The sequence below is a fragment of the Cenococcum geophilum genome (genome assembly GCF_001692895.1).
Source record: "Cenococcum geophilum 1.58 unplaced genomic scaffold K441scaffold_20, whole genome shotgun sequence".
In the NCBI taxonomy this organism is placed as follows: domain Eukaryota; kingdom Fungi; phylum Ascomycota; class Dothideomycetes; order Gloniales; family Gloniaceae; genus Cenococcum; species Cenococcum geophilum.
This window is the reverse complement of record NW_027137578.1, coordinates 2,345,239-2,417,327: the sequence shown is the minus strand read 5'-3', so window position 1 is coordinate 2,417,327 and position 72,089 is coordinate 2,345,239. Positions and strand designations below refer to the sequence as shown.

The window sequence follows — 72,089 nt, the reverse complement described above, 5'->3', positions numbered from 1 at the left end:
TAAGCACTATAAAGCCTTAGTCTAAGCTATATTAGGTTAGCTTAACTTTTCTACACCCAATCTTTAATCCTCGCGTTTACTTACACCTTACTTTCTTCCTTATACTTTTCTCCCTAGTTATTTCCTCATTATAAGGCGTGCCCAACGTGTACTTAACCTTACTATACTTATCTGCTATTATATAATCCGTTATATACTAGCCTCTTTAATCTCCTCTCCTTGTCTGCCTACCCGCCTACTATATTGGCCCTTTTAACGTAGCTCTTAGCGCGTTTACTTATAATAGCGAATCTCTTTTAATTAGAGATAATTAAAACAAAACCTATTAGAGAAGGACTAAATAACTTTTATAATTTATTTAACTTGGCTTATTAGGATCTAGACATCTTTAGCTCTTTAGACTTATTATACTAAATAGGTAACAAAGGTAATTGCTAATATATCTGTTATAAGTTTCTATCTAACGCTTATAAAACTAAAGAATATTTTACTTAATTTAATACTAGCTCTATAGGGCCTTTATGCTTCTTATTTATTGCCATCCAATAGCGGCAATAAAAGCCTTCTTATAAATCTATTAAGACTTAATTTAGCGGTCGGTTTTAATAACTTTAACATTAAGCGGTTTCTGCCTTTTCTAAATATAATCCTCCGCATTAAACCTAACGAGGTTATTTAGGAAAAGGTATACGCTACTATTATAGAATCCACCCCCCCGCCCCGACCGCTACTACTTTATATTTAAATACCGCATCTGCGTAATATAAGTAGCTTTACTAACTCGTCCAAACGTAGAGAATACGTAGATTATATTCTAAAGGAGGAGCTAGGCCCTCTTTATGTGGGAATTCCTAGCTTATATAAAGTATTCTTTAGGGGAGTAGAAGGTCTTAAAGAGGCAAGCGCTGCCGTTTTTAAGAAATGTAAGAAAGGGGACAATCTACTATACGCCGAGGGTGGCTAGCGTAACTGGCCTAAAAGCGTAAAGTAAGATAATGTCCTAGTGTGGTTTAGTAACCTAATTAAATTATTTTTAGGCTTTATAGAGGAGTGTGGGTCTGCCCTAAAAATATAATAAATGCTTATTATATACACTAAGTAGCCCTTATAAGGGTATATAGCAAAGCGAAAGCTAGATATTAGTTTTATGAATAATCTAATAGCTAGTAAAAGCTCTTAATACTATTAGTTATATATACTTATACTAGGAGAGCTAAAGAGTAATCTAAATACCGATATAGCCTCGTAGGTATGGTTTAATTTGGGAAAATATATAAGAGAAGTCTTCGCCGCTTAAGACATTTATCGCTTTATTTTAGGCTTTACCCTTTATAGATCTATTATACGGCTATAGGAGTATAACTAGGTAGGAGGCATCGCATTATTACTATTTAATATTAATAAAGACGGACTATAATTTACCTTAGCAATATTAGGGTTTTGTAAGGGTACTTTTGGTCCCTTACTCGGCTGCATCGCCTAGGGGCTCTTAGGGGTCGCCAAGGCTAGCCTTCGGCTAGCCCTTGGCACCTCCTTATAAGCACCTCAGGCTTGCAGCCCTTCCCTCCTCATCGGTTCGTCTCCGTACGAGGCTATTGCCTACTCTTTACCATATCGTCCTCTTCCATCGACTCCCTATGTGACTCATGCTCGGCTTGCCTGCTCCCTACCGTACACCCTGGCAATACTGCCTTATAGGTTTCTCTTAATAAATAAAGAGCAGCTTGGGTTTAACCCTACTATTTTAACATTAGACGGCAAATGATATATTAAGGTCGTGCGTAATAATTAGACTAAGTGTCTTATCCTTAACAAACTTATAAAGTGGGTACCCTATATTACTAGTCGGGCGATAACTTGCTAAAAAGCGTACTATAAGGGTGACACCTCTAAGATACCTCTCGTTATTAAAGACTTGTGGCAGTACCTAGAGTGTAAAAAAGAAGGCGAACTGCTGCGTAAGGCAGCGGAGAAAGGAGTAATTAATATGGCTAGGTACTATTACCACGGGACTATTTATATAGGTGCACAAGATAATGACATCTTTAATATCTATAAGGGGCTGGATATTACTAAAGCGATAAACTATAAGCCTAAAAGCCTAATAGTGCCTCTAAACGTAGCTAGAGTGTAAGGCAGTGTAAGGAAAGGCTGAAGCACTAATAGAAAGAGGTCGTCTAGCTATACTAACGCTCCGTTACCGCTTAATAAGCGCCTGTATTTAAGCTCTCCGATTAAGCGCCCTATTATATAGAATTAGGTATATTAACGCGTTATTACTTACGACTATAAAAAGGCTCTTTACAAGGTAAGCTCTTTGGCTATAATACTTACTGCGCTAAAGGGTAGTATTAAAGGATATAAGTCTTTATATACGTAGGCTGGCATCCTCTAACGTGACATTTTAATAGGCAACCTCTTAATAAATAAGGAAGATAATAATCCTTCCTAGAAGTTATTCTTAATTAATCTTAATCTTGCGATTAAAGAGAAGCGAGAAGGACCTTTAGGAGTATAGGGTAAGACCAGTATAAGAGCGTTTATAGCTATAGGAGTGCTTCTAGGTAAGAAATATTCCTTTAGGTATGATTTAGAGTCGTTCTTCTAGGTGCTTTTCTAAATATATATTTATTATAAGGGTCTAAATAAAAAGCGTAAGCCTATCTTAAGGTTTGAAAAGTGGAATTATATAAACACTAAAGAGCTAGTAGAGCTAAAAAAGGGGTGCGTAGCCTATAAAGGGGATTTTATTAAAATAGCGGAGGAGTACTTTATACTATATTACTAGTTATTAAAACCTTAGGTTAATAGACTCTAAAAAGTAATATTTCTAAATAGTAGAAGGCAGGAGAAGGATAATCCGGAGCTATATTCTAGGATAAAGATAATACTCTAGTAAGCATAAAAGGATCCAAAGGTATTGGTAAAGTAGATAGCTTTATAACGGGTTATACGTTTTAAATTATTAATATCTAACCCATAAGTGAAGATTCGGGCAGCTAAGGCAAGGTAGTAGCCTTAGTTAAAACGCATATAAGCGAGTCACCTGGGCTAAATAAACCTAGGAAAGTAAATAACCCAATCTTCCATTAGGCCCCTATACCCTACCATCCTATATAGGCTTTATATTTCCGTAAAACACGTAACCTACTCTCTAGCCTATTAAAAGCCGCCTTATGCCGACTAAATGGAGGCCCTAGAAGAATTAATCCCCTACTTTAACTAATCCCCTTCTTAAATAAGTCCCTTACTTAAACAAATCCCTTATAGGAGCTAATGCCTACGTATTTTGTCGCCCTATAGGAACCAGTCCCTTACTCTAATAAATCCCCTATAAGATCTATTCCCCTACTTTAACAAATCCCCTACGCCAATAAATCCCCTGCGCTAACGAATCCCCTACTTTAACTAATCCCCTACTTTAACAAATCCCTTACTCTAATAAATCCCCTACAGGCGCTAATGCCTATATATTCCGCCGCCCTACGGGAACCAATCCCCTACGGCTTGTATTCCCGTATAGCTTTTACTCCCCCATAGGAGCTATTAGCTACGTTTATTACTCCCCTATAGGAACTAATCCCCTACGGCTCCCGTTTTTATATCCTAAACTAAAATTATTATCTAGTATATAGTAACCGTATCTTTTACTACCCTGTAAGAACTATACCCTATAGCTCCTACTCCTATACAGCTTTTACTTCCCTATAGGAACTAATAGCGATTTTTTTTACTCCCCTACGGAAACTAATCTCCTATAGCTTTTAGTTCTCTATAAGAACTAATACCTATATCCTTTGTTACTTTATAGCTTTTAGTTCCCTATAGGAACTAACGCCTATCTCTTCTACTCCCTTACGGGAGCTAATACCCTATAACCCCCGTTCTCCAACTCCTAAATCTATAAGTAATTTGCCTGCACTATAGCCTACTATATAGGCCTTGTTATTATAGGAGCAAGCAAGTATATAGGCTTATGCCCCGTATGGGAATAAAAGCTATTTACACACTAGTTACCCGTAATTGCGGTTTTAGGAGAATAGTAGGCACTTTAAGCTATCTAGTTATATTTATTAGAGTACGGGCCTATAACTAGGAATTTAATTTATAACTACCTGACTGTATTTATATCTAAAATCGCAGCTATAACGGCGCTGGGGCACCGCCCCATACGACGTCTACATGCAGCCTAGTTAGGGGCTCGCTTGGAGACTTGGCTCGTGTATATAGACGTATCCTTTCCTCAACCTTCTTCTACTCCTTAGCTTAGTATCTTCGTAATATAACATTCTACAAGCTTTGGTTTAGAGGCATTTATANAAGCCATAACATTATACTAAGCTCACCTACCTAGGGGGGACTTTATTTGTTTGGAGCTCCCTCTTTACCTTGCCTGGGAAGGCCTGGATAATCTCCTACCCCCGTTCCGCGTGTTCTAAGGGGACACGCGTTAAACACCCCTAGCTGCGCGTCGTTGACGCATTAAGTCGCTATCATTAATACTAGGAGCCGGTATTCAAGCAGCTAGAAGGTCTCCTATAGATAAGGACAACTGCCTAGGAAGGCAAGAATATCTTACCCCCCTAACCTTTTCGACTAATACGGAGTTGTACGAGCTATAGAGACGACCTTAGTTAAAACTTAGCCTAGTACTACGGAGAACGACATAGTGATCCTATTACTAAGCCCAGCACTAATCCCGCAGTGTTGGCTAAGATAAGCTAAGATATAACCTAAGCCGTACCATTAGGCGGTAGGTATATATTATCCACAAAGTCCTCTAGTATGCATTAGGTTCGGGCTAACAGCCAAGACAAGCTAACTTATAACCCGCGCTATGCTATTAGGCGGTAGGTACATGTTATCTACAAAGTCCTCTGAAATAAATCCTACCTATATCCTCTGGCATAGACTACGCTGCAATAACTACCCTAATTAATACTAAGCTATATAAGGAGAGACGAAATTAATTAGGAAGGACTTGCTAGCACCGTACTGCCACCCTAAAACCTTAAACCCGATAACCTGTCGCGCTAATATACCTACGATACGACTCTCTAACTTATTTATAAACGCCCTTATAAACACCCGTTAAGTTCTTATTAACAACTACCGTACGTAATTAACCCGAACCTTACTATTAACCTAGGTAGTCCCTTAATCTTACGGCCGAATATATCTATATCCTATGTATAGGGGTACTAAAACCTAGGGGAGAATTTAAGTAATTTATAGCACTCTTAATTAGGAGAATAGATTAGGAGAATTATTCCGATTTATGGCACTCTCCAACAGCTCTATAGATAAGCCTATTTATCTCTATAACCTCTTACGAACTATTAACACGTTTCTCTTAATAGCCTTTTATACGACCTTCTATAAACGAGACAGCCTACCATTACGAAAGCATGTCTTACTAATTATTGACAAGAATTAAAATATTAACATATACGCCTTAGTACATACGCTCTTAATACCATTTGTTAACTACCCTTAAACTACCTACTACTTAATAGTAGTCCTCCTTAAACAATAATATGTAAATCTGCTCTCTAATAGCATCTTATTAAATTAAACGCTATATAACAGCTTACCCTCATATAACTATGCTCGAATATTAAAGCGCACTCTTTCTTTAATACCTTTAACCCTCTAATAAGAATTAAAATATTAACACGTACCCTCTTAATACCTCTTTCAATACCTCTAACAACGATTTAATATGCTAAGTTATAATAGCATTCCTATAAGTTCTTAATCGATCCTAGATATCTGCTACTTATAGCGATATCCTTAATCAAATCTAAGTATTTAAATACGCCTGTCGACTCTATAGCGTACCTTTAAATAACTAACAACGTCTTAAACTACCTACCAATTAACAGTAGACCTCAAGAAACCGATAGACGGATCGTGCCGTTACGCCTACGATCTAAATGCGATTCGAAAGCGACCCAAACGCGATTTAAATGCGAACCCGACCGACTATCGTGCCAATATGCCTGCGACACAAACTACAACTTTAACAACGACCGTATAAGTTCGTCGACGATCGACTGCCTCCCTGACCGATTTAATCATCTTCTTCTCCACCTACAGTAATCCTTTTCAATTGACACTAAGCTACGCATACCAAGGAACGATTATGGTTGATACTAAGTTATACAAGCTTTACCTTAAGCATTTATACACTCTAATAACGAGGTTAATACTAAGCTGTGTAAGCTTTAATAATGAAATCGATTTAGACGAACTGGATAATAATCGTGCCGTTACGCCTGTAATCTAAATGCGATTTAAACGCAATTCGAATACAAACCGATTAACTAATCATGCCGTTATACCTGCGATTAATCGACCAATGATAGCGCCGATACGCCTACTATCTACCATTAGACGCTAGCACCGTACTACTACTAAATAGACAAGAGCTCGTGCTAATACGCATATAAGCTATATTTCTTTTTTCTATAGCTCGGGGCGCGCTATATTAAAGGAGGGGGTAGTAGAGCTAAGGAGGTACTAGAGTTTTAAGAGGAATAATAACCATAGAGGGCTCCTAGCGATATACACCCCTCGCAGCAGCAGGACGGCTACATGCCCTACACTAACCTAACAACAACTGTGCCTCTATACCTATAGTCTAACGACCGAACGATCGCGCTAATACGCCCGTAATCTACAAACGAGACAATTATGCCGATATAACTGCTATTGCGTACTACTACGATAACGATCGCGCCGTTACACCTGCGATCTATTAACTAACGATTATACCACTACGCCTATAATCTATTAACTAGCTAATAAACCGAGCTCCGAATATTTAACCAACTATTACTACTTAACGCTTACACCGTACTGCTATTACGATAGACCACCTACTACTCTACCTATAGTAACCCAATCGACCTTCTGCTGCTCTGCCTATAGCATTACTATTAACACCTACTACTCCGCCTGCAGCTAACTAATACCTTACTACCTTACTCGCAGTACTACGATTAACTCTAGCTGCTCTGCCTGCAGCTAATACTAATTTAACCTCCGCTGCTCCGCCTACGGCGAACCATCTTCTACTACCTCGCTTACAGCACTATAATAGACCATTACTGCTCTACCTGCAGTCTACAACCAACTTCTACTGCCCCGCCTGTAGTAACAACTGTATATAAGGGAGAGCTTTGCCCCTTAGAATACGACCCCACCGCTAGCACTGTACTACTACCCGAATTAATAAGCTTCGCGCTGATACGCCTATAGAACTACGACCTATTAATAGACGAGCTCTATGCTCGACCTACTATTACTACCTAACGCTGGCACCGCACTGCCATAAGAACCGACACCTTGCTGCTCTGCCTATAGCCAACTAATTAAACAATTGCGCCAATACGCCTATAATCCGAATGCGATTCGAATGCAACCCAAACGTAATTCAAATGCATACCCAACCGACTAATTGTGCTAATATGCCTGCAATCTACTGGCCAACTAATAGATCGAGCTCCGAATATTCGACCTACTATTACTACCTAACGCTAGTACCGTACTACTACCCAACCAGATAATACCTTACTACTCTACCTACAGCTAACTAACTAGACAACGATAGCGCTAATATGCCTACTATTACGACCTAACAACGACTATGCTGCTACGCCTATAGTCTAACTAATAAACCGATCGTGCCGTTACGCCTACAATCCGCCTGCGACCTAAATGCGATTTAAATAATACCCGAACGTAATTCGAATGCAAACCTAACCAAATAATAGCGCCAATGTGCCTACTATTATAATAGACCCTTACTACTCTACCTACAGCCAACTAACCCTTGCTGCTTTATTAGTAGCTAGCTAACCCTTACTACTCTGCCTACAGCCAACTAACTTTTACTGCTCCGCCTGCGGTAACACCTATATATAAGGTAGAGCTTTGCTCCCTAAAATACGGCCTATTGCTAGCACCATACTGCTACAATCCCGACAAGTCACCGCGCCGATACGCCTGCGAACCACCACCAATAAGACACCGTGCTAATATGCTTGCGGAACTATACCCTAACAACCCGTTGCGCTAATACGCCTGCGACCCGAATATAACTAGGTAAAGCTTTGCTCCCTAGAATACGACCCTATTGCTAGTATTATACTACCACCTAAATAACCCGTTGCTGGCACCGTACTACTACTAAACGGACAAGAACTCGTGCCGATATGCATGCGAGTAACTCCCTAACCCTCCCACCCTTATTAAACCTTTACGCCTATTTTTCTAAGAGGGGGACTAGGGGGGCTTTTTTTATGGCTTAGGGCGCGCCATAACAAAAGGGGGGAAAGTATAGCTAGGAGGTACCGGAGTTCTAGAAGGAGGGAGGAGGAACGACAACTAACGGAGGGCTCCTAGCAATAGACCCCTTGCTACAGCAGGAGCTGCAGGACGGCTGCCTGCCCTACGTTAACTAGGTATAGTAATATACCTCACAGCAGCAGGAGCTGCAGGACTGCTATAAGTCCTATATTAACTAGCATCGCGATCAAGCGCCAGATGCAAGATTTTTTTTCTTTTCTCTTTCTTCTCTACAAGGGGCTAAAGCCTAAGGGCAGGCTTTTTTAGAAGAGGGGGGTGATGTAACGGCGCTAGGGCACCGCCCCATACGACGTCTACATGCAGCCTAGTTAGGGGCTCGCTTGAAGACTTAGCTCGTGTATATAGACGTATCCTTTCCTCGACCTTCTTCTACTCCTTAGCTTAGTATCTTCGTAATACAGCATTCTACAAGCTTCGGTTTAGAGGCATTTGTACAAGCCGTAACAGCAGCCGCCTAGAAGTCTTAAAAAGTGGAAAATACTTAGTAGTAAACACTTAGGTTACTAGCTTAACCTAAACTGCTAAGGTTATAGTTAAACTTATTACCTAGTTACAGAACTATATTTAGATACCAAATAGATAACGGTTTGTTTTCCTTGCATATTAAGGCAAGGGCTGCTCTTACAGTATTTTTAATCTATAAAATGTAAATAATTTAGCATAAAACTTCTCTGCTAGGGCTTGCATATGCCTACCTATCGGCCGTTAAGCTCCTATTACGCTAATTTGTTAAGGTTATTAGAACTAAATCTTGTCCTATTAGTTATAATTACCTTCCCTAGAAAACTGGCCTAAAGGCTCCGTCTCGTATTAATGCCTAAAGGAAGGTATCTTATAGCCACACGTATTTAGCTTCGCATTATATCATTAAAGTCTTTTATACAATTAGTAGTGAGGATTATAATTCCTTTATAGTATTTAAGTTTCCGCAGAAAAATTGTAATTAGGTTATTGTCCGTATAACTTAATAATCGTTACTTTATAAATACGTCGGCTTTATCTAATAGAAGTATAGTATCCTAACAGTTGGCCTGCCTAAAAGCGCGAGAAAGCTTAATTTTAACCTACTTTAGGTTAGTGGCTAGATCTCCACTAGATAACTAAAAGAGTTAGGCAAATAGTAGCAGTTTAAATAAGTAGGGCGTACCGTATAAAGCGGCCCTTATAGCTCTTCTAAAAGTCCCTTGGTAGTTAAGGTCTTGCCAACTCTAGTAGGACCACTAATACTCTACGTTAGTATTCTCTAAGGATAAAGCAGAACGGAGCTCGTACTATAGTAGCATAATTAGGCCACGTCCTTTACCTAGTATAAAATTATTAAACTAAGCCTTCTTTACGTAAGAAGCTATAAGAGCCCAAATAAGCTTCTTCTGGTCCTTTAGAATGGCAAGGTTCTAAAAGGGGAAAGGGTTCCACTTAATGTCGCTAATATTGTTAACAGCAAACTCGACTATAGGATATTAAGTTAGCTTTATAGTCTTCTTAGCTCGTAAATCTAGGAACTTATACTAGAACTTATAATTAAGACTAAACCCTAATATAGTTAGACTGCAAATAAGCAAGTTATTATTTTTTAACTCTATAGGTTCCTTGCCATTACTCTTAACTTTATTAAGTTTCTTCTCCTTAGGTGTGCTAAAATTAAATATATATATATCGCTGTTTGTGTGCTTTTATAGTTTATTAATACTAGGTTTGCTATAGTTTAGATTATACTCTCAGAAAAGTACCGGGTTTATTATAATCTAATTATTAACGGACAGCTTAATAGGCTTTCCTTTCTCTATATAAAAGGCTTTACCTTTATGCTGTCGGTGGTGCATCCCTATTAATAAAATAAATTTACGACCTCTATTAGCAAGTTGTTGCTTCTCCTCCTCTACATTAGGGTGGTATTTAAGGGGGAAATATTTAAGGCTGTATATCCACTTTAACCTCTAAAACGTTAAAATACTGGCTGCGGTCGTAGCCTCACCAAAAATTTTGCCATTAAAATCTAAATACTGGCCTTTAACGCGGAAGTATTTATCCCCTTTATCGTCTTCTTTTACCCTACCTAAGTTAAATCTTATATATCTGCGCTTATTGGTGCTAAAGCATTTCCTATACACTAATTTATTTGGCTTAAAAAGAGTTTAGAGTAGATTAAATATAATTTCTCCGCTATCTTATAGCGGTACGAGGCGCTATTTTATTAAGGTATATATATTCCTAATATAGTTTACTAAGAGGTTGAGGTAGGCGCTATTTTTTAGGGTTCCCTTATAAGCTTCCAGCTTAAAGAGGAAGTAGTATAATAGATTCCACTTAACCTAGTCTTAAGTTAGTAGTTAATTTAGGGTATTAAAAAGTCTAATAAATAGTTTTATACCGTAGGTTTGTCTTCCTTAAGGAAAGTCCCCTTTATACCTTATAGAATAGACCTAAGTATATCCCGTAGGCCTTTAGACTTAATATTAATAAAGTGCGTTATACGTTTAGTCTTCTTATCTATTGTTTCGCTATTAGTAATATAAATCTAGTAGCTATTTTCGCGCTTACTAATGTGTATACGAATAATAAATATATATTCGTTATATGTATCTACCTTAGAAGGTACTATAGAGGATTCGACTATTTTATACTTTAAGGTTGCCTTATCCTAGCTATATACAGCAAATTAGCTAGGGTTATACTTTTGGTCTTATACGGGATATATATTTTATTAACTGTTCTATACTCCACCTTTAAAGCTTAGGCTCTTAGTTCTTAAGGTTAGGAACTATTTATAACTTAAGGCTTAGTAGCCTTAGGAGTGTCTATAGCGCTAGGTGTTGCTTTTACTACCTTTAGTACGTTCTTAAGTAGCTCCGCGAGGTAAATGGTAGTAACTAGTTTTAAGGGCGGTATAACTAGGCTAAGAAGAGGCGTTTACGGATTTTTATAGCTTAGACTAGTGTCTAGAGATATCTTAGGTTACTTTATAACCTTAGGCTAGTTTGGCATTATTACTTTATAAAGCTTTAGTAATATAGTGCTAAATTAAAGTATAAAATTAGTAATAAGCTAATTGTATAAAGTGAGGAGCTAAGTATAGAGAAGGTCGATAGTATTAGTTCTTAAATAAGATCCGCCCTCTTTATACCTAGCAATACGATATACTACGTAAATACTTTCCTTTATTTATTTTAGGAGACGCTATATTATATATATTAACACTAGTGCCGATATAGCAGAGGATTAAGTAAATATTATATAATCTTACCGTAACTATAGAAACAAAGCTAAGACCTATATTTAGGAGCTTAGCGGAGCTTACGCCATTAGTTACATTCTTACTATTACTACAAAGATATTACGAGGGCTTATATACGGGATTCTTATTCCAACTATTAGAGTCGCGCTAGAACTAATATAACTATATTAGTTTATATACGGTAGTAAAGGTAGATATTATAGATTAAAGGGAAAGAGATATATGTATAGTATTAGGTGCGCCGTTTAAACGAGATAAGATAGGATATAGCCGCGATTAGTCTAAACTCGGGTTCCTACTATACGGTCCAGTCTAGTCCGGTCCAGTCCAATCCGATTATTATTTTATCCTACCCTAGTTTTATTTTATCCTTATCTTATCTAGTCTACTCCTATTAGCTCCTATCCTATTTTAGCTTTATTTATTTATCTTTAATTTTGCTATATCCTTAAAGTCTATTAAATTAAATAACTAGTTAATCGAACAACTTAAAAAAGAGGGGGTAATATTTAATAATAATACGTACCTATTACTCTTATACCAAATTAATACGTTTAGATCGTGTTATAATTTACTATAAGAGGATATAGTATCCCTAGCAAAGCGGTTAAAATAAAGTTGTAGTAAGAGGCTATAAGCACGCACTTTTTTAATAGATATTTTCCTAGGCGTAGGACCTAAAGTATTTCTATTATACATTTTAGCAGCACCTATTTTAAAGTTGTATAAAATAACGCCAAAGGGCCTCCTTCCAAAACTTTAAAGTTGGTGGAAGTCTGCCTTATACCTATAAGGACTAATAGTGGCTGCAATAAAACTTTATAAGGCTAATTTAATTAGCACTTTAATTTCCTTATCTTAGAAACGTCAGTTTTTAGAGATTACTCTCGCTACCAGTAGATAAACTCTTTTATCCTAAATAACTTTATTACTAATTCTTAATAGAGCAAGGCCCATTATAAAGTATATATGCTTCTTTATCGGAGAGTTACTTACTAGGCCTTAATACGGACCTAGACCTAAGAAGTACTCCACCTACTTAAACTTTGTAAACTATGTATGCCTAGGCTATATACTAAATACTAGGTATATATAACTCTTTTACTCTTAATAACTAGTTACTTATTTATAGTAAAGTAAGACTTAGCGTAAAAAGAAAGCGCTCTTATATTAGATATATAAAAGATAAATAGTTTAGAAACCTTATCCCTAAACTTTAATAATAGCTTATTTAAAGATAGATGCCTTATCAGATTCTCGTTCTAACGCTACGTTAATTTTAGACCTTAAATTTATAGATCTCCTTAGCTTCCTATAGTAATATAAGGCTAGCTACCTAAACTTATAAATAATATATCTATATATTGGTGTGCCGTTACTATCTATTGACATTAACTTAGAACTAACTCTTAAATTAAGCATAAAAGTGGAATTCTTTCTTTAATTAAGCGAGGCGTTACTTTAATATATGCTTGCTTTAAGAACTATAGTAACGAAAGTACCGGATAGAAGGACTACTAAATAGCCTATAAGTTTTACCCGGCCCTATAATAACGATAATAAAACTGGTACCCTTATTTAGACCTATAACTACGTTTCTTATTAGGTTACTAAAGACTCTAATAGCCCTACTAGCACTGTGTTTCTTAATAAGGATTGCGTAAATTGACAAGTCTACTATTTTAAAGTCTATACTAATTGTTTTGGGGTCTATAACAAGATCTACTCTAGACTAGATAGTATTTAGCAAAAATATATTCCTATAAGCCCTATAATTATCTTACTAATTATATAGCCTTCTCCTTAAGCTTTTAATTATCTTACGCGATATTATTAACTAACGTTATCTAACTCGCCCTAGCTATAATTAGGGCCTTTATATAGTCTAGCGTAAGGTAGGATAATATATATTTAAAAAACAATACCCTATTATATAAAGGCCGTCTAAAATTAGATTGGGGCCTTTATTAATAGCGTATAAAATTTAATAAGGGGGTAGGTCTCTTAGCGCGCGCTTAGTAAAATCCTATAGTAGTGTCTTAAGGTGGTAATTATAGGGCCTAGTTAAGGGGAAGAAGTGTTTATATATAAGAATGTGTCTTTTATTAAGGGGAGGGCTTAGTTAAGGATATCTTTTAGGAAGAAAAAGGCGAGAACATATATATACTTACTAAAAGTGCTGCCTATAGGATAAGTAACTATATAATTGCTATAAGGATAGAAAGTTGCTTATATATAACTTACCTTAATGTTTTGGAGGTATTATTAGGCTGATAAGATTTTAGAAAAGAGGGGCTGTTTATATAAAGCTGAAAAAGTTAATTAAAATAAAAAGGGCCTATGTGCTATATAGCAAACTATAAAGTGTATATAATATTTAAAAGAATATATAAGTAGAAGTGTATAGCGCGAGAAGGCGAAATAGGCCTTATTTAAAGTAATGCTAGCTATAAACGTTAATACCTAACTTATAATGGCTTCCCCTTTAGCTTTTAGTAGGGTGGATATTACGTGCCTAATGGCTAAGGGTTAAGCGCCGGACTGTTAAATGCGGCTCGCCCTAGCCTATAATATTAGTATTAGTTAATATAAGTGGCTTTTGCTTACCGTCTATAAATAATAGCTTTTACTTAGCCCTTCTAACCTTTTTATAGATATTCGTAGTTAACCCTTATTTAATAAGGCGAACTAGTAGGTAATAAGCGCCTATATATAGCTAGTTTAGGACTATCCTAATTACAATTTGGGTATTAAATATACTAAAGGTTGGGTTTAAGATCGCTACTAGACTTAATCCCTAAAGGGAGTCTAGTTAAAGGGAATGGAAAACTAAAAAAATTAATTATAGCTTTAACACTAAAAATAAATAACTCCCTCGGATAGCTATACTTTAGTTACCTTTTACGCTAAATCTATCCTTACTAGACCCTCTGCGCCCAATTGCCTTAATACTTCTTCTCGTCTATAATACTTCTAGGCTTATATAGAAACTCTTGCACTGATTATAATATAGACTATAATATACTCTCCCTGCTTAAATTAGGGAGATATCTTAAAAAGCTAAAAGACTTACTTACTAAAAGAAATAAGTATACGCTATCCACTAATAGGAGAATTATACTTGCTACCGCTGCGATAATTTTAATAATTATAGTGTATAAGGCTCCCTATAAGTCTATCCTTTTAAGAAATTGTATTACTTTAATATAGAAGGGCTTTTCTAGCTCTTATAGGCATAGTACCTCGTAAATTAGAAAGATTAAAACTAAAATAAAAAGTATATATATTAGGAAACTTCCTAGTGCTATTAAGATATATCCTAACTAGTAGTGCGATTTTAGCTAGGATAGTAAGGCGCCGCTAGCTTAGAATAAAAATAATAATTATATTAGCCGAGGCGGGTATAAGGTAAAAGATCGGCCGGCTGACCTTTAAAAGCCGTCTATATAGCCGCTATAGGGCTAAAATCTAATTCTTCTTAGTGATTTTCTTATAGGGTGGCAGCACGAACCTTAAAACTTAGTATAGTCTATAGCGAAAATGCTAACAACTAACCTATTGGCCGGAAGGGGATCTAGGGCGGTTAAAGCTCCTAGTCCGCTAGATAGAACTAAATAAAAACACTAATAGTAACTTAGAATAAAATAAAGTAGAGAAGTATTTAAACAATAAGGTACTCCTAATAAGAGGAATAGTAGTAGTGCCATTTAAGTAGAGAAATATATATAGAACGTAAGTATAAAACATTATAATACTAATAAAGTAGTATATTAAGAAGTATAAGGCAATAAATAAGTTCTATATAGAAGTAGGCAGTATAAGCAGGTAACTAATTATATATCTTTAGAAGAGTAAAGGCAAAAGGCAAAAGCCTTAGCCTTATTTAGTGCACCATTTATTAAATATCTCTAACATTAGGTACATTAGCAATTGGCTTAAATTAAAGGATCTCTTTTAGCTAAAAGGGGGTTAGGCCAAAATAGGCTATATCCCGCCCTATTCCTATTTTCATTTAGTCTAATCCAGTCCCCTTATTTTACTTCTAAATATTAATTAAAGCAAATTCGTAATAAGATTTTTACCTTTTATTTCTACGCGAAGACACTTTTTAGATAAATACCGTAAACATAATAGGCTGCGCACTATCTCCTTATATCTATTAAGGCACGGTTAATCAAAGATAAGTTATACGCCAGCTTTAAGAGTACTCCCCTAGCACTTTAAGCGTCTGTAAAATTTTATTACTAGTAGGACTAATATCTAGCTAAGCCTTACGGAATTAGTTAATATAGGGTGGCTTTAGTTTTACCTTTTAGAGATTCCCGTAATTCTAGTGCCTATATAATAGAAAAGGCCCTATTACTTCCAGTGTTAGCGCAGCTATATTTTAGCTATATTATATAATTTAAATTAGCTGGCTAGGTTATAAATATAGTTTTAACCTTGCGTTCTTTATAGCTAGCTTATAACTAAACTAGCGTAAATAACAAACGCTAGAGAAAATATATTGCCGTTTACGCTAACCGGATCCGGATAATATAGGGTTAGTGTATTTGCTATAAATACTAATCCTATCTAAGAATAGCGTCTAAAATCTAGGGTAAATAATAGATTAGTTAGCTAAACACTAGGATTTTGCCGCCCCTTTAAAGCCCTTACTATTTTAACACTATAGACCTTATCGTAGTGCCACCCCCTAGCTGTAGTTGTAAGAATCTTATTAGCTAGGGAATTTCGGGCACTGTATATCGCAACGAACTTTAAAACAAGGTTATTAAAGCTCTAAATAACGCGAATTCTTAACGCCTTATTAAAGTCGAAAAGGAGATCTATAAGAGACTTGGTTAATATAATAGACTTTTGCAATACTATAGCAGCGAACTTTTCTAGAAGGATAACCGTATAGTAATATATCTAGAATACGCTTTAAACGGCCAGCTCTACAAGTTTCTTTAGGATAAAAGTAATAATATTAATTAAACTTTATAAATGCGTTAGATTTTATAGCTTGCAGACGTTTTTAAATATATTTACTCTAGAGGTATTATATATAGTGATATTTTATACTATAATATTCTCTTAAATAAATATTTAAACGCAAAGCTAATCGACTTTACTAGTTTATTAATTAATAGATCTCCTCTTCTCGCTTTATATTTAATTTAAGCCCAACCTCTGTATCTAAGTACGCCTTAGAAGAACGAAATTTTTGCCTTTAGATCGGCTTATTATTATATCTTAATATATTATATTACCTTTTATAAACTTTCTAATAACGATATAGAGGATCGTTATAAATAAGGAATATTTCCCGAATTAAAGTCCCTAGGGGCGTTTAGAGTTATTATTAGAGGCTATTAAAACGGCAAATATAACCACATAAATGGTGTTATTAAAGAAATAGATAAGTAAGGTATGTTATAAAACTAGGAGTTTTAACTATCTAAACTTATTTGTAGGTTTATGGGAACCACCCCTAGTAATAGTGCCGCGGCATTTCCTCTATACTCTTAAAGCTTTCCTTTTAACGTTTATAAAATCTTGTCTTTAGCTTAAAAATCTAAAGGCTTCTCTATTTAGATTTATACTTTACCCATTTCTTAGGCGTTATTAGCGTTAATAAAGGTAAGTTTTATGCTTTATAAGTCTATTAGTCTTACTATCCTTATATATAGTATAATATACTAACCATCCTTTATTTAGGATATACTAGATAATCTCCGGTTACTAGCGAGCTCTTAAACTACGCCGTACTTTATATTATAGGTATTAGGTTAAAATACGCTTGCCTACCTTATATAATAGCGCTAGGGCAAGGGACGATACGATTTATCTTTAAGGAATGTCTTAGTCTCTTCTAGCACTTTTTATATTAAACAGTAATCTTAGTAAATTGGTATATCTTAAGTATAGAGAAGTTTATAATTTAACGAATTCTTTTAAGTATATTAATGGTAAAAGAGAGGATTCGTAATATAAACAAATAGGTACTATAATACCTAGTAATATAATAAGTCTCACAACTTATAAGGCTCCGTTTTAATTAGATATACATAACACAGATAAGTTAGTAGCGAAATTTAGATAAAAACGGCTGCATACAGTAACACTGCCTTAAGAAAATGCACCTAAATAATTAGACTACTAAATATAAACCCCAGCTTTCTATTTCCGTAAAACTAGCTAAAATATAAAAATACGCCCAAGCTGCTAGCCCCGTCTCTTCTATATAGTAACCCTATCCTTTACTTTTATAACTTTGGAAAAAGAGTGCACCTATAATAATCTGGCTTTAGCTTACCAAACGCGTCTTTAGTAAGACTTAAGGGCATCTTTAGAATTTAAAAGCCCGCTCTTATAAACCTAGGTAGACTTCTAAGCCACCTTATATTTGCGCCCTAACTTAGTTATTCTTTCCCCTAGAATATCGTTAATCTCCCATTTATTATCCAAGCTTATTTTATTAATTTTGTTTTTTTTAGTCCGGGTATAACGCTTTACAGTAGGCTCTGGGTTTAAAACGTCGCTTTAGTTATTAGCGACGCCACCACTATTACTATCTTTATCCTTATTGTAAGTATAATTACTAGCCTTACTATACAACGGTTTAATACTATAGAGAAGGGTAGGCTCCTAAAGCGAAAGGCTAGCGGGCTGTAGAGTAGATACCGCTTACTAGTTAGCTTGTAGGTATTAAGAGTTAAGGTTAGGGATAGGAGGGGTAGGGGGGCTAGAAGATAAGTTATTGCAATAGGCGGGCGGCCTTTATTGCTTTTAGGGACGTAGACTATTACCACCCTTACCGCCCTTGCTACCCCCGCTACTCTCTTTAGCAGGGTTATTAGAATTATAATTAATAACGTCATCCTACTTAAGCTTCCGCTTCCTTAGTATAAAGGATAATTCGCCTCCTATATTCCCTTTTTTATAATTACCCTCCTTCCTAATAAGCGGATTATCTATATATCATGGTTATTAGGTTATAGGAACGATATTTTTAATATCTATAACTTACCAATATTATCTGTATTATTGGCTATTAAGGAGTCTTAGTTAGCTACTATATGGGTCTCTAAATTTCGTATAGCCTAGGGGATAGTTATAATATTAATTCCCTTAGCTAGGCTATCTATTTTATTAACGTCTTCTACTATAAGTTTAAGACGGTTATACGTAGATGCGCTAAAGAGATCTTCTAGCTCCTCTAAAGAAGGTAACTCCTTATCCTTATTATCCTCATTGCTGCAGTCATTTCCGCTACCTAATAATTATTAAGCAAGGCCGTTATATAGGGGGGAAGTATATACCTAACCTATGAGGCGCTAGTTAATCGCCGACTTTATTAGCTTTATTACTAGTATTACTAACTCTATCGCCTTTAGCTTTAGGTTTTAAGTCTAGGTTAGCTGTATTATCTTTAATAAATATTAGATTTGCTGCTAACCGTTAGACATATTTATAGTTATTAGGAGAAGGAGGGGATAATTACTAAATTACCTTAATTCCTTCCTCTAGCGTCTTAGCTGTTACTTATATTCTTATAAATATCTTTATACTTATTAAAAGCCTCAGAATTTACGGGTGCCTTATTAGGTAGAATACTTAAAAAAGGTAATATAGAATAACTTGCCTTCGCGTAACTAGCCTAAATATCTTATAGGATTATCTATTGGAGGGAAGCGAGGTACTCTCCCCTTTTTTATCCTTCTCTTTTTAGGTATGTTGCTTATATTTGCCTTAAAAGCTGTAATTATATAATATTAAGAAGTCCTTAGTTTTTTAGGGAGTGTGGTATAGAAATTAATATTATTAAGTAAAATTTCTAAATAAAAATGAAGGGGTTAAGAAGATGCCACTATTACTACTACTATTGTTATTAGAGTTATTATTACCTTATGCCTTTCTAATAGCCCTAAAGGACGGATCACGCTAGGCTTTTAAGTCTACGCTAGTCCCCTTTTTGCCACTAGCTTATATCCGTAGCATCTATACTAAAATAACCCTACTAGCTTAATAGCGAATTAAAACATATAATCTACGCTCCGTTAGTAATTACTATTTATAACCTATAAAGGTTTACACGGGCTTAAACTCTATTATAAGATTAACGCCTATTAGGAAACTGCGATTAAGACCCAACTAATTAAGCTAGCATATTTAGCCTCTAATAGGGGTATCGCACTAAGCCTCCTTATTAAGGAGGTTAGTGGCAAAGTACCTCTACCCTTATTTCTTAGAGTTAGAGCTAGCGCTAATATATCCGTTTTTTAACCCGATTATGCTAGTAAACTAGATCTTTTATACTAGATCCTTTGCGAGACTATAGTTCCTAGGGTTAGACAGGTAGGGGGCGTGCTATAATTCCGCTATAAGCATTAAAGGACACTCTAAGTAATAAGGGCATCCTTAAATCTCTCCCCTGGATCCGAGGAACTTCCTTAGTTACACTTTATAAAGCCTATAGCTACTACTTAACCTTCTAAATATACGTAAAAGCCTTGCTTTTACCCTTGCCTATAGCTAGATATTATAAACAATATAAGGGGGTAGATAGCGCGAGTAGATTAGGCAATTACGCCTATATCTATCTCACTGCGCCCTTTTAGCTGATGCAGCCACCGCATAAAGTCCGTCTCCGTTAGGAGATTAAATACGCAAATTTTTCTCTAGTATTTATTAGCTAAAAGCAAGATTATAATACTAGCTTTACTAGAAGCTAGGCTATGCTACTAAATGGGCCGTTTACCCTTAAATTCCGCCTTATAAGTCTTAGGTTTATATAAAGGATATTTCTATATAACCTATACCTCCTTAGCTAAATAGGGGGCTAGATTAGACTAAAGCCTAGCGGCTTCTCTAATTGCAATGCAATCCTCTAATTATTAGGGAAGAGTAAGGTCTAAGTTTAGGTTAAAAAGGCGCTAGGGAGGGCGAGGGTTTCCAGCTTTTAGCGGCGTAGCTTTAACTAAGCTAAGTAACTAGTATTAGCCTATAGTTTTGCTAAGGACTTACTTCGGCGTCCGGCTTCGCCTTTATTATAATGCTGTAATATAACACTACCTAACGCGTCCCGCAGCTTATAGTAGCTATAACCCATATAATCTATTGCTAGGCGGTTCTCAGCATAGCTATTTATAGCTATTCCGATAGGGATTAAGTTGCATATTATAGTTACGTCTAAGACACTACTAGAGGCGGAGGTAAAGAAGAGGATAAACAGAAATGTTATTCCGGTGCACTAATCGGTAGGGGACGTAGGAAGGAGGAGAGGAAAGAGGAGAGAAGAAAGGAGGAATACGGTAAGACCGAAGTATACATTAACACTAGGAGAGAGTATAAATGTATCCCATAGAAAGGGCCGAAGACTTACAGCGCTGGGTAATCGTTAGTATAAAATATATAGAGATTAGGGAAGGCGGGCAGAGCACCTATATAGACGCTAAGGGGATAGAAAATGCCTTACGGCTAACAGCTAGAGTCTAAGGTAGCACGGTAGTAAAAAAGAAAAGAGGAGATAGAGCATGAGGGCAAAAGCAGCAAGAAAGAAGGCCTTTTATGGTTGAAGTTAAGGTTAGGTCTTGGCCAAACTAGGGTAAAGAAGCGAGCGCGCCTTACCTATAAAGGAACCTTCATTTCCTAATACATAGTCTCCATCTTATTTTTTACTATATAAGAGATAAGATAAATAGTAATAGGATTAACTTATATATATTACTTTAATTAATATAGCGGCCAATAGCCTTACTAAGCCTTTTATAGGTTCTTAGTTCTACGCCTTCCTTAAATACCTTTAAATAGTGCAGAAACTTAATTAACTACACTAGGCCTTATTAGGAAATTAGTATATAACTAATAGATCTTTAGAAAGTGCGCTAAATAACGTCTTAAGGCCTTAAAATAAGCGATAGAACTTAACCTTAATCTACTAACCTACTACCTAAATCTAACGGCATAATATTAGGGAGGGCCTATACTAATAGGAAGGATAAATATACTTTAGAAGAGATATAGGGTAAGGCTATAAGGCCTTTAAAGCTCTATAGGTAATATAAAACACCTATAGGGAGATATTACTAAAATTTAAGAAATATTTTATAAAGTAGACGCTGTCTCTAAATACTAGGGGGGCGTAACTTCTTATTAGATACTTTTTCTACCTTAGAGGAGCTTTAGCAACTATTATTAAGTAATCTTATGCCGCTATATATAGTGTATATAGCGGTATCGTTAACTGACCTTAAGGGAGGGTGTTGGAAAACAAGCCCGCAACGATATCACGTGATGAGACTTATGGGAGAAACCTCTTGGCAGGAATCTGACCAATCAGACAACTTCGACCGGCGGTCGAAGTTCCTTGGAATCTCTTCAACCACCTATACAGAAAATAAGCAATACATAGAGTTTTAGCTCCATAACCTCAATTCAACACTCTGTCTATTAAAGAGGGCCCTAGAAGCTCTTTATATACATCAGGTAGGTCTAGACAACTGAGTCAAAATAGGTAATAGAAATAGGTAATGAGATATTCGATGAGACATTTAGTCATAAGTTGAGAGACATCTAAGACATAGTTCGTTCTAGGCCGTCAGACAGTAGTACGATGGTGGTAAGGAACTCCGATTCAGGTCGACAGGTGTGCATGCAGGTTGCCGAAATCTTGTTGAAAGAGCCCTAATTGGATGCCAGTTATGTCATAAATTGCAGATCAACGTTCGCGCTTCCATCCTCATGTTTCGCATCCTGCATGCTAGTTGACAGCTCACTCCGAATTCAGCCCCATGCACGCACTTTAGCTTCAGGGACTGCCTATTTTGAATACTCCAGGCAGATCACTCCCAGTAGTATAACTCTAAGACACCGGTCTGGCAGTTACGGTTGGACTTGAAGCGTGCCTGCCTATTACGAAGTAAATTTATTACTCCGTAAATCGTGTTGTATTCGCATTTCTCGTGTCTCTCGTCTTTCGTTGTTTTGGCATGTCTCGAATCTTCACTTTTTCTTGTACAGGCAAAACTCCTTAATACGATACCGGGTATATAACGATATACTTGGTATTGCGATCTACACGCCATGATCAAGCCTTTTTTGGTGTAACTAACGATAATCTGACTTTTGACGATATCGTTAAGCTCTACCACCAATATCGTTATAACTGGTTGTATGAGAAGGGGTAATGTCTGGCCCATAAAGAGGAAATCTATACCCTTTAGACTTTAAGATCCACTTTTTATTGAAGTTTTACTGCTTATTCACCCTACACGTGACTCTTGATATAACAACACCATTGGTGTTACGATATATTTGGCACCAAAACCCATATCGTACCAAGGAGTTTTGCCTGTAATCAGTCTCACTAGCTCACACCGTTGTGAGCGAAATGGAGCCCGACCAATACGTCTTTAGCCAAGATGCCTCCAATAAGCTGCTACTAATTCCGGAGAAGCCCACATGCATAGCCAAAATGAGCGTCCCAAACTCTATAAGAAGGCCTGCACTGCCTCTCATCCAGTACAACACCACCACCGACAACCAATTCTCCAATACCAGATTTAACTCAGCGACCATGCAGCTCCTCCACCACCTGGCCTTCCTCGCCCTCACGACTCTCACTCAAGCCAGCGTCAATGGCCCCTGCTCCAACGGCGGCGATCCTAATGGCATCTGCATCTCGACCTCTGAATGCGCTAACTACGGCGGTAGCAGTGACCCCGGCGTCCCTGGCGCTTACACCTGTCCGGGCACGCCTAATGATGTGCAGTGCTGCTCTATTCTTAATAATTGCCCGGGGTATAGCACAGATACGCTGTGCACATGGAGTGATGAATGCTCGGGTAGTCCGTGGTATGGTACTATTCTTTCGGGTAGGTGAAGCCTTTTTTATATATGTTATAATAAGGAGTTTTTGGGTTTGAAGCTAATGATGGCAATGCTGTAGACCCTGTATGCCCTGGTGGATACGATTTCGTCTGCTGTGAGATTTGAGGGTAATCACCTTGACCACAAATTTGGAAAGGGCGGTCAATTTAATGTTTTCTGTTGTCGATAGCCGGTGGATTATCTAGCACACATTCGTTTCTCAGCTATAATCACTATGCTAAAGTATCGGATAATCCTCATCAAATTCATAACTCATTGCTCATGTCATTCGTTGCGTGTACAAAACCTACAATATCGTACAGTCCCAGGCTTCAGAAATCATAAGACAAAACGCCTACGTATCTCCTCACGTGACCAGAGAATATCCTTGGGGATCTTGAGTCTACTGACTACAGCAGCCGTGATAATGACTAAAACCAATTGGATCCCTCCCGTAAGGCCAAGAATAAGATTGAAGACCAAAGGAGAGCCCAGTTTCAGTCTAATACCTTGTGCCGGTTGGCCACCTTGGACAATCATTGGAGGGTTGGTCTGTGCCGCAGCAGCGATCACCCCAATTGCGAAGCGTGAGAGAAGGTTCGCCATCCCAGTAGCGCTATTGTTCTGAGCTTCCCCGAATGGGAGGCCGAAAGCGTACGGAATATATTCATTGTATGGCTCATTCGTAGATGCCAGTTCCGAATGCGCTTGCCCGGATAGCGCGATGGCTTGCGCCGCCACGGCCGCATTATGTGGCGATAGATCTGTAGTTGTTGACGTAACAGTGATGTTGCAGTCGTAGTAATAATATCCTGCGTCTGAGACGAAGGACCCAGGAGCTGGGGGACCCGCGGCCGGCTCAAGGACCTTGACGTTACTGCACCCTAGACCACAGGCACCAGTGCTGTTTTGGTGGTCTAGGAGTGGGGTGGTGAGATAGTAGATCGATTCGAAACCTAAGGCTAGTGTTGGAAAAGTCGCATTTTGCTTTCCGTTAAGGGGATGGATCGTCGCTAAACTGCCGTTGATGCTGACGTTGAAGGGAGGTACATCGCAAGTTCCTCTTGAAGTGACAGTGCGATTCGAATAGATGGAAAGAACGTTAGGACCGGAAGTTCCGACTGAAGGCGCCGAATCGAGAAAAATGTACTCCCAATGATTGGTTACGTTCCAAAACGCAGCAGGATTGGAGGCCCATGGCATACCAACGAGAGAATGGTTTGGGAGCAACGAAAAGTTGTAACTGCTTCCAATATCTCCAAGTATATGCGCGCCAAATGACTCGACTAAAAAGTAGTCTGTAAAACGTCCGACGGTAGGCGCAAAATGAGTCATGTTAGGGACTGAAACATTGTTCAGACCCGGCATTCGGTAGACGTCCCCAACTCCTGGGTTTGCGGAGAAAGTGAGACCCAATACTGAAATACCGGTTTGGGCGAGCTAAATTAAGTTAGAATGGAAAAATATCCATGTGAATAGAAGATACTAACGAGATTTAGAGACAGCCAGATTAGACAGGCAAATACTGTACTTCGTCGAGGCGCAACATACACTAGTTTTAAGAGCTCTGACATGCTGTCGCAGTGCAAAATAATATTAACCTAGTGGAGGGCAGTGAGTGACAAGAATATTTGGCGCATGTATGTCTTGCGACATGAAACGTACCTCTCGTAACGATCTCCTTTCAATGCTCAGAATCCACCATCGTAGGTCCAGCACAATTGCCTTGAGGCTACTGACAATATTTAGGCCAAAGGCAATACTCAATGCGACCGTAATAGCATCAAATTGAGCCTTCGTCTTCGGACTGACCACCTGGTCTTTGGAATTCCACACAGAGATGTAAAATCCGGCGATGAGCAGTCCGCTAACGGTACACCTCAACAATCCAGGAAGGAGTAGTTTGATAAAGCTATGGTCAACTTCTACCTTACTTGTGATGTGTCCCGACGGTATTGGTGTTAAATCATTCTCTGGAAATGATCCTGTACAATGCTCGGCCTTAGTCAACATGAGAAATTGGTCAATGCACTTACCATTACTAGACAGATCCGAGTTTACCGTTTTTAATATTCCTTTGCTGTAAGAATCCATAGCACATCTTAGAGCAGCACAATGCCGGACGTAAAGTACCAATCGATACCAACAACGGAGGAGAGGGCTTAAACGAAGATTGGGGTATTGTTGAAGCAGAAACGGAGAGGGAATCTGAGTTTGTAAATGGAAATAACTGCCTGGGTTTGCTATTACGATGCTGATTAGATTTCATACTATTAGTTCACTAGGATGGTTGCTGACACTACACAGGTAAAACATCTGGGCGCGTAGCCAAATATAATGAACTCCGGCATGTTTTGCGTTGCTGTACACCACCCTGGCGCGTCAGGTTGAAAGCGCGTGTTGATCACGCTAATCCAAATGCGTAGATTTATACCTAAAAAAGGTAAAAATACGTTGAAATGGCTGTGCGTATTACTTTAAAAGGTATAAACTCTGCCGTTTGATCACCAATCAACACGCGCTTTCAACCTGATGCGCTAGGGTGTACATTTTTTCGCTAAGTGGCGGTTATTTTGCTGACCAATAGGAGGCATTGAATCTGAGGCGGCTGCTGACGATCGTACCATGTCTTGTTACACGTGCGTTTCACACCGTAAACCTCACAGTGCCAAGCCAACGCTATGTGGAAAATGAGCGAGAGAGCATGAAAAATAACGGTAATCCTCTAAATGAGAAACAGCTAGCTAAGAGCCTCGAATAATAACCGCCCATTTCTAAGGCCTCTAAAGGCCTTGAAGGTCAATGCTGTGGCCTTTACAAATCCATGCTGAGAAACTACGCTCCAGAAGACAAACCATAGACCAACGCTGACCAGCATTAGCCGCTATTTTGGGAATACGGCCGTCAGCCTGGGGAAAATCGTGGGGGTGGCTGTGACGAGTTGTCCTGGAGGGCGCTTCTTGGTCGGCTGGGGCTCGTCTGAGAATTGAGCGAAATCCCCCTCGCCAAAAGTCTCCGTGTGAGCGCATTTTCAAGATGGCACACCCTACCAAATTACTGTGTAACAACTATATAATTAATTTTAAAGCTTTAAAAAATAACCAAAGTTTACATCATATATAGACTCTAGCTATTATGCCTTTTTTTAAACCGTCTTAGAAATCCTATTAATTCTTTATTAAAATCTATAATATTTAATCTTATAAAGATTTTATTTAGGTAAATTCGTCCTACGGTTATCGATAAGAGCTAGCCAATAGAATCTGTCGGTAAGGGGGGGTTAGGGCACAGGAGCTTCCTAGTATCACATGATCCTCGCTTAAATTATTAACCTGAGGTACGAGTGGTCTATATTTTCGGGTCCTGGAATTCAAACCCCGCCAAGCTAGCTTCTAATTGGTTGGAAAGTAGACTTCTAATTAGTTAGAAAAAAAAGCGCGCGCGGTAAGTTACGGCAGAATTTACGTAACGAACATTAATAGTATGTCCACGGTCGATCTACAATCGCTAGCGACACCGCGCTCTCAATACCCGTCGAGCGCTATGCGTAGAGCTAGCTAAGAGCTCTCTACTCGCACTAGAATAGTAAGAATTGGCCGTAGGTTAATGAAGATATTTATATTTTAAGTCGGGCGCCGCCATTATACAAGCACCCTACTAAACTTATACCGCACTAAAATAAGCCCCTAAGGGGCTATAGACAAAGGTTTTAATAGAAGACTCCTTAGTATTTTAGAGATATATACTATTTAATAGCTTTTCTACCCGCTTAAAGCCGTTTATAAAGTTAATCTAGTAAGCACTGTATCTGCTCCTACTATAGATTAACCTACTATATAGCCGCTTCCTTACTAACCCTTTAGGCCTACGTAACCCGCTTAATCTCCTTAATAACCTTAAGCCGTAGGGAGTACTATTAGAGCTTATTCTACCAGCCAGCCCGCCATTTACTACCCTATTTAGAATCTAGCGCTACTACGGAAGGATTACCTCTAAGCCCCTTAGTCCACTCGCGCTAAAGGGCCCGTACAAACTTTACTACGCGGCACATACGATATACGGGCGGCTGCTTAGGCGGGAGCTTAAGCTTAAGCTTAGACTCGGGCCCTTACTACGGCTACGGCTACGGCTATAGCTGCGGCGGCGCCGGCAAAGGGAAAGCTATAGCGCTTACCCGGGCCAACGCATACTGGCTTAATCCCGTAATAGATAGAGGCGCTAGTGCCGTCAGTAAACATGCCGTTAGTGGCCGTGCCGAAGGGACCTTAAGCTAAAAGGTAAGGCTACTGGACGTAAGCAATTAAAGCTATAAAGACTGCGCCTACTAGGACTCGGCTATATGGTTAAACAACGCCTATAGCTCGCCTGCTCTCCGGTTATTTTTACGTACCCTCTAGTCGTTCTAGGCGTTTATAGTCTTTAGGCAGTCCGCAATAGCCGGTACGGCCTAGTAGAGTATTAATAGCTAGCTAAAGCCTTCTTCCTTCTGCTATAGGCAGGTTTCGACCTTCCGCGTAAAGGGTAGATAGGCCTTATACTAGAAGATAGGGTAGTTCTATATAGGGCTGCTTAGGAACATCTCGCGGAGGACTACTAAGTCCTATAAAATAACCTCCTAAAGGTAAAACAAGAGGTTTGTAGCGCCTATAGCTATAAGGTTGTTAATCTAGCCAACCTAAAGGCTAAACTAACCTTTTTAGACGTTTAGATCTGGCTAGATCGTTAACAGTAGTACATTAGGGGGGGCGACGCTTGCCCTATAAATCTTAAAGCAGCCCATCTACGGTGTATAGCCGGCTATTATCCGTATAAACTTCTGCGGTAGTAAGTTTAAGTAGTAGCTAACTATCTACTCCTAGTTTTACCTACTAGCGTATCTAATTTAGTCCTTACTAACCCCTTTTAGCTCTACCGTCTTAGCGCCAGCGCTTTATCCAATATAGGTTTTTTTTACGAGAAGACGCCGATGTACTAGAACGCCTTAGCAACCTACTCCCGCTGCAAGTTATATAAGAAGGCCGCCTTACGGTCCCTAGCGCTGCTCTTAATTAGGCGGATATTATACTACGCTAACCACTTACTAAAGTCTGGGAATGGCTTATTGCTAAGGTCCTAGCGATATAGGAGGTAAAAAGCTAGCCTACTAAGTATGTAAACGAGCGGCTTCTTATTACGTAGAGCCCTAATAGTCTTAAGGCGGCCGTACTGGTTCTACTTACTAGCGTATATAGTAAATATTAGGGGCATATAGCGGGTAGGGCCTTTCCCCTTAAACTTAAAGGTAAATAAGTCTAAGATCTTAGTAGAGCGCCTATTACCGCCGTGGGTAAGTATATAGTGGCCTAGTAGGATATCTATAAGCGTGCAGAGGTAGCATTTTAGCGAGGAGTCTTTATAGGCCTATAGCTGGCGGTAGATGTTCTTAAACTCGTCCTCTATATATCTATTAAGTAGCGTATCTTTACCCTTATCCGTAAACTACTACTTTTCCCGCTACGCGTCCCTCTGTTATAGAATCTTAAGGTACTCCCTAATGTTATCCTCCCGCGGGGACTGGTGGCTGTTTATCCCTATAGCCTTCTGCGCCCGGTAGAGGTCCGTTAGGGCCGTAATATAGCCGCGAACTAAGCGCCAGGAGAGCCGCGTCTTGTCCTAAGGTACGTCGTCACTAGCCTTACGGCTTTTTGCTTTTAGTAGCCGGCCTACAACCTCCTTAATAAGGAAAAGAAGTAGCTTCTCCTCCGTAACGGTATTAGTATTATAGTACTGCTTCTTCTTATAAAAGGCCTAGGAAGACGCGCGTTAGCTATAAGTATACTGCTTTATAAAGCATCTAGCTACCTACCTTAAACTCCTTCTGCTTCGGCTTATAATTTAAAGACGTGTTTTTAGGCCTCTTGGCACGCGTAAGGGCAAGGATACTCTGCGCGTTAGCGTATAGTTTGGCATTATTCGCGACGTTAATCTCTACGCGACTAATTAACGCCATTTTTAAGATAGGACGCTGCTAGAGAAGCTATGCCCTAGGGAGGTTTCTATTTTTTATATATACACAGACAGAGACTAGGGAGAAAAGGTAGAGAAAGTATACCTACCGGCCGTTTAGTGAGCGGATAAGTAACCTTACCGTATAGGGTAAATATATAGGCGCACGGCTGGCCCAATAGGCCAATAGTACGCGTATATCAGCGACTTGATTAGTAGGGGTAAAGACATTTAAAGATGTCCACGGCTTAGCTGTAGGCTTGGCCGTAGATATCCGCGAATATTAATGGGGGTTATATATATTACGTGCGGCTCAGCGACTGAGCGGGCGCTTAGCCAAGCCGTAAACACTAATAGTATATCCACGGTTCGATTTGTATAGCTAAATCAGCCGCTAAGTTAGATTTTGTAGGCGAAGAGGCCCGTGCGCTTAGTGGTATGTAGATATTACCCCATATCCACAGTTAATCTATAATCGCTAGCGATACCGCGCTCTTAATACCCGTTAAGCGCTATGCGTAGAGCTAGCTAAGAGCTCTCTACTCGCACTAGAATAGTAAGAATTAGCCGTAGGTTAATAAAGATATTTATATTTTAAGTCGGGCGCCGCCATTATATAAGCACCCTACTAAACTTATACCGCACTAAAATAAGCCCCTAAGGGGCTATAGACAAAGGTTTTAATAGAAGACTTCTTAGTATTTTAGAGATATATACTATTTAATAGCTTTTCTACCCGCTTAAAGCCGTTTATAAAGTTAATCTAGTAAGCACTATATCTGCTCCTACTATAGATTAACCTACTATATAGCCGCTTCCTTGCTAACCCTCTAGGCCTATATAACCCGCTTAATCTCCTTAATAACCTTAAGCCGTAGGGAGTACTATTAGAGCTTGTTCTACTGGCCAGCCCGCCATTTACTACCCTATTTAGAATCTAGAGCTACTACGGAAGGATTATCTCTAAGCCCCTTAGTCTACTCGCGCTAAAGGGCCCGTACGGACTTTATTATACGGCATATACGATATATAGGCGGCTACTTAGGCGGGAGCTTAAGCTCGAGCTTAGACTCGGGCCCTTACTATAGCTACGGCTGCGGCTATAGCTGTAGCGGCGCCGGCGAAGGGGAAGCTATAGCGCTTACCCGGGCTGACGTATACTAGCTTAATCCTGCAATAAATAGAGGCGCTAGTGCCGTTAGTAAATATACTATTAGTAGCTGTGCCAAAGGGACCTTAAGCTAAAAGGTAAGGCTACTGGACGTAAGCAATTAAAGTTATAAAGACTGTGCCTACTGGGACTCGGCTATACGGTTAAACGACGCCTATAGCTTGCCTACTTTCTAGTTATTTTTATATACCCTCTAGTCGTTCTAGGCGTTTATAGTCTTTAGGCAGTCCGCAATAGCTAGTATAGCCTAGTAGAGTATTAATAGCTGGCTAGGGCCTTCTTTCTTTTGCTATAGGTAGGTTTCGACCTTCCGCGTAAAGGGTAGATAGGCCTTATATTAGAAGATAGGGTGGTTCTATATAGGGCTACTTAGGAATATCTCGCAAAGGACTACTAAGTCCTATAGGATAACCTCTTAAAGGTAAAATAAGAGGTTTGTGGCGCCTATAGCTATAAGGTTGTTAATCTAGCCAACCTAAGGGCCAAACTAACCTTTTTAAACGTTTAAATCTGGCTAGATTATTAACAGTAGTACGTTAGGGGGGGCAACGCTTACCCTATAAATCTTAAAGCAGCCCATCTACGGCGTATAGCCGGCTATTATCCGTATAAACTTCTGCGGTAGTAAGTTTAAGTAGTAGCTAACCATCTACTCCTAGTTTTACCTACTAGCGTATCTAATTTAGTCCTTACTAACCCCTTTTAGCTCTACCGTCTTAGCGCTAGCGCTTTATCTAATATGGGTTTTCTTCTATAAGAAGACGCTAATATACTAGAACGCCTTAGCAACCTACTCCCGCTATAAGTTATATAAGAAGGCCGCCTTACGGTCCCTAGCGCTACTCTTAATTAGGCGGATATTATACTACGCTAACTACTTACTAAAGTCTGGGAACGGCTTATTACTAAGGTCCTAGTAATATAGGAGGTAAAAAGCTAGCCCACTAAGCATGTAAATAAGCGGCTTCTTATTACGTAGAGCCCTAATAGTTTTAAGGCGGCCGTACTGGTTCTGCTTACCGGCGTATATAGTAAATATTAGGGGCATATAGCGGGTAGGGCCTTCCCCCTTAAACTTAAAGGTAAATAAGTTTAAGATCTTAGTAGAGCGCCTATTACTGCCGTAGGTAAGCATATAGTGGCCTAGTAGGATATCTATAAGCATACGGAGGTAGCATTCTAGCGAGGAGTCTTTATAGGCCTATAGCTAGCGGCAGACGTTCTTAAACTCGTCCTCTATATATCTATTAAGCAGCGTATCTTTACCCTTATCCGTAAACTACTACTTTTCCCACTACGCGTCCCTCTGTTATAGAATCTTAAGGTACTCCCTAACGTTATCCTCCCGTAGGGACTAGTGGCTATTTATTTCTATAGCCTTCTACGCCCGGTAGAGGTCTATTAGGGCTATAATATAGCCGCGAACTAAGCGCTAGGAGAGCCGCGTCTCGTCCTAGGGTACGTTATTACTGGCCTTACGGCTTTTTACTTTTAGTAGCCGGCCTATAACCTCCTTAATAAGGAAAAGAAGTAGCTTCTCCTCCGTAACGGTATTAGTATTATAGTACTGCTTCTTCTTATAAAAGGCCTAGGAAGACGCGCGTTAGCTATAAGTATACTACTCTATAAAGCATCTAGCTACTTACCTTAAACTCCTTCTGCTTTGGCTTATAATTTAGAAACATATTTTTAGGCCTCTTGGCACGCGTAAGGGCAAGGATACTCTACGCGTTAGCGCATAGTTTGGCATTATTCGCGACGTTAATCTCTACGCGACTAATTAACGCCATTTTTAAGATAGGACGCTGCTAGAGAAGCTGTGCCCTAGGGGGGTTCCTATTTTTTATACATACACAGATAGAGACTGGGGAGGAGAGGTAGAGAAAGTATACCTACCGGCCGTTTAGTAAGCGGATAAGTAACCTTACCGCATAGGGTAAATATATAGGCGTACGGCTGGCCCAATAGGCCAATAGTACGCGTGTATCAGCGACTCGATTAGTAGGGGTAAAGACATTTAAAGATGTCCACGGCTTAGCTGTAGGCTTGGCCGTGGACATCCGCGAATATCAATAGGGGTTGTATATATTACGTGCGGCTCAGCGACTAAGCGGGCGCTTAGCCAAGCCGTGAACACCAAAATATTATAAATATCAAAATATCTTAACACGTTCCTTTTTATTGACCTCTATTAATACTACTATTTATACAGTAAATATAGTAGATCTTACTATAATTAAGTATAGCAAGTGCCATATCTATAAGCCCCGCCTTAACTTTGTTAAAGACGGCCCTTTAAAGAAGCTTTTAAAGCTATATTAGTTATATTAGTCAAAGGCGCGTCTTCCCTATATACTATTTTTACTTTTACTTACTTTTCTAAATCTCTAAATATAATTTAAATAAGTAAAGAGCTCTTATAGAGCTAGGTTCTACTACTAAGAATTATCCTATAAAGCGCTAGCGAACTACTCCACCTAAAAATGATACCAAGAACGCCTTCCTACCTCGCGGCCAGAATAGCTAAGATACCCCTAAAATGGCTTAACGGTGGAAGACAATTAGGGTAATATAACGGGAATACCGCATTCTTAATCGGCGGGGTGAAGCTTACTCGCCTACTCCTCCGCTATATACCATAGATAAAGCTCCGTGCAGTAAAAGAGGCACTCTAGATAGCCTAAATACGTCCTTACCGGAACTAGCTCCTATACCTACTCTACTACCAATACCTACCCTACCGCCAATACCTACCCTACCATTAATATCACCTTCCTTACGGCAAGCTCCCTCGCGGTAAGCTCCCTTGCGGCAAGCTCCCTTACAGCAAGCTCCAACTACGGCCACACTACTACCCGTTTCGGCTATCAATTAGGAGCAAATTAAGAAGTTTAGGAGTATATTATAGGCTAAACGTATAAAGACGTGCAGTTATTATATGGAGTGGTAGTTCCAAATGGGCCTAGCTATAGAGGGTAACAATATAGGTGTATATAAAGCCTATATTAAGGACGCCGATAGCCTTAAGGATCTAACCCTTCCTCCCCTATTTAGTAATAGCAACGGGCTTAATCCAGGGCCTATTCCTAGCTTCCTACTTATACTTACCGCAGTAGAGGAGCTTCTAATTACGCGCGTATACGTTCATCTACAAGTCGTGCGTGTACGCGGCCAGCAATATCGCTATACTGGCTACGTCTACTACTTTGGTTAGAACATACTAAAGACCTAAAGGTAGCTGCCACGGCTACCTACTAAACTCGATATACTGGTCGTGAGGCCTATAACAGTAGAGGGTAGTAAATACCTAAGTCGGCGGTTTACTAAGCGGTATACTATAAGGCGCTCTATTATAGCACAGTGGCTTTACTTTCTAAAGGTCAATTATTCTAATTATTGCGACGTTGAAATATATAGCACCTGGCTTACTAGCTTACCCGAAAATGGCTCTATATTAGATTATTAATAAGTCAGAGTCTAATTCTAGTGGCCTAACGGCTCACCCTACTGCTTCTATACAACGTCCTACTGTTAATCCTCTACCTGCTAAGCTTGGCAGTAATATACTAGACGGCGAATTTAATAACAACGTACTGGATACTTTAGTTCCTAATCTAGTGCCTAACCTTAATAAATTAGAGCTTTTAGGTCGTGAGGTTTAATACTAACAAGACCTACAAGCGGGTTTAGAGGTTCCTACTATGCGACAGATACCTCTCTCTAAGCAATCAGCTAGTTTTATCATGCGTGGCGCCTTTCCTACTCTATTTCCTTATAGTAAAGCCAATTTTAACATACCACGAAGCCGTATAGTTACCCTAGCTGCGTACGCTAAGTATATACTTAAGTATCAGGACAGTTAGTTTGGCCGCTACCCCTTATTTCGCTACTATATATTTAATTGGATTATAAGAAAGCAAGCCCTTAACGCCACCCGCTTCCTCTACAGCCAATTAAATAAAAATAGTCTATCTTTAAATAAGCTTAGTAATCTTATAAATAGTAATAGGGGTAGCTAGTTGCTAAATAAGATTATACGGCATATATGGAACCTTAAGGGCACTAGACCTTACTAGAGGTAGAAGAGAAATAAGCTTATAGCTTATACTAAGAATATTAAGAGCGGGTCTCTATTCTTTATACTTAGCGCTACTAATCTATATTAGCATAATCTACACTCTTATATACCTCTATTTAACGAATATAAGGCTTCTAATAAGGTTTAGCGCTACCGGATTACTTCTTAAAATCTTAACGATAATCCGCATATTACTGCTTACTAGCTATATCGCCGCTTTAATCTGTTTAGGAAGCACATGCTTATAGGCCTATTTAATAGCACTGACTTTTAGTCCTAATATAAGTGGTAGGTATAAGGTAGTGGCTATATATATAGCTTTTTATAAAGTTCAACAGCCCTAAAGCTAGATCCGTCAGCTATTAAATTAAAGGCAGCTTTTACTAAGTACTAAGCTACTTTTATATCCATAATTAATCCTAATTAATTTAGGCCTCCTAATCTCTAATATCCTTCTGCTCTTAGCTATAAAGAACAGCTTAATACTAGTAAGCTTCTTACTACCTGCCTTAATTGATTTCAACGGCACCGTAATTGCACTAAATCTTACTGCTTAAAATTAAAGAAAGGCTCCACTAGAGCAAAGGAGTGCCGCTTCTATTTTCCACGGTCTCTCTATAATAAGGCCGCTGTATTAAAGGATTAAAATCTATATTACTAGACATTTTATCCATAGCGTAATAATAAGCTTCTTAATAGTTATAATACAGCTATAATATTAGCGTAGATAGCGAATATTAATACGTTACCCGCTATAAGCGTATTAGTAATAGTTAACTATATAGGCAAGTATTGCAGCAAGGAAAAGAAGAAGTCAACTTCCTACCAGGAGTTACTCTAATTAGTATAGCCGCACGCCAATAGCCTTTATGCCTTTAGTTCGGTTGTGGCTAGGTTTATAAATAAGCTTATTACTAAACGCGATTAGTTAGCGCAGGAGGTATACTATCTGCTTTTTAACATTTCCCTTTATAAAGGCTCTAGAAATATAGTAACTTTAAACTACTACTAAAAGGACAATTAAAGCGCTATATATAAGCTTAATAATGGGCAACTAAGAGGGTGCGGACTATCTAACTATAAGAAATATAAGCACCGCCTAGATGGGGTAAAGGACGTTACTTTCCTCAATTTTCTACTCCATTTCAATTACTCTACTTATAGGCGTTAGCTAAGAGCAAGGCCTTAAGTTATATCGTACTTTCCGCGATATAACGGCGATCGTTCCTATTCGCAGTATCCTAAGTTTTACTATATAAAGCTTATTCTTTATTACCCGTAGAGGGAGTATAAGGAAGTGGCTACTTATATTAATGGATTTGGGGCCCCTAATTATATAGCTTCCTATTAGGCTTATATTAACTCTTATTAGCATCTACCTAACTACTTCTGTAATTAGAAACTAGAGGAAGGTTATAAAACTGCTAATAATATTAATAAGTTTAAGGGCGATTTCGCAGACAACTTGGAGCTATACTAGTCCTTTAAGGCCCTATATACCCGCGTTTAAAATACTAATAGAGTTAAAATTAAGGATTCTAACAGGCTTAGTAATAGGGAGCTTAATTATAACTACGACTGGAGTATATATTAGGGTATATACCCGCAGCTTAATAAGAGGACTTATTAGCAGGAAGTACGGCTACAGCCTCTACTATAAAGCCGCCTATCCTAAATAGTAACTCCGTCCTCCTTATAACTAGGTCAGCGTTATATCTATAATATTATAGTTAATCACTATAGGCAGATCTAAGCGGGCCTTGGCCCCCCCCTACTGCGGATTAACGTTAATAGAGAAGCAGGAACCGGCAAATCGCATCTTATTACTGTCTTTTCTACTACGCTCTATAATATGGCAAGGGCTAATAGCAAGCTATTACTATTAGCTTAAGCTGCCCCTACTAGGGTAGCTGCCTTTAGTATTAACGGCAGAACTATATATAATCTATTAAGGTTGCCAGTAAATTATCCGTTTAAGAAATTGCCTACTACTAGTCTTATGCCTCTATAACAAGCTTTTAAGGATATTTACTATCTTATCCTTAATAAGAAATCTATAATCGGGCAAGTATATCTAGCCTAGATTAATCACTACCTCCGTTAGATTTACCCTACGCGTAACGACAACTACTTTAGAGGCTTAAATATCTTACTAGTAGGCGATTTTCATTAGCTTCCCCCTGTAGGTTAGGCGGCCTTATACAGTAATCTACCCGCTAGGCCGTTAGAGCTCGCTAGCTATAGAAAGGGAGCCTATAAGGCGATTAACCGAATAGCTATTCTAGATTAAGTTATGCGGTAGGGCGGTAATAATGCTAAGAGCTTTGCATTTAGGACCGCCCTTACGGAGCTACGTAGTGATTCTATAAGTAATTTAACCTAGAAGCTTCTTTTAACTAGGTGTAAGTAGGGCCTATCCACTAATAAGGTTACGGGCTTTAATAACGCAATTCGGCTATATGGCACACGCGCTGCTATAGGTAAGTATAACGCTATTTGGCTTCGCAACCTTTTACAGCTAGTAGTGGCTATTAAGTTAGTTAACACTGGTGTAGGTATACGGAAAGTTACTTTTAATTAGTATAATACTATAGAGAATCTAGCCCTATATATTGGCGCGAAAGTAATACTAATATAGAATATCTGGGTTAAACTAGGCTTAGTAAACAGTACTACTGGTATAGTTAAAGATATTATATAGAAGGGACACGCGGATATTAAAAAGGATCAGCCTTAGTTACTATTAATTATAATAAATGGGTATAACGGACCTACCCTATTTACTTAGCAGGATAGTAAGAAAGTCGTCTCTATATTTTCCGTGCTTTATAAGTAGGAGGGTATAAGAGGCTCTTACTTACGGCGTTAATTTCTAATTACTTTAGCTTTTGCTCTTACTGTATATAAAAGCTAGGGTTTAATACTTAACTAGGTAGTTCTAGATATTAAGGAAAAGGATAAGATAGCTGGGCTAACCTATATAGTAATCTCACGAGTTAAGAAGCTTTTAGGGCTTATATTTAAATATAGGTTTAATATAGAACGATTTTAGTTATCTATAAGTAAGACTAAAGAGGTATAATAAGAAGATTTTACACGAAGGCAGTAGCAACTACTTATAAACAACTTTTCCTAATTAGGAAATTATATACTGGCTTAGAGGTAAGTAGAGAATACGGCATTTATCTTAGTTTTCTAACTTTTAAATAGCTTAACCGCAAAATCCAATTTTCTAAATTTTAACCCCCCTATCCGTCCTACCTTCTTACTACTTTTAGAGCTATTAGATATACATATAATGGTATATAGGGAGAATTAGTAGTATTACCGGATCAATATTACTACTGTCTATAGCGTTAATTAATTTTTAGAATTTTTTAAATTTTTTTAAAGGGCGGAAATGTCCCTTATATAAGGAGTTACGTGACCTCTAAGAATATATACTACTTAGGACCGCATATTAGCAGCCACAACTTCTCTATACTATAGTTGGGATTTTATATATACCGCACCTAAAGCTACTTAAAATAAATATTACCTATAGATCTGCCAATTTATAAATTAAAAATTAAACGTAGTTAGAGCTATTAGTAGGGGTTATTAATTACGCTCCCTATAATAAAATCCGACTAATAAACGAACTAATAAATTAAATTAAAAGTTTAGAACGTCTAAATAAGGTTCTATTAAGACGCTAGCTAGACCCTAACCTAGACCCTTCCTAACCTATTAAATTCTAAAAATAATAACCTCTATTAAATTAAAAATTAACCTTATCCTTAATAAGCTATCTAATTGGATTTAATAGTTCTTTATTATCTAAGACATAGCTAAAACTAATAAGGTATAGTAGTATATTAACCTATTTAAGAAGAAAGACAATCTTCTAAAGCTAGAACTACTAAGTTGGCCTATACTAAGGGACATACTACCTACGGCTATATTAATAGTAAAGCTAGACCCAAATTAGCTTACTACTTATAACTAACTTTACGCTAAATATAAGGACGATTTACGCGTATACTAGAAGCAAAAATAGGCTATAAATAATATTAATAACTATATTATTTATACCATATTAGTAGCCTACCTTTTACTTATTAATAGCCTTAGTAGTTAGTTACATTAAATATTTAAGGCGTCTTTATTACTATAGTAGCCACTATAGTAATAGAGACACCCTATATTTTGGTAAGCAATTAAGCCTATCTTATATAAGAATCTTATACTTATTAGTACTTACTAAATCACGTACTTATAGGGCCTCCTCCCGTCTATAAATACTCCCTTCTTTTCTTCTTCCTTATAAGAGCTAGAGGTGCTCTAATACCCCTCCCTAGTCCCCACTAAGGGATCTATTGGTTGACGTAGTAATATAAATAGTATCTAATGAGGAGACGGGTGAGAGGAGATAGGAAGGACGAAGGGGCGTCCGGTAAGTGTTAGTCGAGCAATGTCAATATCTATATTATGGCTGCCTAATCTCCTATACTCGTAGGCCTCCTCCCATCTATAAATACTCCCTCCTCTATACCTTTCTCTCTTCTTTTCTTCTTCCTTATAAGAGCTAGAGGTGCTCCAATACCCCTCCCTAGTCCCTACTAAGGGATCTATTAGTTAACGTGGCGATATAGATAGTATCTAACGAGGAGACGGGTAAGAGAGGAGATAGAAAGGACGGAGGGGCGTCCAGTAGGTGTTAGTTAAGTAACGTTAATGTCTATATTATGGCTGCCTAATCTCCTATACTTATAGGCCTCCTCCCATCTATAAATACTCCCTCTTTTATACCTTTCTCTCTTCTTCTTTCTTCTTCCTTATAAGAGCTAGAGGTGCTCTAATACCTCTCCCTAGTCCCCACTAAGGGATCTATTAGTTAACGTGGCGATATAGATAGTATCTGACGAGGAGACGGGTAAGAGAGGAGATAGGAAGGACGGAGGAACCTCTAGTAGGTATTAGTCGAGCAACATTAATGGCGGTTTTTGTTACCCAAAAATTATGTTATATAACGATAATTGGGAACGCAAGGCGCCTTAGCCTTACTACTACTTTTAAATTAAATAAAAGCTCTATATAGGGGGGTCCTAGGGGGTCTCCCCCTAGAAAACCTTATCTCTATATATATTAATTAAAGTCTATATAATAAAGCTCTAAATTAAAGCTTTGGGTTAATTAATTGGCTTATTACTTATAACCTCGGGTTAAAATTTTCGTTAGGGGGCTAACGATCCGCATGTTATATGGAGTCCTTCACCTTACAGAGTCCACACACCGTCATGCGCCTGTGACCATATGCGCACTTTTGATTCTGGTGTTCGCGCATGGTCCAACTCTCATAGGACTTCACCGTTGCAAGGGATACTTTGAAATCCCAATCGCACAGCAGATCTTCCAAACTACTGAAAAATTTCTCATTCCTATTGCGATAGTATGGATGCCTTACAAATCATCACCTCTCTATCTCTCTCAACTGGAGTTTCTCCCAGACGCCCAGGCATACGAACGATCAATTGCGCCTTTGTTCATAAATTTTCCCGGTTGAGTCCATTTCCAAATCTAAATTAATGAGGACTCTATCCACATTGTTCCATGCTTGATCCTCGACTCTCTCTTGCGCCCACCTCTCCATGGGAGATGTACCACCTATATCTCTTGTAGTTGAGTTTTCCACAGAACGAATCTCACGCCAGGGCCGGCTAATAGCCAAGTACTTTGGTGAGTTTTGGGAATGTGTATTTGAGGAGCAGGAAGAGCTAAGTTCGAGCGCTCCATCTGAAGATGTTGTGGTGCTGGGACGATTTGTTAAGCGGTATCGATCTGAAGTTGGCAAAACTTCATGCTCTGCTGAGGTGACCTGGGAGCCCGACGGACCCAATGAAGAGTGAGTATCGTTAGGGGCTCCATTTTGAGAGTGCGCGGTATATGATGGCCCTGCCAGATTTCTCGATTGATATGGGACTCTTCCGCTTGGGTGTCGAGATGATAGGAAGGACATGTCGAAAACAGATGGACAGGCTCACAGCGTTCAAGGGTTTAGAGATCAAGCATGTTCAATGAACTCAACTTGAATTTATATACAAAACATCCAAGTTGAGGCCCACCATGCTGGCCTATCATTATTCTATCAATTCGAGAATTCCGTGATCAACGAGGCCTTTGCTATTACCCTATCACATTTCTATTCATACAGCCCCAACCCATGAAGACTTGAGGCCTCCCATAGTCTCCTATCGCTGTTCGTCCCGTCGTCTTAAGAAATAGAGAGGGCCCGCAATACTATCCTATGACTTATCCGACCCTTTGAGCTTACAATGTTCCAATGCCTGTGGCCCTAAGTGTCCTCCTATCGCTTAATCATAGTTAGATCAGGAGTGGCTTGGCTACTTTATTTTATTAGGCGGAACATTTATTTCAGGCAATGACACGTAATCTGATAAATACGACAGACGTCGAATGATTGGACATAATTGACGGCCTCTCCTCTATGGTAAGTACACCCTTGGCGGATATGCTCCCATTCAAAGTAATCGGTGTTGTAGAATGGATATGTACTGCCGGTGTTTGACTTGGAAAGGAAAATGAACCAAAATCCGAAAAGTAAGCTAGTTACGCATGCCATCGTGAGCTACGAATAGTTAATGCAGTTCTTTTAACGATAGCGCTACGCGTATTAGAGCAACGAGGCTGAGTTGAGACTATGTGCGGCTGCATATGACAGGGTTCATGAGGGCCACTAGTAGAATACTGTCACAAAATTAGACCAAACATGCGGATCGTTAGCCCCCTAACGAAAATTTTGACCCGAGGTTATAAGTAATAAGCCAATCAATTAACCTAAAGCTTTAATTTAGAGCTTTATTATATAGACTTTAATTAATATATATAGAGATAAGGTTTTCTAAGGGGAGACCCCCTGGGACCCCCCTATATAGAGCTTTTACTTAATTTAGAAGTAGTAGTAAGGTTAAGGCGCCTTATATTCCCAATTGTCGTTATATAACGCAATTTTTAGGTAATAAAAACTGCCGTTAATATTACTCGACTAATACCTACTAGAGGTTCCTCCGTCCTTCCTATCTCCTCTTTTACCCGTCTCCTCGTCTAATACTATCTATATCGCTATATTAACTAATAGATCCCTTAATAGAGACTAGGGAGAGGTATTAGAGCGCCTCTAGCTCTTATAAGGAAGAAAAAAGAAGAAAAGAGGAAGGTATAGAGGAGGGAGTATTTATAAACGGGAGGAGGCCTACGAATGGGAGATTAGGCAGCTATAATATAGACATTAACATTACTCGACTAATACCTACTAGACGCCCCTCCGTCCTTCTTAACTCCTCTCTTACCCGTCTCCTTATTAGATGCTATCTATATCACTACATTAACTAATAGATCCCTTAGTGGGGACTAGGGAGGGGTATTAAAGCACCTCTAGCTCTTATAAGGAAGAAGAAAAAAGAGGAGAGGAAGGTATAGAAGAGGGAGTATTTATAGACGGGAGGAGGCCTATAAATGGGAGATTAGGCAGCTATAATATAGATATTAACGTTGCTCGACTAATATCTACCAGACGCCCCTCTGTCCTTTCTATCTCCTCTCTTACCTATCTCCTTATTAGATGCTATTTATATCGCTATATTAACTAATAGATCCCTTAGTGGGGACTAGGGAGGGGTATTAGAGTACCTTTAGCTCTTATAAGGAAGAAGAAAAGAAGAGAGGAAGGTATAAAGAAGGGAGTATTTATAGATGGGAGGAGGCCCTATAAGTATATAATTTAGTAAGTACTAATAAGTATAAAATTCTCGTATAAGATAGGCTTAATTACTTACTAAAATATAGGGTGTCTCTATTACTATAGTAGCTACTATAGTAGTAGAGACGCCTTAAATATTTAATATAACTAACTACTAAGGCTATTAATAAGTAAAAGGTAGGCTACCTATATAGTGTAAATAATGTAGTTATTAATATTGTTTATAGCCTGTTTTTGCTTCTAGTATACGCGTAGATTATCCTTATATTTAGCGTAGAGCTAATTATAGGCAGTAAGCTAATTTAGGTCTAGCTTTGCTATTAATATAGCCGTAGGTAGTATATCCCTTAGTATAGACCAACTTAATAGTTCTAGCTTTAGAAGATTGTCTTTCTTCTTAAATAGGTCGATATACTGCTATACCTTATTAGTTTTAGCTATGTCTTAGATAATAAAGAACTATTAAATCTAATTAGATAGCTTATTAAGGATAAAATTAATTTTTAATTTAACAAAGGTTATTATTTTTAGAATTTAATAGGTTAGAAAGGGTCTAGGTTAGGATTTAGCTAGCGTCTTAATAGAACCTTATTTAAACGTTCTAAACTTTTAATTTAATTTATTAGTTTATTTATTAGTTAGATTTTATTATAGGAAGCGCGATTAATAACCCCTACTAATAGCTCTAACTATGTCTAATTTTTAATTTATAAATCGGCAGATCTATAGGTAATAGTTATTTTAAGTAGCTCTAGGTACGGTATATATAAAATCTTAACTATAGTATAGAGAAGTTATGGCTGCTAATATACGGTCCTAAGTAGTATATATTCTCAGAGGTTATATAACTCCTTATATAAGCGACATTTCCGCCCTTTAAAAAAAATTCCAAAAATTCCAAAAATTAATTAACGTTATAGACAGTAGCAATATTGATCCGGTAATACTGCTAATTCTCCCTATATACTATTATATGTATATCTAATAGCTTTAGAAGTAGTAAGAAGGTAAGACGGATAGGGGGGTTAAAATTTAGAAAATTAGATTTCGCGGTTAAGCTATTTAAAAGTTAGAAAACTAAGATAAATGCTATATTCTCCGCTTACCTCTAAGCTAGTATATAATTTCCTAATTAGGAAAAGTCGTTTATAAGTAGTTACTACTACCTCTATACAAAATCTTCTTATTATACCTNTTTAGTCTTNCTTATAGATAACTAAAATTNTTTTATATNNAANCTANNTTTAAATATAAGCCCTAAAAGCTTCTTAACTTATAAGATTACTATATAGGTTAGCCCAGCTATTTTATCCTTTTCCTTAATATTTAGAACTACCTAGTTAAGTATTAGGCCCTAGCTTTTATATACGGTAAGAGTAAAAGCTAAAGTAATTGGAAATTAACGCCGTAAGTAAGAGCCTCTTATACCCTCCTACTTACGAAGTACGGAAAATATAGGGACGACTTTCTTACTATCCTGCTAAGTGAATAGGGTAGGTCCGTTACACCTATCTACCGTAATTAGTAGTGACTAAGGCTAATCCTTTTTAATATCCGCGTGTCCCTTTTATATAATATCTTTAACTATACTAGTAGTACCGTTTACTAAGCCTAGTTTAACCCAGATATTTTATATTAGTATTACTTTCGCGCCAATATATAGGGCTAGATTCTCTATAGTATCGCACTAATTAGGAGTAACTTTCTGCATACCTACACTAGTATTAACTAACTTAATAGCCACTACTAGCTGTAAAAGGTCGCGAAGCTAAATAGCGTTATACTTACCTATAGTAGCGCGTATACTATATAGCCGAATTGCATTATTAAAGCCTGCAACCTTATTGGTGGATAGGCCCTGCTTATACCTAGTTAAAAGAAGCTTCTAGGTTAAATCACTTATAGAATTACTACGTAGCTCTGTAAGGGCGGTTCTAAATATAAAGCTCTTAGCGTTATCACCGCCTTACCATATAACTTAATTTAGGATAGTAGTTTAGTTAATTACCTTAATAGGCTTCTTTTTTGTAGCTGGCGAGCTCTAACGGCCTAGCGGGTAGATTACTATATAAGGCCGCCTAATTTACAGAGGGAAGCTAATGGAAATTGCCTACTAGCAAGATGTTTAAGCCTTTAAAGTAGTCGTTATTATATATAGGGTAGATTTAATAGAGGCGGCGATTAATCTAGGCTAGATATACTTGCCCAATTATAGATTTCTTATTAAGGATAAAATAGTGAATATTCTTAAAAGCTTGCTATAGAGGCGTAAGACTAGTAGTAGGCAATTCCTTAAACGGGCGATTTACTGGCAACCTTAATAAATCGTATATAGTTCTGCCGTTAATATTAAAGGCAGCTACCCTAGTAGGGGCCGCTTAAGCCAATGGTATTGGCTTGCTATTAGCCCTTACTATATTATAGAGCGTAGTAAAGAGGATAGTAATAAGATATAATTTGCCGGTTTCTACCTCTCCATTAATGTTAATCCGTAGTAGAGAGGGGCTAAGGCCTACTTAGATCTGCCTATAGTGATTAACTATAACGTTATAGATATAACGCTAACCTGGTTATAAGGAGGACGGAGTTGCTATTTAGGATAGGCGGCTCTATGGTAGAGGCTATAGCTATACTTTCTGCCAATAAGTCCTCTTATTAAGCTGCGGGTATATACCCTAATGCGTACTCTAGTTGTAGTTATAATTAAGCTCCCTATTACTAAGCCTATTAGGATCCTTAATTTTAACTTTATTAGTATTTTAAACGCGGGTATATAGGGCCTTAAAGGACTAATATAACTCCAAGTTGTCTGCGAAATCGCCCTTAAACTTATTAATATTATTAGTAGTTTTACAACCTTCCTCTAGTTTCTAATTATAGAAGTAGTTAGGCGGGTACTAATAAGAGTTAACGTAAGCCTAATAGGAAGCTATATAATTAGGGGCCCTAAATCTATTAGTATAAGTAGCTACTTTCTTATACTCCCTTTACGGGTAATAAAGAATAAGCTTTATATGGCAGAACTTAGGATACTATAGATAGAAAGGATCGCTGTTATATTACGGAAAGTACGATATAACTTAAGGCCTTGCTCTTAGTCGACGCTTATAAGTAGAGTAATTAAAATAGAGTAGAAAATTAAGGAAAGTAATATCCTCTACCCTATCTAGGCGGCGCTTATATTTCTTATAGTTAGATAGTCTATATCCTCTTAGTTGCCTATCTATAAGCTTATATATAGCGCTTTAATTATCCTCCTAGCAGTAATCTAAAGCTACTATAGTCCTTAAGCCTTTAGAAAGGGGAATGTTAAGAAGTAGATAGTATACCTCCTACGCTAACCAATTATATTTAGTAATAAGCTTGTTTATAAACTTAGCTACTACTAAACTAAAGGCATAAAAACTATTGGCGTGCGGCTATACTAATTAGAGTAACTCCTAGTAGGAAGTTAACTTCTTCTCCTTACTGCAATATTTGCCTATATAGTTAACTATTACTAATATACTTATAGCAGGCAACGTATTAATATTTACTATCTACGCTAGTATTATAGCTATATTATAGCCATTAAGAAGCTTATTATTACGCTATGGATAGAACGTCTAGTGATATGGATTTTAATCCTTTAATACAGCGGCCTTATTGCAAAGAGAGCGTGGAAAGTAAAAGCGGCACTCTTTTACTCCAGCGGAGCCTTTCTTCAGTCTTAAGTAGTAAGATTTAGTGTAATTACGGTGCCGTTGAAATTAATTAAGGTAGGCGGTAAGAAGCTTACTGGTGTTAAGGTATTCCTTATAGCTAAGAGTAGAAGGATATTAAAGATTAGGAGGCCTAGATTAATTAGGATTTATTACGGATATAAAAGCAGCCTAGTGCTTAGTAAAAGCCGCCCTTAATTCACTAGTTAACGGATCTAGCCTTAGGGCTATTAAACTCCATAAGAAGCTATATATATAGCTACTACCTTACACCTACCACTTATATCGGGACTAAAAGTTAGTGCTATTAAATAGACCTATAAGCACGTGCTTCTTAAATAGATTAAAGCGGCGATATAGCTAGTAAGCAGCAATATGCGGATTATTGTTAAGATTCTGAGAAGCAATCCGGTAGCGTTAAGCCTTATTAGTAGCCTTATATTTATTAAATAGAGGCATATAAGAGTGTAGATTATGCTAATGTAAATTAGCTGCGCTAAGTATAAAGAATAGAGACCCGCTTTAAATATTTTTAGTATAAGCTATAAGCTTATTTCTCTTCTACTTTTAGTAGGGCCTAGTGCCTTTAAGCTTCTATATATGCTGTATAATCTTATTTAGAACCTAACTACCTCTACTACCATTTATAAGATTACTAAGCTTATCTAAAAATAGACTATTTTTATTTAATTGGCTATAAAGGAAGCGGGTAGTGTTAAGGGCTTACTCTCTTATAATCTGATTAAATACGTAGTAGTGAAATAAGGGGTAGCGGCCAAACCGACTGTCTTAATACTTAAGTATATGCTTGGCGTACGCAGCTAGGGTAACTATACGGCTTCGTAGCATATTAAAGTTAGCTTTACTATAAGGAAATAGAGTAGGAAAGGCGCCGCGTATAATAAAACTAGCTGATTATTCGGAGAGAGGTGTTTGCCGTATAGTAGGAACCTCTAGGCCTGTTTGTAGGTCTTATTAGTGTTAAACCTTGCAACCCAAAAGTTCCAATTTATTAAGGTTAGGTACTAGATTAGGAACCAAAGTATTTAATACGTTATTATTAAATTCGCTATCTAGTATATTACTGCTAAGCTCGGTAGGCAGAGGATTAATAATAGGAGGACGTTATATAGGAGTAGTAGGGTAAGCCGTTGGGCCACTAGAATTAGACTCTAACTTATTAATATAAGGTAGCTAATCTAATATAAAGCCATTTTTGGGTAAGCTAGTAAGCTAGGTGTTATATATTTTAACGTTATAATAATTAGGATAATTAACCTTTAGAAAGTAAAGCCACTGTGCTATAGTAGAGCGCCTTATAGTATACCGCTTAGTAAACCGCCAACTTAGGTATTTGCTACCCTCTACTACTATAGGCCTTACAACCAGTATATTAAGTTTAGTAGGTAGCCGTAGTAGCTGCCTTTAAGTCTTTAGTGTGTTTTAGCCAAAGTAGCAGACGTAGCTAGTATAGCGATATTACTGGCCGCGTATACGTATAACTTGTAGATAAACGTATACGCGCGTAATTAGAAGCTCCTCTACTACGGTAAGTATAGGTAGGAAGCTAGAAATAGGCCCCGGATTAAGCCCGTTGCTTTTACTAAATAGGGAAGAAAGGGTTAGATTTTTAAGGCTATCGGCGTCCTTAATGCAGGCTTTATATACACCTATATTGTTACCCTCTATAGCTAGGCCTATTTGGAACCACCGCTCCTTATAATAACTGCACGTCTCTATATATTTAGCCTATAGTATACTCCTAAACTTCTTAATTCGCTCCTAATCGACAGCCGAAACGGGTAATGGTGTAGCTGTAGTTAGAGCTTACCGCGAGGGAGCTTGCCGTAAGGAAGGTGGTATTGGTAGTAGGGTAGGTATTGGCGGTAGAGTAGGCATAGGAGCTAGTTCCGGCGAGGACGCATTTAGGCTATCTGGAGTGCCTCTTCTACTATATAGAGCTTCATCTGTGGTATATAGCGGAGGAGTAGGCAAGTGAGCTTTACCCCGTTAATTAAGAATACAGTACTCCCGTTGTATTGCCCTAATTATCTTTCGCCGTTAAGCTATTTTAGGGGTATCTTAACTGTTCTGGCCGCGAGGCAGGAAGGCGTTCTCGGTATCGTTTTTAGGTGGTGCAGTTTGCTGGCGCCTTGTAGGACGATTCCTAGTAGTAGAACCTAACTCTATAAGAGCTCTCCGCTTATTTAAATTATATTTAGAGGCCTAGAAAAGTAAGTAAAAGTAGAAGTAATATATAGGGAAGACGCGCCTTTGACTGATATAACTGGCATAGCTTTAAAATCTTATTTAAAGGGCCGTCTTTAATAAAGTTAAGGCGGGGCTTATAGATATGGCACTTGCTGCACTTAATTACAGTAGGATCTGCCATATTTATAATATATATTGTAGTATTAATAGAGGTGTCAATAAAAAGGAAGGCGTAATACTAGGATATTTTGATGTTTATAATATTTTGATGTTCGTCACGTGGATTCTGCCATAACTTACCGCGCGCAAGTTTTTTTTCTAACCAATCAAAGGCTGGCTTGGCGAGGGTTTGAAAATTTGGACACCCATACACCTGAAAGTAATAGACCACTCGTACCTCGGGTCAATCAACAAACGGACCAATAAAACAAGCAACTGTTTCATGATGTATTATCGGTGAAGTACTTGAGCCAAATTATGTATTTGTATTTCCAGTTGTGGATAAGTCGGGACAATGGTAAAGGATCACGTAGCTTCACCTTTCTTTCCCTTGTGCCCGTTTGGCTCCCTCAGAGTTCACTTCTGGGAATCAAGGAAGACATCTCAAGCTTCCACCTGCGCAGGACTACTTCGAGTGGCTACGTTTGTCTGTATCATATAGACCCGCAGTCAATGTGGGTTCGATTTCGACCCGTCTGTGGCATACGTACAATAACCAGACTCAAGACATCAGGAGGATCAAATAAATTAATATTGATTTACCCTATCTCTCCATTAATTCACCAGGCTATTCACCCTCGATAATCAAAAGGCCTTGTCCTCGCTGCTCCATTTCCAGAGACCCTGCTGCGTTGGATCAAATAGTGCTTGAGGGCGATTCTTCGGAAGCTGAAAGGCAGACTGCGATCCCAAATACAATTTTCGTCGCTGCCTAGCATTTCTGGCAAATTGCGTAGTCTTTTGAGACTGCTGAGAAGTGTCTGATGAGACCTCGACGGCGCTGTCAACTGCGCTGCTAGCTCTCGCATTTCGAATAAGGATGTAACCACCACCGGGATTCGGCGCATCACTGCTCGCTGTGCCGGGCATACCACTACTCTCAGCCCGGTTCGGAGCCGATCCACCTAGGGTTTGTGAATTCGGCGCGTCCTCGCCAGGCGAGCCTTCCAACTCATTGCTGCGCTCCGTATTATCCCCAACCTCTGCATCACCTGGCTCATCCAGGTCATCAGCCGTAATCCGTTTCTAATACAAGCCCTGCAGCTCCCTCAAATCTTTCTTCAGCTGGTTCGGAAGCATCACTAGCGGATTGCCCAGAATGTTGAACGCGCCACAGTGCGGCCATGGGAGCACCGTGCCACGACTCCGGCTCCGTAAAAGGACCGGGTCCGGGTATCCATGCATTTTCCCCGTTGAATTTGGAAGATAGTCAAACAGGGTATATCGCTTGTATAGTCCGCCATGCGCATCTGCACCCACTTGCATTTGTCCGTATTTAATGGCCGAGGTACATCTGCGGCGTCGGGTAGGTGCGCGTGATGCGGCGTGCGTAGTCGGCTCTCTCGAAATCAATGAAGTATTGCAGGTCGGAGGGGATAAAGAAGAGGTCAGGGCGATTGATGTCGTTGAAGTTGCGGTGACAGGTCGGGTAGAGAGGAATGTCATTATCGGCATCGCTAAGATGCGTGAAGATTATGAGATCTGGGAACTAGAGGAGGAAAGTGTCAGCATACAGCGATCAGCAAAGTATTTGGGGTAAGGATGTACCGAGCGATCCTTCCTCCCAATGACATGACAGATGTTAGTAGGACTTGCGCCGCAGCGCCAGCAGGTGGTCACATTATCGGTATGGATTACTTGACGCTTCACTGTCTTGGAGAAGTCGGAGGCAGAGGAGGCGCTTGATGCAGCGTCGCTGCTCTCCCATTCGCTTTTTGCTGGAAGAGGATGAGGCTGAGCGGTTTGAGGGCGAGGGGACTGGAAAGGGGAGCATCACCGAAGGCAGAGGAGGGTAGGCGGGGGGTTGGCACATTCAAAGCCGTGGTATCTGCGGTTGTATAACTGTATCATTGTTCTTGGTGTGTGCGTATTATTGTGGCTAGTATTGTGTTTGCAAGGTTGAAGATGTTGCCAAGCCACCGCAGCTACCGCAGCCATTTCCGTAACGGCCCCCCCGCCCCGTTCCGCCGCACGCGCGAAACGAAGCTTCAACCCAGCATCCTTGACCCTTGTCCGTATTGGACCCCACCCATCCAGAGTCTCCCTCTCTCGGCTAAGTCCATCTCGTCATCTCCAATATGATGATTCAGGGCCTGCTTCAGCCAGTCTGTTGCCCCTTTCCCTAAGCCTTTCACTCTGCTAACAATTCTCCGAAGGAAGAAGACAAGAGAACTTTACCTAATCCACTTAAAACCTCACATCAACAGCAAGACAAAAACCCCACTAGCAACTTACCAACCTATCCTAACCTACAACGCCCTGAGCCTTCACTCGCAACTAGCACAGAGGCCGCCGGCGCTGGAAATACTACTCCCAGTGAGAATGGATCATCTACACCACCTTCTGGTGAACAACTGAGGAAGCCCAAGTCTGTGCGGCATCTCGAAGGCTATAAAGGTTATAACAGGCCGGCGGCAAGACCAAGCAGTAAAGAGTATGGTGGATACCAGCCTTGCCAATACCTTTCTTGCTCACCGCCCTTAGGAGAAGATACAAATGCAAATTTCAGGATTGCCCATGCCTGGGCTTCCATCGCTCTACCGACCTTGAAAGGCATCTACAGACGGTGCATAGCACCCAGAAGCTATTTCCTTGCGTAATGAAAAGGTGTAATCGTAAGGGAGATAATGGTTTCAGTCGGAAGGACCATCTCTCACAACACTTAAGAGACGTTCACAACCTCGATATTCCGAAAGTCTGGCGTCGGCCCAGGTCTGTGAAAGCATCCGGTTCGGAGGACAATGGAGACAAAATAAGAGAAGCGGGGGCCTGAAGCACTCTGAGTAGAGCATTGCGCTTATGCTTTGGTAGAAACGCATTTCTGAATACAAATGCATTGCCAAGAGAAGAAGAATACGTGGTTGGGTGCAAGTTGTTGGTGGGTGCTGTATCGGCTAGAGTAGTTTCTCAGCTAGATACAACCCTGCGCCTGCCTCGGTGGGGAATCCAAGGAAACGGTGATGGGATCTTTGCATTATATTGGTGAAGGTATGCCAGTAGGGCTTGCTATAGGTGTGAACTATTCGGTTTGGATCATCTAATTGCTAGCATTATGCTCCATGTGATAGATGGCCAGAACCCAATTGATTAAACAGCGTTATTTGACCAAGTCTTCCAATAGCTCAGTTGATCGAAATTTCAGGCCTGATAAGGAGCGGCTTGACCTCCACAAGCAATAACCCGCGGAGAGGCAGATTATCGCCGAACAAGCTCTTCGTTTTTCGGTACAACACGCTTTGCCCCTGTTTCTAACGGCAAGAAATATCTGCTCTGTGATGCTGTAGATGAACGATAATTTGCCGGAAAATTCATTCTTAAAAGTCTGCTATTGTAAGTTAGAAGTTATATTTTCTCCTGTTTCATCACCGCAACCCAATCATTTCTTAGTCCTCGGCATAATGGGAGACTGGAGCTGATGTCGACAGTCAGGAAGTAGAGGAAAAAGAAGCAGATGCAGAGTATAAATTCAGTAGTGTTTGCATACATTTTGGCACTGCTGTAACTACTAAGACACTCCTGATTCTGACAGCTCGGTCACAAAGTTTTGCACCACAATCTGACCTCACGCCCTCTCAATCCAATAACCTCAACATCTGCTAGAACCACTGCTTGGACAATGCTTCCTTTTTCTAGATGTCGGGCGCACTTTTAATACATCGCTAGTTAGGTGTGTAATCCTCTCTATCTTTGAGTATTAGTACGTTCTCCGGCTAAAGAGATTGCAAAGCATGTACTTAAGTCGAGAAGATGTGCGCTGGAGTAAAGGTCTAACGCCCAAGCGCGCCTTAGACGGAGCAGGAGTTAGTGGATGGCGGCAAGAGCTAACTTGTAGCGACGGAGAATCTCAACGGGTTTGTGCGGGGGAGAGCACTTCCATCAGGGTTTCCTCCTTTTCTTTGCCTCCCGTTTGGGTAAGTGTATGCCGGCTTGCATCTCTTTAAACCGTAGCGGGGGGTCCAAAAGCACTACCCGGGCTCTATTATCTAGCAGCGGTTCGACAAGGCTGTCATGATTTCCTTGGATAGCCATGAAAAGCGGTGAACGATTGTAATGATCAACGATATCTTTGTCAGCGCCTGCCTGTATCAATTCGCTAGCAAGGCCCTTTCTAGCGCCTGGTGCTGCAAAGTGGAGGGCAGTGGCACCTGTCTTGTCCTATGTCGACCTGAATCGGAGTTCCTTACCACCATCGTACTACTGTCTGAAGACCTAGATCGTCTATACGAACTATGTCTCAGTTGTCTCTTAACTTATGACTAAATGTCTTATCGAATGTCTCATTGCCTATTTCTATTACCTAGTTTTGACTTAGTTGCCTAGACCTACCTAATATATATAAAGAGCTTCTAGAGCCCTCTTTAATAGGCAGAGTTCTTATTCTTAATTGTCCGTTTACTGTATTATCTTTAATTCTAAAGCCTTTATTCCCATTAATTTCCATTATTATCTTAATTATAAATACCCACAATAACTTCTTAATAAGAAACACCTCCTATTATTATATTATCCGTTATCCTTATAAGCCTAAATAATTGGGATAAATGGATTAAGGTTATTAAGTTGAAAGCGAATAACAATCGTCTTTAAAAGTATATTAACTTATTAACACCTAAGACTAATCTGCCATAGCTTAAAGAACCTATTTAAGCTTTACTTAAGGATGCTAATAGCTAGGGGAAGATAAAGCTCGCAGAACTAGATAAGAAGAAGGAGGAGCTTTATATACTTAAAGCCGACTATAGAGATAATATAAAGCTATACAGAAAATAGCTGTTAGCTCTTAATACATTGCGCAGCTATATCCTAAGCTCTATCTTATATACCTACCTTATCTATACGTTTAAATATACAACTACCTATAACATCTTAGTGTCTCTTAAGTAGAGAATTACTCTAACTAATAGTGCTTAAAAGCTTTAACTAGCTACCTAGTATATAAGGCTTAAAAAAGCGCCTTAGAACTAGAACTTTAAGGTCTAGTTATAGGAGTAAGAGATGGCATATATTAAGTGTAAGGAGCTAAATCTACCTAAGGTGAATAGTAATTATTTAGTAAAAGACTTTATATATATAGTTAAATCTATTATACTAAGCTAGTTAGAAAATTAGAAAAATTAGCTTAAAAGGCTTAAATAAAAAAAGAAAACGCTTTCTACCTTCTTTAAACTGGTTAAAATATACTAAAACCACTATTATATAGAGCTCGCCTAGAAGGGTAAAACCTTATAAGAATCCTTTAGAGTTACCTTTAAGAATAAGTTGCCGAATTTAAAGCCTAAATTAAAGCCTTAATTATTAATAGATAAGTAGAAGAAGGAAAGGCGACTATTACTAGAGTGCCTTTATGGAAAATAATACTACTATAATAAGTACTAGTATATTATAGAGTTAATTTCTTACCTATCTTAGTTTAAACTAAGTAATAAAATTTAAAAGAAGGTGGATAAGAAAATTGCTAATATGATGCCTATAATCAAGGCTTGTATTAAGCAAATTAAAAAGAATAATTAAGCTAATAAAAAGGACGATTAAGCTAATAAAAAGCTAAAGGATAGCAATTAGTAGAGCTCTTAAAAGCCATATGGAAACTTTGCAGTTTATTATATAGAAGCCTATAATATATCTTCTAATTATAAGCTTTATAATAGTATTATTCTTAACTTAGGAACTAGCCTATGCGTCTTTAACAATAGAGCCAGATTTATTAGTAATATTAAGCCTATATTAGAACGCGTCTATATAGGATCATATATAAAAGAAATCGTAAGCTATAGCATAGCTATAGTTATAATTAACTACCCTAAAGGGAAGAGACAGATATAGCTTTTAGGAGTAGTCTTTATACTAGGCTTTTATCCCTTAACACGGCAGGGTCCTTTGCTAAGTTCGCTTATATTAACAACTAGATTTAATTAGATATTTATATTAACCCAGCTTTTCTAATTAGTTAATTCTTATCGATAATATAATAAAGCCTTATAGCATGAACTACGGTGGACTTATTAATAGGCTAGGTATATAGGTATGGAATAGTTAACAACGTAAATATAACTAGTAGAGTAGTTGCCTAACAGATTAACTCCAATTATATTCTAAGATTTACTATAAAGGAGAGAACTATTTAGGTAGGGACTATGGTCCTTTAAATATATAACCGTACTCCTAAAAAATCCCCTTTATACGTAAGGTATATATTATACATATTATATATACATTCCCTTTATATACTGCGTATACTACGTATAACATTATATAACCTTAGCTACTATTCCTTATTATATAGCTTTATTAGCTCTATTCTAAACCATCTAAATTAATTAACTAGCTTCTTTCGACTCCTCTCTAAGTAGTTATAATATTGTACTTAAAGCGTCTATAATACCATCTCCCCCCTCTTTATCTTTATCCTTAAAGATCCTAAATATCTCTAAGTTATTTACTAGAGGTATAATATCCGTCTAATTAATTTAGTTAATATTATTGCTTATTATACCTAAGGCTCCTTCCTCTTCGTAGGCGCAACGTCGTGCTCGCACTATTGCTACGATATTATCTCTTAGTAAGATTATACTATCTCTATATTCTCGCTATTTAAAAGAAGGGTTAGTTTATATTATATTAGCGAACCTATTTTCGTAATAATTATCCTCTTACTTAGAGTGCACTAAAGTAAATATTCATTTGTCCTATAATATTTACTCTATCTCTAATACTAAATATACGTAACTTATTGCTCTTAATAGTTATCTAGTTCCTTAATTAATTTATCTTAGGGTCTTATATTTAATCTACTATTATACAGCTAGATAGTAAACTGTCTTAAGCCTTTACTAAATTAGAATGTTCCTGTAATATAGAGCAAAAGGCTTTTAAAGCCTATATCGCGGCATTTACTTAGTTACTTTATCTTAAGAAGGTTTATAAAAAGGTTCGTTTTAAGGAGTAGAAACTTATAAAATAGGGTTTATAGGAACTTAGCAATAAAAGAATAGGTTTTTTTCTAACTAAGAAGGAAATAGATCTAAGTAGTTTAGCAACTGCTCTTCTTAGGTCCCCCTTAGGTAATTTATTTTTTAGTAATCCTTCTTTATTAATACTACCTAACCTAATCTCCTCCAATACTCCTATACCTTTCTTATAGCATTCTTTAAATTCTCTAGTAGTTCCTAGGTAGTCTTATTATAGCCTATTTACTTAACCTTATACTATATTTTATCGTTAATATCCTTATAACTAACGATCTTTAAAACTTACTATTTATCTTCTTCTTATCCTCTATATATGTCTGCTTTATAAACTAGTAGTTTAATATTTCTATATACTAGCTCTAGTATTATAATATACTATATAGGGTAGATCTTTATCTTAGCTAGTAGGTTTAACTTAAANNTAACNNGTAAAATCCTTTANNTAATTTTAAAAGGTNNTAGTCTAANNTAGTCNAACTTCTTACTTAGTTATTAACTTTTAAAATTTTTATATAGTAGCCATACTTTATCTCCCTCCTTAAGATCTAGTCCCTTAGATCTCTTAGTATTATAGTACTTTTTTATCCTTTCTTATACTTTCTTTACTAATTTTATAAGATCTGCATAAAGGTTTATTAATATCTTTATTCTTTCTTTAGCTATACTACTTATTTTCTTTACTTACTATAGTAATAATAATATTCTTAGCTTATATCTATAATTTGCCTTAAATAGTAATATGCCTATTCCTTCCTATAGTATTATATTATATATAAACTATATAACTAGTAATAGCAATACCCAATTATTCTATACATAATTAATATAATATCTTAGATACTGCTCTAGCGTCTAATTTAATCTTTCTATTTAACTGTCTATCTGCAGATAATATATAGTGGAAGTTACTACCTAAACTCCTTACTCCGCTAAAAATACCTCCTAAAATATTACTATAAATCTTAGATTTCTATCTAATATAATTTTTACTTAGTACTCTATATTTTATAAACACTTCTTTAATATAGATTTTAGCGATATCCTCTACTAAGATTTCTTCTATATATGCTATAAAGTAGCCCTATTTAGTTAACTTATCTACTATTACTAAGATCGCGTTATAATCTTATCTAGTAATAGAATCTCTTAACTTTAATAACTTAATAATATAGTCCTATAATATAACCTCCTATAGTCTCTCTAGTATTTTAATAGGTTATAGTCCTCTATATAGCTTATACCTTATTAGTTTATTCCTTTAGCAATCTAGATACTCTTTTATTACTTTTCTTATAATATTCTAGATTCCGTTAATAATATATTCTTCTTAAAGTCTTAATACTAGTCCTATTACTCCATTATATCCTTAAGTTATTCCCTTATAGAAATCTTCTATAAAATACTCTGCTATACTTTTTAGGATATACTTCGCCTCTCTATACTTATATAATATTTCTTCCCCCTAGATATTTTAACTGTTCTTCTAGCTATACTTTAAAGATTCTTTATACCTAAAAGCTTTCTAGTGTCTTATAGACTCTTCCTAGTTTATTATCCTCTTAAGTTGCTACTAGCTTAGGGTAGTTATATTTAATTAATCCGTCCTTATCTTTACGTAGTATTGCTCCTAATAGTTTCTTATTATTTTATAGTTTAGCCTTTTTACTAAGTATATCTACCCTTATATTCTTAGTTCCTTTAGTATACTAAATCTTAAAATAGTATTTTATAAGCATCTCTACCTATCTAACTTATCTCTAGTTAAGTTCTTTTATTATTAGGAACCCTATTAGGTTTTTATAATCCGTTTTAACTATAAATAGTTTTTCTATGCCTTATAAGAATGCTCTTTATTTCTTAAGTACTATAACTATACCTAATAACTCCTTATTATAGACGTTATAGTTTAATTCTAGTAGTGTTATCTTTTTACTATAGTATACTATTAGGTGTTATACGTCCTTATACTTCTATAGTAAGTATACTCCTAATATATAGTTTAATGCATTTATTTCCATAACCGTGTCTAGTCCTAGTTAATAGATTTTAAGGATTAGCTCTTAGGTAAACAACTCCTTAAGTTCCTTAAATAACTTCTTTTATTTATCTCCCTATGCCTATAATTCCTCTTTCTTTATAAGTCTGGTAATAGTTTAATATTCTTTAACCACTATATTATAAACCTCCTATAGTAGTTACAAAACCCTAAAAATAACCTTAACTATATTATATTCTCTAGTTCTTACTAATTCACTATAGCTTTAATCTTCTTTAGGTCTATACTAATATAACCTAGTTTAATAATAAATCTAATAAAATTAGTCTTCCTTATAAAGAACTTGCATTTTTTAATTACTATTAGCATCTATTCTTCCTATAGTCTTTTTAAAACCTATTTAACATGTTCTCTATACTCTTCCTTAGTTATTAAGTAGATAATAATATTGTTAAGATATATTATAATAAACTTATTAAGGTATTCTCCTAATATACTATTAATTTATTTCTAAAATATTACGGGTGCATTTGTTAATCCAAATTATATGGCTAATAGTTTATATAGTCCCTCTCTTAATCTAAAAGCTGCCTTTTATTTATTACCTTCCTTAATTCTAATCTAGTGGTATGCCCATCTTAAATCTATCTTTATAAAGATTTACACATTACCTATCTAATCCTAAATTTCGCTAATTAAGGGTAAAGGATACCTATCCTTTTAAGTAATGCTATTTAACTATTTATAGTTAATGCATAACCTAAGTTTTCTATTCTTCTTTAGTATAAATAATACTAGATAACCTACTAATAACTATAATAGTCTAATATATCCTTTTTATAAGTTTTCTTAAACAAACTCTTTAAGTGCGCTTGCCTCCTCTTAAGTAAGCTTATAGGTTAGAAAGAACCTTAAATTTATTCCTAGTTTTAACTCTATCTTATAGTCCCATATTATATAATCTGCTAACTTCTTACTTTCTAGTAACTATAGTTTTTTGCCATACTTATAGTATCTTTTTAGTATATAACTGAAGCCTTACTTAGTCTCTTTATATATTACTTTAACTTAGTACTATACTAACTTAATCTATTATTGTATCTTACAGCGTTAAGTATCCCTAATATTAACCTACCCTATAATCCAATTAATCCTTAGGTTATATTCCTATAACTAAGGTATTCTTAGCACTGCCTTATCTCGTCCTAATAGTAGGATATTAAAAAATATCTTAATTTGTTTTCCTTTAATAGTTACTATAATAGGTCCTATTTTAAGATTAATAATCCCTCCTCTATAGGCTATTAGATCTCCTAAAATTATAACTAATAGGTAAAATTATTCCTTCTATTTATAAGGTAATCCCATTCTCTTAACTACTATTAGTAAAATATAGTTTTATATTACTCCACTATCTATTAGCGCTTTAAACTATTAATTTTACCAATTAACTTATAAATTTAGATATTGTTTTTAAATTATTTTAAGGGTTTAAGGCTCTATTACTAGCTCCCTCTACTTTTCCTAACTATTAGCTGCTTAATCCTATTATACTTAGCTTATTTTTTAGCCAATATCTAGTTTGCTTTTTATCTTTAATATACTATAGATACGTATTCTCTAGGCATTCCCACTACTATTATCCATCTAAGCATTCTTCCGTAAGGAATCTTCCTAATTAAAGTATTAAGTCTCCTAACTTTTAAAACTTCTATTAGATGCCAGCCATATATATACTTAGCATTCCTATACTATCGCTTATCTAACGCCTAATATATCCTTATAGGGTATTTCTAATTCTTTTTTTTTAGGTTTTTATATATCTCGCATATATTATCTACGCATATAATCTATAATAGCGTATAATATGCTAGGTACTTTAGGTTAACTCTTAACTTATCTTTATCTTTAAGTTTAAACCTTTACTATCTTAATCTAAACGTTATAACTTTATTTATAGGTACTAAAATACACCTCTTACTTTTTTAGTCCTCTAATTATTCCTCTAGATCCTTTAATATTATAATTAAGGCTCCTTTAATATAAGTTATAGCCTTCTCTATAATTAGGTAGTCTTAGATAACTTTTTTATCTAACTATATATAGAAATCTTCCCACTTATTATTATATCGTTGCCTATACCACTTTTAGTATAGCTGTTAGAGTATATATAGCTTATCCATAAGGAAGTATCTTCTTATTACTATATTATAATAGCCTTTTATATATCGTTCTTTAAACCTAATAGGGGTTCCTAAATCCTCTTCGTTTTCCAGTTCGGTAAGCTACTTAGCTCTTAATATACCTACCCTAGGTCTATTAGTAATTCTTTATATAGGTGCTTTATCCCTTATATATCCCAATATACTAAATCTCTTATTTAGTTTTTGTTCTTACTATATAATAATTCTTTATCTAAATTCTTCTATAGTTTCTTTTAGTTTATATCTTACTAATAGATCCTTAAAGTCTTCCTACTTCTTAATCTTAATGTTAACATTTTAATCCTTTTACTAAATTCTATTTGCAATTTCTTTAGTAGTCCTTATTTATTTTTAGAAATCTTAGTTCTATAGGATTCTTAATCCTAAGCTTACTTCTTTCTTAAGCTTTACTCTAGCCTTAGTCTAATTAGGCTTTACTAGTACTCTTATCTCATCTTAAGAGTCTTAAATCTTACTTATCTCGTCTTAAGAGTTTTATACCTTTAGGAAACTTCATCCTAAGCTTATTTATATATTACTAAACTAAGCCATTACTCTACTCTATTAGTTATCGTCCGTTATAGGTCCTTAAGCTTACCTTATCTTATCTTAAGAATCTTAGTTATCTTATATCTTATCTTAAGAATCTTAAGTCTTTGGCCTTTTGCCTTTATTAAGTGCTAAAGTAGTTTACTATCCTACTTCTCTTACGTCTTGTAAAGCGATAGATATTATATCTAGCGGGGTCTTAATCCCTACTAATATTCCCTATTCTATAGTGGAATTATCCTCTACCTCTTATATAATATCTCTAAGGTCTATATACTCCTAGTAAGCTACTTTTATTACCTTATTATTATAGAATGTTTCACCTATATTAAATTCATTATCCTTAATATCTAATCTATAAACTAGTTCGTTAGTTCCTCTATATTTTACTAAGTATAGCTCTTATAGCTAATAGCTTACGCTATACTTAGCGTCCTTATAAATTTGGTATATATTATTATAATAAAACGCAAAGCTTTTAATTAAATATTCTTTTGTTCCTTATAGCATATTATCGTCCCTCTATATATATATATCGTCTACTAGTCTTATTCCTTTTACTGCGTAGTAATTCTAACTACTTCTACAGTCTTTAATGTAGTAACTCTATTTTCCGTAATTTATATAAGCTCTTTCTTTAAACCATCTTTCTTATTATAAAGTCCGCCTAAATATCTTCTATTATTAAGATCCCTAGTTTAGCCTCTGCTCCTTAGACCTTTAATTACTTAATCTTTATTCTCTAGGTTTCTATAATTTCTTATTCTATTTCTTAAATTCTTTAGTACTACTTAGATCTATTAGCTCTGCGCTATATTATAATTTTTAACTTTAACTTTATTATTACGTGCTCTGCGCCTTATATAACTATAAAACTCTATTCTAACCCTTCTTAGTCTACTCTCTTTAGTAAATCCTATTATTAATCTTAATTACTTAATTAATTAAATCCCTAAGAGTATTTACATCTTCTATTAGAATAATTACGTCCTAGACTTTTGCCTTAAGTCCCTGTTTACACTATACTATAAGTGCCTTATTATTCTATTTAACCTATATTACCAACGATTAAAACTATATTATATACTTAATTGCTAAAGTTCTCTATACTAGGTTTTAAAGCTTTCTTTCTACTATTATAGTTACCTCTAGGTCTCTAAATATTTGCGTTAACTATTCTATAAACCTATTTTAACTTAAGAACATATACTAGACCTCCTAGTTAGTAGTTATTATACCATATTCTTACATTTCCGTAAGGTAAAGTTTAAACTACTTAAGTGCCCTTCCCGTTAAGAATAATTCTACGTAAGTAACTTAATCTATAGGCGTTCCTAGTTTAACTCCCTCTTATATAACCTTAAAGTGCATTTACATAAGGAATCCCTTAAGCTTTAACTTCTCCCCTAAGAATCGCTTAATTAAGGGTAACTTAACCTTAGCTACTCTAATCCCACTAATCCTTTCTTTAAGTATCTTATTATTATCTATTAATCGATTAACTATTTCTTATAACTATCTAACGGTAACTAGCTAAGAGTTAGTGTCTTCTACTATACTAGTGTTATTACCTAATCTTAATATAGTTGCTGCCGTTAACGGCGTTATAGCTAATACTTTTAGCGGTATATTATTCGACTTCTTTTACTATAACCTTAGTAGTAAATATATAACGAAGCCTTATAGCAGGAACTACGGTAGACTTATTAATAGGCTAGGTATATAGGTATAGAATAGTTAACAACGTAAATATAACTGGTAGAGTAATTACCTAATAGATTAACTCTAATTATATTCTAAGATTTACTACAAAGGAGAGAACTATCTAGGTAGGAACTATAGTCCTTTAAATACACAACCATACTCCTAAGAAATCCCCTTTATACGTAAGGTATATATTATACATATTATATATACGTTCCCTTCGTATAACGTTATATAACCTTAGCTACTATTCCTTATTATATAGCTCTATCAGCTCTATTCTAGACTATACCTAAATTAACTAACTAGCTTCTTCTAACTCCTCTCTAAGTAGTTATAATATTGTACTTAAAGCGTCCGTAATAGATAACCTAAGGACCTAAATAGCCATGTTAAGGGATACTAACTTAGTATGTCTTAATAAGCTTAATAATAAGGGTGTCTACTAGAATAATAAAGAACACACTCTTTTTTATAGTAATAACGAGACATATACCTACTATAGCCGTTACTATAGTTAGAATACTATAGTGGGGTAAATTAGCCCACTAGATTTAATATCTAGTTTAGGTATAGTTTTAGGAGAGTATAGGCCTTCCGTAGATATATAGATTGGCCCGCGGCCCTTAACTTAAATAGGCTTAACGGATAGGTAGTTCGGGATACATAATACACTTTTTTCTTCTTTTCTTATTAATGGCTTTTTTACTAATTTTTACTAACTAACTACAACTAACTAATAGACTAATAGTACCGTGACTTCTTAGCTAGAGAGAGACCTTCCCTCCTATATACTTTATAGCATTCTATATAAAGATAACGGTAAGCTCTTTAGATTAGAAGTCGGGTACTATAAGGGTACTTTTAGTCCCTTACTCGGCTACATTCTAGGAGCTCTTAGGGGCTACCAAGGCTAGCCTTCGGCTAGGCCTTAGCCACCCCTTATAAGCTCCTTAGGCTTACAGCCTTCTTCCTCCCCTATTAGTTCGTCTCCGTACGAGGCTATTACCTACCCTTATTACCATATCGTCCTCTTCTATCGACTCTCCTTATAACTCATGCTCGGCTTGCCTACTCCCTACCATACACCCTAGTAATATGCCTTACATTTAAACTAATAGGGGAGGAAGAAGGCTATAAGCCCAAGGAGCTTATAAGGGGTGGCTAAGGCCTAGCTGAAGGCTAGCCTTAGCAGCCCCTAAGAGCTCCCGGGATATAGCCGAGTAAGGGATTAAAAGTACCCTTATAGGTACTTTATATATAACTCTACGCACAGAAGACGTATAGGAACGTGCTGCAGCTATAAAAGGACTAAAAACTATTAAGTTACTGTTATTAAAAGCCGCTAAGTTACTAATAGGTGCGGAAATTAAGTATAGAACTACTAGCGACGTACACATAGGCATTACTATTATTATAATAAGTTAATAACACTTTTGGAGATTATTATCTAAGACCTATAGTAAATGGAATAAATAACTAGGAGTGTGAATATAAATACGGGGTATAGTAGGATAAAAGATAAAAGAGAGGGTTATAATATATTAGGACTAGTAAAAAGAAGTCTTAAATTTTTTATTTACTATATTTATAACGGTCTATATAATTCTTTTTGCATTTATATAAGCCTCCCTTAAATTTATAAGAGTAATAGTAATAGGACTAATAAAGGGAATATTAGAGATGCTAGGCCTATTTTATAATAATAGCGGAGAAGGAAGTAGGCAGCCTATTAACGTATAAAGTTTTCCTAACTTAGAGGATACGGTACTAGACTTAACTCCTATAACGTTTAGAACTAATAACCTTTAGTAAAAAGAGAATAAGAACTAGGAGGTTAACTTACCTATTCTGAAAAAAACTGCAAGTCTGTTACTTTATAATAAACCACTAATAGAACAGAATAAGGTATATATTATAGCCTAGCCTATACTAGCTCTAGGGACTCTAAGGACTTCTTACTTTACGAGATAAAATATATTATAATTTATTAAATAGTATAAGCGACTATGTATCTAATACCGTGTTATAAATAATAATAAGTATTAAGGACTTTTAGAATATTGCGACTATTAAATAGGGACCTAGATCTAAAGCCTACTTAAGTTTATTATTAGCAGATGGACAGAACTTATAAAAAAGCTTCGGATAGACTACTAAGGAAGTAATTACTTTTAATAAGTTAAGATAGTAGAATTCCTAAAAGCTTATATTCTATAGTATAGGAATAACCCACTTAGTAATATACACGAATATTATAGATAATTTGTACTGATTTCCTAGAAGGTTACTAAGGCTAGTAATTTAAAAAACTATAAATAAGGGTACTGGCTTATAAAAGGACTCCCATTTAAATATTAAAGATATACTATAACTAAGATAGGAGCTAACCTAGATAGATAAGAGTCTTTTAACTTCTATCTACTAAGGAGGGCTATAGAAGATAGGCTTAATTTATATAAGGGCGTAGACCGCTTATTAATAATAAACCCTAAGGAATAAGGTCTTTATTAGCTAGTTAAATAATTCCGCGATTAGTAACTAGTTATATTAAACTAAAGAGATACTACTCTTTAGCCGCCTATAGTTTTTTTAACTAAATAAGTTGGTAAGTGCCCGTTATATAACCTAAAAGACAGACCCTAAGCTAGAGAAGCTTACTAATTAACTCTAAAGGCTTTATTTAGGGACAGTTAAATTAGTAGGCGTTACGTCTTTAATACTATTCCTTAATAGGATTCGCTAAGATCTGATATAGTATACGCAGCTCTTAAATAATACGTTAGTGCGTTAAGAATAAGCAAGTTTATAATTAGTAGTAAATAATAACGGACTACTGCTATCCTATAAGGGGGCGCTATAAGAACAATTTATTTTTTATTTTTTTTATATCCGTTGTATTATACTATGTACAATACTGCGCATGCAGCCTCTAGGCTATGGCGCTATAGTTCTATATACATNAATCCTTNCTAGGCAGCTTAANATGTACTAGTAGCTAAGTGGACACTCTNGCCCNTTTTTAAAATGCTAGGGGAGCTCTAGCGACTGGTGTTTTTTCGTTCTGGTATTTTGCTTACTATGGTCCAGTTCGCACTAAGAAAACTAAGGAAATCCTGGCTCTTTTATCTATTTCTGCCGTATTCTGCCGTTCCTAGAGTAGAAAAAGCGCTCTAAAAGAATGATTTTTATTAAATAGTTTTGCACTTAAGAATAAGAGGCGTTACAATAGCTTGCTAGCTTGGAAGCAGCTACTAATTACCCCTAAAGCGACTTTTTATCCTGTACCCTATCTCTTCTCCTTGCTAAAGAAATGGGTAGGGAATTAGTAATTAATAGCTACTCTCCCCAAAAGTAGGCTATTAATGGTATTTTATAAGGGCGAACCTCGTTACATAAACCCACTCCCATAGGAAAATTTTCACNAGGTTGTCTGTATAGGGTATAAACACCAATTCGCCTATACACCTTATATTTTACGTGCTAAAGTAACACGGGCCGGCCCCCCTCCCCTCTCCCCCCTGCTGTAGCTACCCTATCTGCGCATCTACGGTACGCCTATAGTGCGGTGTTGTATGGCATATTGTAGCGGTAGTGGTTGCGGTTGTGGTAGAGGTCGTCTGCAGCTCGATGACTGTAGACAGGTTGTAGTAGAGGTCGTCTGCAGCCTGATGGCTGTAGACAGGTTGTGGTAGAGGTCGTCTGCAGCTCGATGGCTGTAGACAGGTTGCGGAGGTCGTCTGCAGCTCGATGGCTGTAGACAGGTTGTGGTAGAGGTCGTCTGCAGCTTGATGGCTATGGCTGTAGACAGGTTGTGGTAGAGGTCGTCTGCAGCTTGATGGCTGTAGACAGGTTGTGGTAGAGGTCGTCTGCAGCCTGATGGCTGTAGACAGGTTGTGGTAGAGGCCGTCTGCAGCTTGATGGCTGTAGACAGGTTGTGGTGGAGGTCGTCTGCAGCGCGATGGCAGTAGACAGGTTGTGGTGGAGGTCGTCTGCAGCGCGATGGCAGTAGACAGGTTGTGGTGGAGGTCGTCTGCAGCGCGATGGCAGTAGACTGGTTGCGGAGGTCGTCTGCAGCGTAATGGCTGTAGACTAGTTGTAGTAGAGGTTGTGGTGTGTCTGGTATTTGGCGTCTGATGACGTGTCCGTAGGGGCTATATAGCCAGGGGCGTCCTAGCGACGACGACGGAGGAGCGAAGGGGGAGACGACTTTGAGGAGCTTTAAGCAGAGCTTTAAGCAGAGCTTTGAGTAGAGCTTTAAGTAGAGCCTTATATAGAGCTTTATATAGAGTCTTATATAGAACTTTATATAGAGCCTTATATAGAGCCTTATATAGAGTCTTATATAGAACTTTATATAGAGCCTTATATAGAGCCTTATATAGAGCCTTATATAGAGCTTTATATAGAGCTTTATATAAATATATAGGCGTATAGATATATATTTTTATACTAGTAATTAATTATAGAATTTATAGAAATAATTTGTTATAGGACGGGGGTAGTGGCTATAAAGCGTATGTATTCGAGGAGTCTATAAGACGTTACGCGATTTATAAGAACAATATAAGCTAGGCCTAGGAAGGTATAGAGGACTAGGAAACCTTAGTATATACTAAATATAAGCTAAGACATGCTATAGATATAGAGGCCCTTATTATTTTATTAACTAATACCTAAAACTCTAAGAACTAGTTAGCTATAGGTTTCTATATATAAATAAGAATAACTAAATCTATACTAGAATATAGAAGCACCTAGAAAAATCCACTCCCGTACTTACTAAGTAATAATTAAATTAAGTTCCTTAAAGACTAGCCAAGGTAGAATGCAAATATTAATTCTAATATAACAGCGATAGGCATAACTAAATGCGTCCTTAGTAGAGCTTATAAAAAGTAATAGCGCTAAAAGTAAAGAAGAACTCAGCGAGTCCTAGGAAGATATATACTAAGTAAAATTAGTATACATTAATTTAGTAGAAGTAGTAACCTAGTTATAGCCTATAACGCGGTTATATAATCTTATAAAACCGTAAGGGGATATAAAGGTAATAAAACTATCTTTAAAACCAACTGGTCCGTAATTAGCAATAGTTTAAAATATATAACTAGAAGGATATATCTAAATCGTACTATAACTATAATAGTAAGTTCCTTAATTACTAGGAAATAACAAATAGACTAATAAATTGGACTATACTAAGCAGCTAAAAAGAGAAGTAGAGTAAGAAATAGATGCGATAATAACCGCTAAAGCACTGTAATTAAAACTAGTTAGGATAATAGATATACTAAAAGGGAATATCCTAAGCCTGACTATAATAGCAGATAAGATCTTATTAAAAACTGTTAAAGTTACTATTAGTAACTACTTTATATATATACCTAAAGTTATAAAGTTACTCTTTAAGCCTCTTCCGCTACCTTTATAGAGACTTACTAATAAAAGCAAGAAGGCGTTAAAGTATCTATATTATTAGCGCACCTAACTTTTTATACTAACTAAGCTAATTTAATAACTATTAGGAATAAAGGCAAATAGTTACCATATAAGGTATATTGCCGTCACGTATAGCAAGTTGCCGTTATATGCGGCAAGTTGCCATTACGTGCCGCCGCGGCACTAGCGTGGTGAGGAACCTTAAGTTCCTTACCCCTTTCTTTAAGAACAATAACAGAACAATTATTATACTATCTACGAACCGTAGCTACGTGATATTACCTTATGTAACTAATACTAATTAGTAATTAACTTTACTATTATACTATAGAGCAGCTAGGTATTCCACTAAGAAGAGATAAGCCACTGTACTAGTGCTACTCGTGCTAAAGGAAGCTATCTTTTAAGGTTAGAACTGGTCCTAAACCTTAAATAGAACTCTTCCATAAATCTAAGGATCTAAAGGCCAGAACTAGTCCTAAGCCTTTCTAAGATTACGGATTCTTGCGTCTATTACGCAGAACAACACGCTTTATAAGTCTTCGCGATTTAAGGCTAAAACTGGTCCTAAGCCCCATAATCGCAGATTCTTATTACGAACGCGTACTAAACCACGAACGTATACTAGGCGGCAAATACACGTCACGAACGCGTACCAAACGACAATCCCTACGCCAATAACACCTCCCTCCCTCCAAAAACATGGCCATGCCTACTTTAAATAACTAGGAAGACTCCTTACTATTAGGGGTAGCTTCGTACGCGAAACTTATTAATAAAAATTAGGACGAATTTACCTTTAATATAATAATTTGTACCGCAAAACAAGTTAATAGCTTTCTCTTACATTGTATTGTATTCTACCGAAGTAAATACTACACCGATTTACAGCTGTAGGAATATTTTAGGGAGGATTTCGTAGGATGGACCGCTAACACCTGGGCACTAGGCAATGTTAATATTATTTAGGATTTTTAAGACTTTCTCTGTAGGAACGGGGTATATATTACTAAGAACGGCAACCTAATCGCTAGTAATATTTAGGCCGTTATTACTAGTATAGAAGAACCAGTATAGATAGAAGCTAAGATTATATATTAACTACGGAAACCTAAAACCAACCTATATTCTTTAGAAGGCAACTTTAATTTAGAACGAAACCCCTAGAACACTACTTCCCTACCTAGAGGTATTCTCCCACCTAGAGGTGCTCTCCCACTAAGAGGTACTCTTTTTCTACCTCCGCTGCCTCTAGCTCCTCTACTCCAGCCAACTAGTAAGCCTTTATTATAAGAAGTTACGAATCTAATAAAGGTATATTTAGACGAAGAGAAGAAGTTTAGAGGAGAATTATATAATATACTTAGAGTAAAACTATAGGTCTTTTATAACTGCTGCAATAAGGTCGGAATTTAATGCTACTAGTACTACTACGCTTTCTCCATTATATTAAAGGGACGGGTAGTAATATTCTATTACGACTATATTACGGGTAAAAACTATAGCTTTAATATAATGCTTTAGCTCACTAGAGCCCACTTTAAGACTAATAAAAATCGCTAACTTTATATATCTAAATGGCAAGAGACTATATTCTAAAGAGTTATTACTTCTAACCTAATAAAGACTCGTTTAGAGTGCCTTTAACTACTCTTTAATAAACTTTAGAAAATCTAATATAGCCTTACCAAAACTTACTAAAATAAGAATAGCCTAAGGGACTAGGTTATCTTAGCATACTATAGCGTTCCTAAGTGTAACTTGGCGCTATATAAACCTATAAACATATTTAAAGGAGTATATACTAAGCTACGCTCTGCCGTAGGTACTATAATATAAATATAAGAATTTTAATAGTTTTATACCAAAAACTCTACCTAACTAAGTATTCCTAACTAATACGATTATAACTAGACTAATTAAATATATAGTGGCCGTAGTAGGGAATACGGAAGAGGGTATAATTAACGTTAACCACGAGGTAATTATGGAGGTCCTCGTAGAGATTCACTTTAAAGTAATTGCTAGAAGAAGTGCTACGTTTATAAGAAGCTAAATTACTAGTTAACTAGACACTCCCTTAATAAGNNAAANNAGGCATATAANAAGTTCCNTTANAGTATAAGAAATNTTANAAATTATAAGGTNACTACGGCCTANTTTTAAAGCTTCCTAGTTTAATATAAAGGCGTAAAAGATCTTAAGGGTAAGGTTAATAAGACCAAACAGCTCCTTATAGATATAGAAATTGAGGACTACTTACCTAACTAATACTTTACTAAGTATGGTGAGGTAAATAGCATATAAACTATCGCTATTCTTAATAACCAATCTACGCTCTATTTTATTACAAAGTTAGATATCTTTAATAAGCCAAAGAAGAGCTCCGCGTTTTCCTTTAATAATAAATACTCGGCGAACGTCTTCTATAGTATTATGCCGGATACTAGAGCCGCAGGAGTATCTACAGTAGAAGAACCTTAAGTTTAAGCCCTTTAGCAGCTTAATAGCTCTGTTTAGATTAACCATTTAACGGTAGGCTAACACATAATTTGTTTTAGCAAAGGTACTATAATCTCTCTTAGCATAATTAGGGTTTAAACCCCCTTAGGGTATATTACTTTTTACGTTATTTTTATAAATACCCCATTTCTATTTTATATTAAAGATATAAATAAACTAGGCGTTAAGCTTAATAACCTTAAGAATATACTTGTGCAGGGAGATAATCGGGTGCCTATTATACGTAAGTAGGGTTACCCTTAGCTACTCCTTTAATAACTAGAAAAGAGTGTTGCTTAAAGCCATTTAACTAAGTTAGAGTTACGCTAACTACACCATTATTTTGGCCACCTATTAGTTTACTAATTACTTAGGGTTCTTTAGCAAGCAGGCTATAAAGTTAAGGTTAAGGCAATTAAGCATCTTATAAAATACTACTACCACTACTAAATAAACCAGAGGTCCCCTAGCCGATTTAAGTTCACCCTTAAAAATAACTACGACTTTAACTTCTATATTATCGTCGACGTTATATATCTTAGCGGCAAGCTAGTACTCCAAGTTATTAACTTCTTAACCTCCTTTTAAGCCGCACGATTCTTAAAGGATATATTAGCTAGGAACGTATAGGATACCCTTTAGTTATACTAAATTAATATCTACCTAGGACCCCCTAATTAAATCGTCTATAACGTAAAAAAGAACTTCTTATCTATAGAGTTCCGATAATAAATAAAGGCAATAGCAATTAAGGTTAAGGAAGTCCCTATTAAGGCATATAATAGTATTAAAAAAGTGGAGCGATATTATGCGCCATTACGCCGCGTATATAAGATTATCTCTTTAGAACTAAAGGACGCTAGTAAAAAACTTACCTTATAAATAGCTGTTAAAGCTATTAATAATTCCGCTAGCCTAAATAGACTCATACCTACGTTGCTAGTCTTTAGCGCCTACCCATAAATAACTAACAATTTTTTACTATCTTTCTCTGTTATATAATAAGCTAAGGCGATTTATAAGGCAATAAAGAAGGTATAACGCCTCTATACTATACGCTAGGTTAATAACGCACTAGGAATAAGAAATGGCCTAAACACCTTAACTATAATTAATCTGCCACTCTAGTCTAAGGTACGCGTATAGCGTAAAAAGGGAGGATAGTTAGGCCTATATTAACTTATTGTAATTAATAGTTAAACTTATACTATTTAAATGCCTTATAGATCCACTTAATTCCGTTTAACTGTTATTAAGCCTTACTATAAAGATAATAATTCCGAGCCTTTATAGGATGCCCTAGAAGATACCCTAAAAGAGAACTACGATTAATATACTTTAGAAGGCGACTACAATCCCAATATAATTGTAGTAGATGCGCTATAACTACAACGCGGTAGAGGTCGCCTAAAGGGATTACGAAATTGCTAACATCTTATTAATTTTAAAGAATAATTTATTACCGCCATTAAGAATAAAGTTGAGTTATTAATGGCCTTTATAACAGCTAAAGAGAAGGCTAACTTTAAGCTCGCAAAATAGCTCTAAAAGGAAGGTCGTATTATAACTCTAGGAGCTCCTTTCTAAGTATCCGATAAGTAAAAGATCGACGGTCTTATTATAAAAGAAATTTTTAAATTTAAAAAGTATAACCCTACTAAGTTTAATAAAGTTCGCATCTTTAAGTTAAGGATAGTTAATAAGATTAAGGGTAAGGCTACTAACGCCCTATTTAAGAAATTAAGGCTTATTATCTAAGGTTATAATAATAATGGCAAAAAGATAATTCTTATATAATCTCCTATAATTTAACGAGCTAGTTAGCAAGTTATTATTGCATTAGCTCCCTCCTTAATAAAGAATAAAATGGCGGTTTATTTATAATATATTACTTAAGCCTACACCCAATTAGAGACGCATCTTTAGCGCTTAATATTAGCATACCTTCCGGAGCAAATTCGCTACNAGTATCCTNAAGANANNATTATNGTTATNCTTAAGCCATTATATAGAATTACAGAGGCAGGAACTTACTAGTGGGCTACCTATAGCAAGCACTATAAAGAGAAGCTTTTAATAACTACTTCTATATTTAATCCCTACTTCCTTATTATAACCACAGGAACCCTATTCGGA

At 36.9% G+C, this 72,089-nt stretch overlaps 5 protein-coding genes across 5 annotated transcripts; 2 read left to right on the top strand and 3 right to left on the bottom strand.

The window, feature by feature from the left end:
- Positions 1-23,171: 23,171 nt before the first annotated feature.
- K441DRAFT_559559 (uncharacterized protein) lies at positions 23,172-23,590 on the top strand (the record flags this gene model as incomplete). The annotated part of the gene is made up of 2 exons (XM_067643458.1): positions 23,172-23,469; positions 23,544-23,590. 2 exons carry the CDS (start codon positions 23,172-23,174, stop codon positions 23,588-23,590), a joined length of 345 nt encoding a protein of 114 aa, XP_067504289.1.
- On the bottom strand, positions 23,395-25,757 carry K441DRAFT_659689 (uncharacterized protein). Its single transcript, XM_067648578.1, has 5 exons — positions 25,501-25,757; positions 25,130-25,449; positions 24,955-25,065; positions 23,544-24,904; positions 23,395-23,469 (listed from the first exon to the last, which is right to left on the bottom strand). The coding sequence occupies exons 1-4, from the start codon at positions 25,556-25,558 to the stop codon at positions 23,804-23,806; spliced, it is 1,590 nt and encodes a 529-aa protein (XP_067504288.1). The 5' UTR covers positions 25,559-25,757; the 3' UTR covers positions 23,395-23,469; positions 23,544-23,803.
- Positions 25,758-40,027: 14,270 nt separating this feature from the next.
- On the bottom strand, positions 40,028-40,809 carry K441DRAFT_110684 (uncharacterized protein). Its single transcript, XM_067639956.1, has one exon. The coding sequence runs from the start codon at positions 40,694-40,696 to the stop codon at positions 40,208-40,210; it is 489 nt and encodes a 162-aa protein (XP_067504287.1). The 5' UTR covers positions 40,697-40,809; the 3' UTR covers positions 40,028-40,207.
- An 8,584-nt stretch (positions 40,810-49,393) lies between these two features.
- On the bottom strand, positions 49,394-50,231 carry K441DRAFT_110680 (uncharacterized protein). The gene is made up of 2 exons (XM_067639955.1): positions 50,137-50,231; positions 49,394-50,077 (listed from the first exon to the last, which is right to left on the bottom strand). The coding sequence occupies exon 2, from the start codon at positions 50,041-50,043 to the stop codon at positions 49,615-49,617; it is 429 nt and encodes a 142-aa protein (XP_067504286.1). The 5' UTR covers positions 50,044-50,077; positions 50,137-50,231; the 3' UTR covers positions 49,394-49,614.
- A 335-nt stretch (positions 50,232-50,566) lies between these two features.
- On the top strand, positions 50,567-51,708 carry K441DRAFT_110656 (uncharacterized protein). Its single transcript, XM_067639954.1, has 3 exons — positions 50,567-50,693; positions 50,745-51,022; positions 51,079-51,708. Exons 1-3 carry the CDS (start codon positions 50,667-50,669, stop codon positions 51,359-51,361), a joined length of 588 nt encoding a protein of 195 aa, XP_067504285.1. The 5' UTR covers positions 50,567-50,666; the 3' UTR covers positions 51,362-51,708.
- The last annotated feature ends 20,381 nt before the right edge of the window (positions 51,709-72,089 follow it).

Excerpts from the sequence above, each read along its gene's own strand:
- K441DRAFT_659689 (XM_067648578.1), bottom strand. The coding sequence starts at position 25,558 with ATGGATTCTTACAGCAAAGGAATATTAAAAACGGTAAACTCGGATCTG. Across the intron at positions 25,450-25,500 it reads CTCGGATCTGTCTAGTAATG|GATCATTTCCAGAGAATGAT; the intron begins GTAAGTGCATTG and ends AGCATTGTACAG. Across the intron at positions 24,905-24,954 it reads TCTGGCTGTCTCTAAATCTC|CTCGCCCAAACCGGTATTTC; the intron begins GTTAGTATCTTC and ends AACTTAATTTAG.
- K441DRAFT_110684 (XM_067639956.1), bottom strand. The coding sequence starts at position 40,696 with ATGTCCTTCCTATCATCTCGACACCCAAGCGGAAGAGTCCCATATCAA.
- K441DRAFT_110680 (XM_067639955.1), bottom strand. The coding sequence starts at position 50,043 with ATGCCGATAATGACATTCCTCTCTACCCGACCTGTCACCGCAACTTCA.
- K441DRAFT_110656 (XM_067639954.1), top strand. The coding sequence starts at position 50,667 with ATGATGATTCAGGGCCTGCTTCAGCCA. Across the intron at positions 50,694-50,744 it reads TTCAGGGCCTGCTTCAGCCA|GAAGAAGACAAGAGAACTTT; the intron begins GTCTGTTGCCCC and ends AATTCTCCGAAG. Across the intron at positions 51,023-51,078 it reads GCAAGACCAAGCAGTAAAGA|ATACAAATGCAAATTTCAGG; the intron begins GTATGGTGGATA and ends CCTTAGGAGAAG.